Below are 72,089 nucleotides of genomic sequence, written 5' to 3'. Positions count from 1 at the left end.
CTTCGGCACCGGGTGAGAATGAGTTACTCTTTAGCAATAGCAAGGTTCCAGTGCCTCCGTGCTGGGGTTCTGTGCCTGTTGCGGCAAAGCAGAGAGATGTATCTCCACGTCCACAGCCCGATGAGCAGCAAGCAGGGGGACCAGAGGAGGAGGATTTAGAAAGTGTTGGTGAAGCATCGGGAAACAGGACTAGAGCGCGGGTATGTAAGATAGATTGGCGAAAAGTCATGGCTGATGCAGCCGCTGACAATCAGTTAGGAGTGCTTGCAGACGTGTGCCAGGGTCCGGTAGCTTTTCCAATGGTGTATGAGGAGAACAACCAGGGAGACTTACGGGGATCTCATCATCCCATCGGTTGGAAGTTGTTGTCTCAATTACGGAGTACAGTCAATGAATCAGGGCTGCAGAGCGAGCCCACGAAACAGCTGTTAAATTACATATGGGGGGGGGCTCTGCTATGCCCGGAAGACATTAAAGTGATAATGCGGATGATCATGACCCAGTCTCAACTGCTGCTTTGGCAAGCGCACTGGCAGAGATACTGCGAAATATCAGCGCAACAAAATCGTAACCCTAATGATGCGCTGCGAGGTGTTACCGTTGAGCAGCTCATGGGCGCTGGCCGATTTGTTACCATTGCCGCTCAAATTGAATTAGGGCCAGAACACTGTTTGGAATCTATGCGAACAGCCCGGGCAGCGATTGAGAATATTAAGACTTCCCCTCCATCCCGCTCGTATATGGCGATAAAGCAAGGGAGGGATGAGCCATTCGCGCAGTTTATTGATCGGGTGACAGCGGCAATAGACCAGGCAGATGTACAGGAATGGATGAAAGCAGCTTTGCTGCGACAATGCGTTATGGAAAATACCAACTCAACAACAAAGGCTATAATTTTAACGTTGCCAGGAGATGCTACTATTGAGCTGATGTTAGACCGTATGAGTAGGGTTCCAACAGGGCCACAAGCAATGTTAGTAGAAGCAGTGCGCGAATTAGGGAGAAATCTTATACAAGCACAGCAGCAAGCCTTTGCAGCTCTAGCCCCACTGCAGTCTGGAGAGAGACAGCCTCAAACTCCGACACGGCGCGGAAATAAGTGCTTCCGCTGTGGAAGAGAGGGACATTACCGCCGAGACTGCCGAGCTGGTCAAGTTTGGTGGGAGAACTGCAAGTCATCAAACCACGATACCAAAGCATGCACCCGTTCGGGAAACGGCAGAATGAGCGCGCCGAGCCGCCATGCCACGACAACAGTGGCGGCTCCAGCCCAGCTAGAAGGGACAATGCCTCTGGTGCAACAGCCGCATCCAGCAACAGCACCCAATTCCAGCCCGTTCCTGTCAACTCCCTACAGACAGCTACGAGAGGGAGCCTCGGGCTGGACCTGGCAACAGCAGTAGACGTCACCTTAATAGATCAGCATCCGGTCACAATTCCATCTATGGCGGTAGGACCTCTGGTAATTAACAACAAACAGCAAGGTGCACTACTGATCGGTCGCTCATCTAGCGGAGTGAAAGGACTCTTTATATTCCCTGGAATTATTGATGCTGATTTTACAGGAACAATATCCATAGTGGTACAGACCTTGTTTCCACCGCTGCACATTCCTGCGAGAAGCAAGATAGCACAATTAGTTCCTCTGCCTCATCTCACAGAGAGCATGCAAGCGGCAACCAGCGCTCACAGAGGAAACCAAGGATTTGGCTCTACAGAAGGACTAGCCATGCTGACAATGGCCATGAACCGACGACCAGTAGTAACGGCCACGTTATGCATTGGCAACGAACAAGTAGAGCTGAGTATATTATTAGATACAGGAGCCGATCTCACGATAGTGGACTACAGCCGTTGGCCTCGGCACTGGCCCCTGTTACCTATGCCCAGAGGAGTAGAAGAGGTAGGTGGTCACTCGTCAGTCCAGCGGAGCAGAGATAGAGTACGGCTGACGATTGAGGGCCGATCAGCGAGTTCCTACGTTACTGTCATGAGCCTGCCACAAGGGGTCAATGGTTTATTGGGTCGAGACGTCCTCGACCAACTCGGAGTCATGCTCACAACAGATAAGCTTTTTCAGTAACGGTCACTGCAGCATGGGCTTTCCCGATCCCTCTCCGGTGGACAACCGATGAACCAATATGGGTCGAGCAGTGGCCGTTGCAGATGGAAAGCCTTCGTGCAGCCCATGAACTGGTGCAGGAACAATATGATCAAGGTCATGTACAGTTGTCAACAAGCCCTTGGAACACTCCTATTTTTGTGGTCAGGAAAAAATCTGGCAAATTTCGCCTACTCCAGGATTTGCGAGCGGTTAACGCCCAAATGCAACCTATGGGGGCACTACAGCCAGGATTACCAAATCCATCTATGCTGCCTGAACACTGGCATCTATTGATAGTGGACTTAAAGGACTGTTTTTTCACGATCCATTTGTACCCAAATGATACTCAGTGTTTTGCCTTCATGTTGCCTGCTATCAATAAGGAAGCCCCCGCACAGCGTTTTGAATGGGTAGTCCTCCCACAAGGAATGAAGAACAGCCCAACACTTTGTCAGCTCTTTGTTGACAATGCCTTACGCCCAATACGTGCAGCATGGCCTTCAGCTGTCATTTATCATTACATGGACGATATTTTGATCGCACAGGAACAGGCATTTACTGACGCCCAACTCTCCTATTTAGCCCAGGAACTGCACAATAAGGGATTAGTGATTGCGCAAGAGAAAATACAAACTTCGGCGCCGTGGACATACTTAGGTTGGAAAATATCAGAGTCACAAGTGTGTCCGCAGAAACTACAGATAACTACATCTCTTCGGACATTGAATGATGTGCAGAGACTTATGGGTGACCTTCAATGGCTACGCCCAGTGGTGGGCATTCCTAATACCGACCTTGAAATATTTCGCCCGTTACTTAAGGGAACGGACCCGGCGGCTCTTGTGAGCTTGTCCAAGACTCAGCTTGAAATACTGCAAAAAATTGCGGTTCAAGTGACTGAAAGATGGGTCGATCGCCGTGATCCCGATCTACCAGTGGACCTCACGATTCTCAACAGTCCTTCCCAGCTTGTTGGTGCATTAACACAATGCAAAAAGAAAAAGGGGGAGAGAGTCCGTATCCTTGAATGGCTCTTCACGCGGTTACAACCACGAAAATCAATAGAGCAAAAGTTAGAAAATTTAGCAGAATTAGTTAGGAAAGGTCAAACGCGTATTCTACAAATTACGGGAGCAGAACCAGGAGTCATTAGACTGCCAATTAAGAAAGACTTGATAGACTGGTGCTTGCAGCACTGTGAAGAGCTACAGATTAGCCTGCTGTCAGCGAGACAGAACATCTGTATTGAACCAGTGAAATCGCCAGCCCTGCAGTGGATTGGTCACAACACCTGGATTGTCGAGCCCAAGAGGAGTGAGACACCGCTGCCGAATGCTGTTACAGCTTTCACTGATGCAGGGAAAAAATCAAGGCGAGCAGCAATCACTTGGACGGAAGATGGAGTATGGCACCACCATATTCTGACTGATGTCCCGGGGGATTCACTACAAACACTTGAACTAGCCGCTGTTGTCTGGGCCGTCCTCTGATGTCTGGATCAGCCCCTCAACGTGGTGACCGATTCACTGTATGTAGCAGGAGTGTTGCAACGAATAGAAGATGCAAGGATCCAAGAAACGAAGAATCCACGGCTCAATGACCTCTTTCGACAACTGCAAACATCTATACAGCAGAGACAGAAACCTTATGCAGTAATCCACATCAGGAGTCACATGTGGAATCAAGGCTTAGGAGAAGGAAATCAGAGAGCTGACCAACTTGTCGCCATGGTGATCCCACTTAGTGACTTTGTTAAAGCACGAGAGGCTCACAGCATGTTTCACCAAAATGCAAAGGGACTGAGGCAACAGTTTGGCATTACCTTAAATGAGGCAAAGGGTATTGTAAGGGCCTGTCCAGACTGCAGCCATCATGGGCCAGGTTTAGGAATAGGAGTAAACCCTCGAGGGTTAGGGCCCTGTGAACTTTGGCAGATGGACATCACACATGTACCAGAATTTGGACAGCTAAAGTACTTACATGTCACTATAGACACCTACAGTCATTTCATATGGGCCACCCCTCAGGCAGGTGAAAAGGCGACACACGTGGTCAGGCATTTGACATGTTGCTTTGCAGTAATGGGGGTACCTCAGAAATTGAAAACGGACAATGGACCAGCGTATAGCAGTGAAAAAATGGGGAAATTTTGCCAATTGTGGGGGGTGACGCACCACACAGGCATTCCACACTCCCCCACTGGCCAGGCAATAGTGGAAAGGGCCAACCAGACTATTAAAAGGTACCTGCAGAAATTTCGAGATGTTGCAGACATCCAGGAGAGGGTGTTCAAAACCCTATTTGTACTGAACTATTTGTGCTTGTTCGGAGACTCTGAGTTTGTGCCAGCGAAACTTCATGCTGGATTCTCTAAAAGCGACAAGCCCGTAGGGATGAAAGTTTACTACAAAGATCTGTCCACAGGTCAGTGGAAGGGACCTGCTGAAGTACAATTTATAGGTAAAGGTTATATGTGTGTGCTCACACCCTCAGGTGCGCAGTGGGTCCCAGCCAGGTGGACAAAGGCTGTCCTAGAGCTCCAGTTCTCCGAATCGAAGAATGAGGAAGCTACTGACCATCTCGCTGCTGACGGCGTGGGTTGCAGCTCTTCACGGCCTGCTGAGAACAACGTTCCACCCTAGAGAGAATGTCTGGGTAACTCTGGGGAGGGCCGCAAACACGACAACTTTCTGTGCCAGCTTGTCCACCCCTAGTGCACCCTTTGTTACGTGCCTTATCGGGGTACCATTGAATGACTCAGATTGGGATGTGCTAAACCAGACGCTCAGGAATAGCAAAAAACAATGAGGGGATCAGAAAGGGCAAGACGGAAAATATCTTGCATTCACAAAGAACATGAGTCAATGGTTCGAGAAATATGATAGCTGGGATGATCGTCTCCCTCTTGGCCCAGAACCCCAGGAGATTGAGCTTGTAGATTCCTTAAACGCTTCTTACTGTGTTTTTCTTAACGCTTCTAAATACCCTTGCAATGAGGGAACCCGATATCCCTGTAACACCACAGGTGAAACTCGTGTCTACCCCCAAGGCAATAACACAGAATGGAAGAACTGGTGTAAACAAATAAAGTGGGTGATGAAACACACCCACTCCCAAGCACTACCTGGCCAAGGAAACTACCAACTGGTCTGGTTTTTATTTGCGGTAATAGAGCGTGGCCTGGAATCCCCTTTAGGCCCACTGGTGGTCCATGCACGATTGGTCGGCTTAGCTTGGCTTTGCCACACCATCACCCGAACAGATCAAATCCGATAAGGTGGAAAAGGGGCATCACAGAAACCCTTGATAACACCTGTGATGATAACGTACAACTCTGGAATAAGTGGGAAACGATATTTGCATCCTTCTTTACCCCAGGCGCTGCTGCTGCCCGAGCACATAGAAATTTAGAGACATTATCTTGTTGGGTAGTGAAACAAGCCAACCTTACTAGTAGAGTACTTTCGGATTTAGCAGAGAGCATGAGTAGTCTGCAACATGCCATATTACAAAATCGAATGGCCATTGCTTTTTGCTCCTAGCCCATGGCCATGGATGTGAGGAATTTGATGGAATGTGCTGTATGGATTTAGAGGATAAGTCAAGATCCATCCACAAGGAGATTAAACAACTTATGGACCATTCGCAGAAGATCAGAGAGGATGTGGGCCTCTTTGGCTTAGAGGGCCTCACGAACTGGTTTGGACTAGGGGGGTGGGTAAAAGGGCTTTTGCAGAGTGCTCTGGCTCTCTTAATTATAGTAGTAGTTGTAGTAATGTGCTTGAGCTGTGCTATATCATGTATTAAGAAGATTTTGGAGCAAACACTTGGGCAAGCTCTTCTCGTACAGAAAGAAAAAGGGGGAAATGTCAGGGACTGTCTCAAGGAGCACGGACATGAATCCATAAGTCCACTGTACGAGCAGAGCCCATTCTAGCTGACATAAGTAGGCCTTAGTTAGCTTGACTATTAGGCCGTGGGGAAGGGGGAAATGGAAAACTACTGACTAAGGCAGGGTCTGCATGTCTTTGAAGAGATAAGAACCAGAAGACTGGGGAATGTCTTTGAGAAGAGATAAGAGTCAGAAGAAGGAATGCAGAATGCGCATATTTAGCTAAACCCAAGTAGGTGGAGTAAGTAAACGTAACTTTTTAGTGCTAATCCTATTAGATAGAGACAAATATGCATAATTATGGTATTTGGTATAAATACGCGCTATCCCGGGCAATAAAGTTGAATCATGCTTTATCACTCACATTGAGTCGGCCTGCATGTTTTCCTCAGCCGCGAACTCGCAACCAAACAGCTGTGTGGCTGTGTGAGTGTGTGCTACTTACAGTAATTGCTGTTTATGGTGGTACGCTTTAGCATGTGATCTGTATAAAGCAGAAGATGAGCTTAAAACACCTTGATTTAAGTCACGTGACATATGAGTTAAAATTACAGTGCGCATGATGTAAGAAAGTATATGCAGATATGTTTTTCACCCTCCGAAATCAGAGTGGTGCCGGTTGTGGATTTATAACTATGGATTGTTTGTCAAGCCATTGTATGTACTAGCAGCCACAGATCAGGAATACCTGCAATGGAATAAAGGAGCTACAGGAGCCTTTGAAGAACTTGGTAAGGCTTTGATGACAGCGCCTGCTTTAGGACTCCCAGATGTGAGTAAACCATTTTTTCTATTCTCTCACGAGAAGCAGGGAATAGCCTTGGGTATACTGGCACAGGATATTGGCCCGTATCGACGAGCAGTGGCCTATTTCTCCAAACAATTAGATGCAACTGCAAAAGGGTGGCCTGGATGCCTGCGGGCAGTTGCAACAGTGGTGCTGAACATACAGGAGGCCCGTAAATTTACCATGGGTCAGAAAATGACTGCTAGTATCCCACATGGTGTCTACAGTTCTGAAAGAAAAAGGGGGACATTGGCTTTCCCCACAAAGATTTCTCAAATATCAAGCTAAATCATTGTCACTAACATTGTCAATCCAGCTTCTTTCCTCAGTGATAACATTGGAAAACCAGTTCATCATAATTCTCTGGAAACCATCGAAGCATCATACTCCAGCTGAGCAGATCTAAAGGACAATCCTATGGAGAACACTGAGAACTGCTTTACGGACGAAAGCAGCAATATCCTGAATGGTGAAAGGCATGCTGGTTATGCTATACCTACTGACCATGAAGTAATGGAATCTGGACCTCTGCCTAAAAGTACTTCAGCACAAAAGGCAGAAATAATCGCCCTTACCTGTGCTCTGGAACTAGCTGAAGGTAAATCTGAACATTTATATGGACTCTAAGTATGTTTTCAGGGTCGTGCATGCGCACGGAACAATTTGGAAAGAAGGACTCTTGAACTCTCAAGGCAAACATATCAAACATGCAGAAGAAATACTGGCAGCTCAACTTCCTAAGAAGGTGGCAATCGTGTATCAAGGCGCACCAGAAAGTGAGCTTGGAATTGGAAAAAAGGAAATGAGCTGGTGGACAGAGAGGCAAAACTGGTCCCTAAGCAAAAGGTAAAATTGGAAAGTGCCCTAGTCCGCGATGGGCAGGTTATTTTAGAAGGTAAGCCAGAATATACTAAGGAGGACTGAAAACTTATTATAGATTTAGAGGAATCATATAATGAGGAAGGGTGGGCTCACACCCCACAAGGGAAAACTTATTGTTACTCCCTATTTAGTTTGGCCTTTAGTAGCACAAGCATTATATAAACATTTGATCAAAAATAGTAACTACAAATTTGTATACTACTGTAAGACAGGTGACACAGCAATGCGATCTTTGCCTCCAGACTAATCCTAAGAATATACATAAGCCAGAAATGGGTCAAATTGGGAAAGGAAATAGACCCGGGCAATAATGACAAATTGATTTTTTGGAACTCCCAAGGAAAGGGGGGTGCTGATATTGGTTGGTACTAACTGATACCTTTTCAGGTTGGCCAGAAGCACTCCCTACCAGAACAGCAAAAGCTCGGGAGGTAACTAAAACATTAGCACAAGAAACAATACCAAGGTTTGGTGTTCCAGCTGATATATCCCCTGATAAAGGGCCACATTTTAAATCAAAATTGTACAGCAAATCAGTCAGCACGTGAGAATAGACTGGCAACTACATACCCCTTATCATTTTTAAGCCAGTGGCCAGATAGAAAGGGAAAAAAAAAATAAAGAAATTAATCATCTAAACAACAAATTGTAAAATTGGGACAGGAGGCGACAGGAGGCAAATTTGGCTTGGTCTTAATCTTTACCTTTGGCCCTATTGCATATGAACAAGGCAGGGTTGAGTCCTTTTGAAATCCTGTGTGGGAGACCCTATAGCGTACAGAAGGGGATGTCTGCACAAGAAGGGGATGAAATTATGACTTGTTATATGGTAGTATTGGGTAAACAACTTAACATAATTGGGAAACGTGTTTGGAACTTGGAGTAGGGGTCTGGATGGGCCAGTACATAACATCCAATTGGGAGATTATGTGTATGTGAAGTCTCTTGCAGAAAAGGACTTTCGAACCACAATAGGAAGGCCCATTTCAAGTCCTACTGACATCCTTAACTGCTATCAAGATTAAAGAACGGAACGCCTGGATCCATCACTCTAGAGTGAAGAAAGCCTGCAAAGCACCATGAAGGGTAACCCAGGTGCAACCTGGAAAATTGTGTTTCTTACAGTCATAACCTTAGCACACGGGTGGGACGAAAACTGGCATGAGCAAGATCTGAATAAAACCATGGGGGGATGCTTTAAATTGGTGCTTTGGAATCAAACCAATCAGAGTATATATATTACATTGCCCACTTCTGCAGTAGAGAGCTTTAAATTTGTAGTAATTAACCAAAACCTTTCTGAAATTCTATCAAAGAAATTAGGTTATGTCCACCTTGACATGTTTTGGTCCTTCTGGACCTTCTGGGTGACCTTTTGGTCCTTTTGGTCCTTTTGGGTGACCGGCCCGAGCGGCACTTACTACCTCAGCAAGAAGAAACCCAAAAGAGAAAACAACTGCTACAGCTGCAGTAAGCGGGGTCACCATGCCAAAGAATGCAAGCTCCCGTCGCAGCCCAGAAGATGCCATTTCTGCCGGAGCACCAGCCATATGGTTGTCAGCTGCCCCAAAAGAGCTCAGCAGCACAGAAGACAAACACCAGGAGCCTGACTTTTGCATTAACATTAAAAATCTGTTTAAGGATAGAGATGGGTTTTCTCAGGTAAAAGTAGCCTTCTTACCTGTGGCCAGATAAAACATAGATAAAGAATCATCACATTAGTAAAAGAATTTACTAACCTCTTAGAAAAGGGGGGAATGATACAGGGAATTGACAATTAACTAATTAACACTTAAAAACTAACACTTAACACTTAAGGAACTACCCCTACCCCACATCACTAAAGACACTTAGCTAACCCTTTAACCCACATCACTATTGCCTAGCCTTGCTTAACTCTGTGTAACTTATTGTACGAAAAACAGGACTTCACTGACACCTTGCAAAAATAATAATCCTTGGGTGCATCCTTGGGTGAACTAGATTACAGAAACTTAGGCACAGGACAGGAGATATGCCAGTTTTAACCAACTCAGCAGTCTGAGACCTAACCAACTCATCACACTGGACCAAAGGTGACCGTGTACAGAGAAAGAGGACCCGGGTTCACGATCACTGCGCAGCTGCAACCAGGAGGAGCCAGAGGTGGAGACTATGGAAATGGTCTCCCAGAACTCATCGTAATAAGAACCGCCTTCTCTGGGACAGGTTATGAATATGTACAGGCGTTCCTAAAACTTTCATGAATATATAACACTTTACTGCATTTAACCAAGCTCACAGCTACTGTAATTTTACACACGTATTAGGTGAAATGATTCCCTGTGTGTCCGGCCTCGTAAATAAATGCATACCTTCTTTATAACCTCAAGGGTTGTAAGGTCATTCCGCGCCTCAGAAGTTTTGCTGCAAAACAAACGCGCGGGATTTTTGAGCGAACGCCCCTTCGCCCCCCCGCTTCTCGACACTGAAAACAGCGTTGATGAAGAGGGGGTAGAGATAGAGGTTGTGCGCCCTGTCATTAAAATGGAGACGTGTACGTGCTTTGTTTGTGCGCCCCGTGTGCTGAGGGTGATCACATATTGTTGAGTGGGAGTTTGGACGCTTCCCCACCCCCTGCCTAGGGATTCGGTACTGGTGGAGCTGCGACCGTTTCGTGGGAGCCTTGGTGGGTTCGCTATAGCTGGCCGCTCCCCTCTCCACCGGCCGGTCCCGATTGCCCATCGCAGTCGAGACCGCGACCTGTCCCTAGACGCCGTGTCCAGACGGTCCCCACCCCGTACCGGCAACTCGGAGGGTCCGGCATAGCAAAGCCTGACCTCGTGAGTGCCGGCGACCACTCCGGGACTGGCGGCGCGAAACGGGGCAGCCTGAAAGGGCCGCTAGAAATACATGTCCAGTACGGGCGTGACCCAAAAAACGGAGGCAAACTTCCCCCCGTAAAGCTTGTGCGCCTGTCCGCGCACCTCCTCCCGGCTGCCCCCCCCGCACCGTTCCTAGCATCTAAGTCCTGGTGGTGTGGGGCGGGGCAGCCCGGCTTCTCGAGCGCTGGCAGGCAACCACCTTCCCCGGGCTGGCCGCCTCCCCTGCCACGTTGCGGGCGGGAGCGCCCCCCCACACTCTTTCAAACTGAAGAAAAAAAAGCCGCAGCTTGGGACCAGCAACCCCGCCCCGGCTCAGTGCTCTTCTCTGAGGTTCAGAGGCAGCTCGCATTAGGACCCGGCAATGTGCCTCAGCACTGCTGCTTACAAAAAGTAGCTGCTAATATTACTTGCTATCAAAAAAATTAACCGGCACTCCACTGCAGCTAAATGAGGCATTATGGAGGTCATTAATGATTGTGATAAAGAGTCAATAAGAGGCAACAACTCGATAAAGACCTGCCCCCAAAACAAAAGGTCCAAGAGATAGTTCCTGCTCAGAACCTTCTGAGCTAGTTCAACATGTTAACTATAAAAGCCCGGTTCCGAAGGGACCGAGGTCTGTTTTTGTGTTTTCTTGCAGGGCGAAGGAAGATGACAGGGTGGAAGAGGATCCAGCTAACACCAGGAAGCCCTTCAGAAGGAAGGCAGTCACAGGAATGGAAACACTAATGAACTGTGACTGATGATTGGACTCAAAAATTACCTCAGGCAATTGTTTATTGTTGTAACTACTTCAATTCTATTGTTGATTGTTATTAATAACTGTTTTGCAGGGGTAAGTCAACACATGAGATACGGTGATCCACAGTGGACATTAAGGCTCACCAGCAGAAGTGTCTCCTTTTTACTTTGGAGGCAAGAGGTGACTGCGACACAACTCCAAAGTATAAGATCATGACTGTAGGCACGGGGTGGATTGTGGCAGGATGCAAACCCCCTTCTCTCCCCCTCTCTCCTTCAGTATGGAAGGAGTAGGCACATCTCCCTCTCTCTCTTTCTATTTGAGGCTAACAGCTTCTTTTGTTTCGCCCCAGAGCACCCTGGCCAGGGCCATTAGGAGAAGGGAGCGCCAAGGCGCCAGTGAGCCGCTGGGTGCCTGAGGCCAGTGTGGGGGATGTTTGGAGGCTTCAGGGGCACCCCACAGCCAGTGTGGGGGTGCAGAGAAGCTTCTGGAATGCGTACAGTCAGATCTGATCAGCCTATAAAAAACGGGATTCTCTTTGAGACTCCGCCCATTGTCACGGGTCTCTTGGAGCACGAGCGAGATGCTGCTGCCGAGAGCCCCCCTCCCCGGGATGGAGACTCTGCTTGCCTTGCCGCCATGTGTGTGAGTAAAACTTCTCTCAGGATTGCGAGTATATTTATACTTTCTGTGCACATATGCACGTGTAACTTTCTGTGCTCAATATGAGCACGTGTAAAATTAATCCTTACATAATCGCGAGTGTATTTTCCTCCCGTACTTTCACATAAGTACGTATAACTTTCTGTGCACATTTGCATGCGTACTTTCCATGCTTAATACAAGCACGTGTAACTTTCCGTGCACATTTGCACGCGTAACTTTCTGTGCTCAACATAAGCACGTGTATAAATTATTTCCTCGCACAATCGCGAGTGTATTTTCCTCCTGTGCTTCCACATAAGCACGTGTAATATTCCGTGCACATTTGCACGTGTATTAACCCTCGCAGGATTGCGAGTGTATTATAAATTTACCCTCGCAGAATCGCGAGTGTATACTTTCCGTACTCACTATGAGTATGTGTATCTCTTTAAAATAATACCACACCGTGTTTAGGCAAGTGTGTACTCCTCCCGGACTCAGAGATGGCTCCGACATTGTTTTGGGTGAAGCCATGTGCATGCACTCTGTGGACCGCCTGTTGTATTAGTTGCTGCCCCTTAATAATTTTCCTCAACTGATATCCAAACCTGTATTTAAGTCACTTCTGGAGTGCTAAACCCCTGTTTCTCACCGGTTTAATAAAAGTTATTTTGGACCCTGTTGTCCCTTAAACTAACTTTGGGGTGCCTCAGTGACACCTCATTCCAATAAAACTGGGAAATGAAAATATAGATTTTTTTAACAAGCACAGGAGCAACTTATTCTGTGACAACTAGTTGTAAGGGACCTCTTAGTAAATTCACCATGCCAGTTTTTGGGGTCATGAGAAAGAGGAAGGAAGGAAGGAAGGAAGGAAGGAAGGAAGGAAGGAAGGAAGGAGAACAGAAAGGCAAGAATGAAAATGCAAATTCATGAAACAGCATTGAAACCAAGCACTTTATTTCTTATTTCATAAACAGTAATTCAGTCCTCTATTTTTAGGACAGTAGTCATACATTTTCAAATCTTTAGCTCTTTACTGGCAACACTACCGCCTCATACAGGATTTTAAAAACATGTTTCAAGACAAGATCATGTTATATCTTCAAGACAAGATCATGTTATATCTTTCCGAATCTCTGCAGGTCCTCCCACATACTGTGTCCATTTCCCAATCTGAAATTCATTAAAACTTAAGTTGCTTTGCTATTTTTGTCTGTCACGGAGGCACCCCGTAAGTGGTGGAAAATACACTCACGATTATGTAAGGATTAATTTTACATGTGCTCATATTGAGCACAGAAAGTTACACGTGCATATGTGCACGGAAAGTATAAATATACTCACAATCCTGCGCAAAGTTTTACTCACACCCGTGGCGGCAAGGCAAGCGGAGTCTCCATCCCGGGGAGGGGGGCTCTTGGCGGCAGCATCTTGCTCGTGCTCCGAGAGACCCGCGAAATGGGTGGAGTCTCAACGAGAGTCCCGTTTTTATGATGCCTGATCAGATCTGACTGTAGGCATTCTAGAAGCTTCTCTGCACCCCCACACTGGCTGTGGGGTGCCCCTGAAGCCTCCAAACATCCCTCACACTGGCCGCAAGCGCCCAGCGGCTCACTGGCACCTCGGCACTCCCTTCTCCTAATGGCCCTGGCCAGGGTGCTCTGGGGCCAAACAAAAGAAGCTGTTAGCCTCAAGTAGCAGAGAGAGAGGGAGATGTGCCTACTCCTTCCATAATGAAGGAGAGAGGGGGAGAGAGGGGGGTTTGCATTCTGCCACATTGTCTTTGAAATACATTGTGAGAAACACCGGTCTTGGTGAATGTCTCCCTAAACCCTCCGTCTTCCTAATGCACGATCATGTTCAATTATTTTTTTTTCTTACAAAGCTATTTATTTCACTATCATCCAAAGCTCAAGTTAGAATTATTAGTAAAGGTTCTTCTTTTTTCACTCATCTGCAAAGCAGAAAGAAGGGAGAAGAATTAGAGGAGATGGAAGTTACTAGCTAAAGCCTTCATCCTGATGTTTCTCAGGTTCCAAGCAATGCAGCTGCCACAGCAAGCAGAAGGCCACTTATTTATGAATCTCTCTGTTGCCTAAATAACTGACCAACAACTTTAGCAAGGTAAAACTCACACCTATGGCAGCAATACAGCGCAACCACGCCACATATTAGGTTACCAAACCTTCTGCACAGGTAAAAAAAGAAAATTAAAGCAGTATTCAGCTCACTACAGTTTGCAGAATCATGCAAATAATAAAACAACAAAACTGGAAATACTGGATGGTATCTTCCGAGAAGTCACCATTCTAAAATACCAGGGAGGAGGAGAAAGTATCTTTCTTTTGCTTTCATATGAATAATCATATTACTTTTTTTGGTTGATTTTCATATTCTTAAATTCTCTAGTTTATTCAGTTCTAGATTTCCTTTAAACTCTCCCTGCTTTCGGTTAATGTCCTTGGAATAATATCAGGCGGCACCATCATTCTTGATCTTTTTCTAGATTTTTTAAAAGATTATGCAGCAGTATGCCCAGGTGGCCAAGACAGTCAACAGCATCCTGGCTTATATCAGAAATACTGTAGCCAGCAGGACTAGGGAAGTGATCGTCCTTCTGCACTCGGCACTGGTAAAACTGCACCTTGAATACCTCCTCTCAGGAGGCTGAGAGGAGACCTTATCGCTCTCTACAACTACCTGAAAGGAGGTTGTAGCATGGAGGGTGTTGGTCTCTTCTCATAAGTAACAAGCAATAGGACGAGAGGAAATGGCCTCAAGTTGTGCCAAGGAAGGTTTAGATTGAATATTAGGAAAAACTTCTTCACTGAAAGGGTTGACAGGCATTGGAACAGGTTGCTCAGGGTTGAGTCACCATCCCTAGATATGTTTAAAAGATGCATAGACGATGTTCTTAGGGACGTGGTTTAGAGGTGGACTTGGCAATGTTAGGTTAACAGTTGGACTCGGTGATGTTAAAGGTCTTTTCCAACCAAAATGATTCTATGTTTCTAATATTTGAAGGTCAAGAAAGCAAAAAGGGAAGGTCCTCATTACTGTCCTTGTATGTCACACATGCACAGCCAGATTCTCAGAGGTGCACAGCATAAGAACAATTACAGTTTTTGTTTGCTTTGTTTGGAGTTGAAAATTATACCCATGAAATTTTTAAAAAAAAGTGAAATTACAAGGTTGACAAGCTTGGTGAAAGCAGGTTGATAACTTCTGATTAAGGAAAAATACAACACAGGCACTTGCTGTATATGTTTCCATTAAGAATGGCTTGATTTCAGCACAGTTATTCAGAGCAGCAAGGCTAAAAAGCTTGTAAGGCAGAGTACGAGCTCAAGTTTCCCCACTGAAATCACTGGTCATTTGATTCAACTCATACTGCATTTTCCTATAAAAATGAATTGTGCTCCACTTGCTATGTACCAAAGTAGATTAAGTCATTGTGGTGTGCTGTAACAACACATATAGAAAGCACATCATTTTCTGTGTGATTTAAGCTTTCATTTGCGGCAATGAGAACGACGCATACAGACACGAATATGGAAACGCAGAGACGTAGACACAGAGTTCTCATTAGCAGCTAGAGCAGAGCCAGGCAGAGCTGAGCCGAGCTGAGCTGAGCCTTCTTTAATTAGCCTTTCTCAATTTATATCTTTACAGATACGGGCCTGGACCAAGAGGTTAAAGAGGATGTTTTTTTCAAAAAAAGTTATTCCAAACAGACATGCCCAAGCCCAACACTCACACACCATACATCCTGGGGGCGGTGTTCCAGCCCAAGATATCATTCTCACCAGCCTGGGCCATCACTCCTTCATAAACACAGTCCTGTGTAATTTGTCAAGGCCGCCTTGTCTTGACTGATTGCTGTGATTTAATAATGTTAGTATTATTTCTTCTTTTACCATCCAGATGGTCATGGTAGTATTGATCTTCCTTTATCATCTGGGTGGCTGGAGCTGTATGTCCTGCTGTTCCCACATTCATTTAAAGAAATTATGAAAATATGGTTATTAAACTAATCTTCCAAATGTGAAAATTTATTGAACCTGCAGAGTAACAGTCCAGATTATAGCTCTTAAGAGGATGTAATCTGTTTCTGTTCATTTCAATAAAACATTAATTTCTAAGTGAAGTAATGACAATTTAAAAAAAATCTATGTTGTATCTTTTCTGACCATTTATCAGAAATATGTAGCAACAGAATAACTGAAATTTAAGTCAAAATTTGCTTTGTAGGGCTACAATATCTTTCAAATATGTAGTTAGTGAATAGTTATCAGGACAGGCAGAAGAGTGAAGATATAAAGTAGCCTGTAAAGGCTTTTTCACAAAGGCCAAATGCACAAGGAAGACCGAAGAGGTTTCAAATTACTGCTGCCTCTGATGAGTTTACTAATTTTGAGCTGTATTTTCATCTTTTTATAACACAAACAGAATTTTGCCAAGCTGACTAAGCCTGTGTGTCCAGTCTGATTAAGTTCAACAGGTCACTAACTCTGAGAGTTTTATTTGAATCATTCCTTGTAACAGCATAATTCTTGTGCTGTATTTACATTAGATACAGCAGTAACGTTTTACTATCCTTTATTTGCTTCTGAAATCTGAAAATATTTGTTCTTCTTTAAATGTTATCAGATCTTTGCTTTTTAAAATCTTGAAAGAAAACTGCTGAAATATTATAAAAATAATATTTCTTAAAAATGGAACATATCCTGGATTATCTGATTTATAATTTCTTTAATTCTCTGATTTAAGGAATACAATAGCTCTTAAATGGCAAAAATCTCACTGCAATAATCTCTAGAATTCTCAGGGCATGACTTAAGTGTCACAGTCTTTTGCAACACTTACAGAGAAGGCAAGTAGAAGCAGACTAAGCCATTTTGACATTTTTGCTAGCTTAAGCATATTGTTTCACGCATTCATAACCAGGAGCAACATGCCTATACTGGGCTGATAGCTACAGACAGACTGACTGCATTTTTTGAAAACTTCCTGTGACTGCAAGCAAAATAAGCCTCTTCCTCAACATCTCCACTGCTAATACAAAGCATGAACATTAGTTTCCTAAGTAAACACGGAAGTTGTTGAGACTGACACAACAGAACTTAGAAAAATATTCATGTTTTCTTTACAATCTGATCTAATATATTGCCAGTCCTTGTTGAATTGTGGCTATAAATTTCACAAGACAGGGATTTTTTGTCTGCTTTGAGGGGTATCTAGATAAATTATTTTTAGACATTTACAAAAAGACTCAATTGCTGTATTTGGGGTCCAAAACACTGTACTGACTTTTAAAGAGACTGAGTATAATATTTTTTTATATCTTGTTATTACACTAATAGACACTAAAAATATACTCATGTACAATTTTTGCTACAAAATTATTTGACTTAGTAAGCCCTGCACTGAGCACAGGCTGAGGAGAAGGGGAGCAAGGAGCTGCCACTGCTGGAGGATCTCTGAAATCAGGCAGGTTAATGTTCATCGATGGATCCATAAAAGACTTAATTACAGAATTGGGCCAGAATAGTGCCTTCTGCGGTGCTTCTTTCCCTAACTTCCTAGCCTGGAGGAAATTATTATTGAAAAAGAAATGGCCACTGAAGCTGTGATTCCCAAATGCATTGTTACTTTGTTATTTATGAGGGTTAAACAGTTTTACTCCACAGGAAGCCTGGTACAAAAATCAAATACTTTACCTCCAGACACTGATCTGACCCTGCATTTCCAGGGAATAAATTTGTGCTCTGTTTAAAACATACCATATTTACTCAGAAAGAAAGTCAGTTCACTTCCTTCAAAAAATGTTTTAAAGAAATGTGAAAAAAAGTCTCTGTTGTTCTTAAAATTTTCATTTTCAAACTAGCTTTAAAAATTATTTTTTGTTTTTCTGCCCTAAGGAAATCATGCAGAATTACTTTCCTGTGTTTTCTTTAGTACTTTTTTCTTGGTTTCTTCTCTCTCTGTATCTCTTTCTACAGAAATGGCTTTTTTTTCCCCTTCTCTATTCCTTTTCCTCTTATTCACTTTTTTTTTTTTTTCTTCCAAAAGCATCTCACATTTCTCAGCTAATCAGTGTTTCTTTCATAATTAAATTTCATAAATAAAGTCCATTAAATTCTTTTCACCCTTGGGAAATATTACCAGAAACCAACAACTAGAGAAATAAATGGAACAGACAAAGATTATAACAAAATGGAACAAGAGATACTCCAAGTAAAAAGTTAATCTCAGTTAATTTTTTAGAATTACATTACAGTCTAGATATAGCAAAACCTACATATTTACTTTTATTTCATTATGAGCTGTGGAGTTGCCAAAGAATTTGACTATGTAACGGGCTAAGTACTATCTGAACTTATTTCAGTGTCACCTCTCCATGCCCTTTAGAGGCTGCTGCAGGAGGTAACAGCTAGCCCTTGCTTGTTGTAGTCCATTAAACACCATGAGACAAAGCTAGAATAAGGCCATTTGTGGCAGGAACTTTAGTTCAGTCAAGAGAAAAGAATCATGTTTCTCTCTTTTCAGGAAAGTGTTGCAACATGTTTACCTCTGTTTCCTCAGGAGAGCATTTTGTTTCCTGGTGGTATATATTTTCAAACTGAGTCTTATTGCTCTCGATGCCCCTCCGTGACAGCATTTAGTGGCTTCTCTTGGAGCTCTTCCCCCCAGCCAGACTGACTTGTTCCCTGTCACTCCTGTTTCTCCAATGTAACCCTGGGGTGTCATCAAATTCATCATGTTCCATGATGATTTCAGAGGTCAGCTGAAAGAATTAAGAAAACATGAGGTCTCGTAAATCACCAAAAGAATCACCTGATCCACTTCCAGATGTGGACATACTGAAAATATAAACAATCAGGAGTGAACACGCTGTAGGTCACTGGGATATCAAAACTGTTCCAAATGTTGGCTGAAGGGCAAAACTCAGCTCTGACTCAGCTTTATACAAGGTAGATTTATCGACAGGAACTAAATTGCAACCTTTTTAAAAAGTCAGTGGCACCTCTGCCATTTACTTCAAGGGACCAGAATTTCAGTCAAGACAGGTAATATACAAGCAAACATGTTCCATTCTTTGGTAGGTTTATTGTTATTGTTGTTGGTTTTAGTATTACTATTATTTCATTATTGGTATGTCCTGTTTTTGCTTAAAACAAAACTAGTTCTCTGTTAGTGAATTTTACTTTCAGATAGGTTCCTTTAAGTAACTGCATTTTTCTCAAGTTGGCTGCATGTTTTTTGGACAGTGCTCGCTCCAGAGCTGAAAATGCTTGATATTTACAGTTTTACTGAGCTAACGATAGGAACAGTATGCAGAAAAGGCCCAGGTTTATCTTTTATTGCTATAGCAGCCAAGGTCTCTGATAAATTTTGTATGTCCCATAAGGGAGAGGGTCATAGTTGCAGGGAGGGGCAGACAGAACAGGTGACCCAAATTGACCAACTAGGTATTCCATGCCATCCACGTCATACACAATTTAAAAGCTGGGAGGTCACAAGGGTCTTGCTCTCTTCATCCATGGCCAGCATCTGAAGAGGACCTTGCCTGTTCTCCTGCCTGCAATCCTGATCCTGGTTTCAGTCCATGCATCCCTGAATCCAGTTCAGGACTGCCCAGTGTCTGCCATGCAGCCAGCCTCTGCCCCTGTGTTACTCCAGGAAATTCAATATTTGTTTTGTATATTTTGCATTATTTTATCTCATTACTAGTATTATTAGTAAAGCCTCTTTTTTAAACTTTCCAACTTGTTAGTCTCTCTCCTTTTTCCTCCTCTTCCTTTTCTTTAGTGAAGAGGGTTAATAGAGAGCATCTGCCACACTTCATTGTTGCCTTGCATTAAACAGTGACATGGTATTACAGTAGCTCTTAGAGACCTGAAATAAGACTAGAATGATTAAAATGATACATGATCAACAATTAAAACACTAGCATTAATGTCACATAGTATGTTTTAATTTCCCTTTGCAATTTACAAATATATGTTTTGTTCTTTATATACGTGAGAAGATGCATTCATTTTGCTTTTTGCCAGGATTCAAATATTTCCCTTGTCATTAGGTAATGTTTTGTGTGTGTATGGAAGTAATATGATGTCCTGGCTCAAAGCTTGTGTTCATGCAGTCTCAAATTCAAGCATTTGCTACCTATGAGTGACCGAATAAAGTTTAATATGAAAAGAAAATGTGGTGTCCTTAAAATAGCACTTTGAAACTGCAAGTTCTTGCTGTTCTGGATGCTGAAGACCTAGTAGTATGTTTATGAGTAGCATTATAATTACAAGGTCACTTTTTTTTTACCTAAAGTGATAACAGTGCTTGCAAGTACTGCAAACCTATCAACACTAACACACATCAAATACCTTCTATTTCTCAGAAAATAGCAGCAAATTTCTAAAAAGAGTTTCAAAATAGACTAGATAGGTAATGTCCAGACTCAGGTAGATACCAGGATGTCTGTGTTACAGTAATGCTCAGCGAAGCCTGAAAAGAGTTCCTCAACCTACCAGAGTGCCATTGCTGGCATGTTCAGGCTCCTTGGCAAGACTGGGTTTATGCGTGTGATGTGTTTGGCATTTCCTTGGTATTGATATACTGTATAGTCAGCAAATTACTGTATAGCTAGCAATGTATTGTGTAGTGTAAGGATGTAACAACTTAACTAACAAAGATAAGGGCCCAGCTGCATCCATGGTGGATGAGATAACGAGAATCTTCAGCACGCAGGAAGAGGACAATCCAGTTATAACCAGCTCAGCAGTTTGGGCTTCAGCCAACTCAGCATACCAGACCAAAGGTAAAAAGTGCACTGTGAGAAAGACTGTGAACCTTTATCCAAAAGACCCCGGCCCACGACCTCCAGGTGACAGAGCGCATGCACCGAGAGAAGGAGCCCTATGATTATAATAACCACTCCTATTCCTGGGACTAATTGTACTAATCCAACCCCTATTATGAATATGTATGATGTATTAACATAAAAATGGCTACCTTCTGAAACAAAGGAAGGCATGCTTTGGAAAAGACTCCCATGCCCGCTGGCGCCAGAATAAACATACCTGCTTTATAACTCATCTCGGGTTGTAGAGTTTATTCCGCACATCAGTATAAAGAACACTACTGAAACAAAAGCTTGTATTTAATGTCCTGAAGAAATAAAATTATACTAGAAGCAAAGTAAATTCCTAAACTGCCATAACTACCTGGCTACAGACAGGAATAGAACCAGAACTGGAGCTGAAGCTGGCCCAGCTCATAGCTTGCCCCAAGGCAGTAGGGTCCCCAAGGGGCCCTGGAGAAGGTGGCTGCAGAGACAGTGTGGGCACAGCCCCCTAGCCGTCTGCATCAGAGAGGCCGGTGCCTAAGGCTTGAGGGTACTGTGAACCTCTTGAACTGCAACTGCACTGTTGTGTTGGAGCACAAAGGAACGATTTATCCAATCTATTATTTAATCTTTTCTACAATGAACAAATACAATCTACAGTGTAGTTGCATCACACTCTCCAAACATTTTTCTTAGAGACCCAAAATAAGATGGTTTTTTTAGTGAAAGAAAACAAATCTGAGCAGTGAACCAAGTCTTTGTTAAATAGAGAAATATTGTCTAAGTAAGCTTCTTAAGGATTATTATCCTTAAGATAATAAGGATTCTGCAAAAGCTAGACAGGTGTGAAAAATGCAGTTGTGATTCGTGCTAAAATGTTTAATGTTTACAGATATAACCAAATGAGGCACGAGCTCTGAACCTGGAAAAAGGAAAAAGTGGTTAAGTTCTATGTAAAAAGTTATGAAACTTGCTTATGAAGTTATATTGACAGAGGAAACTAACATTTTAAGGGTTAACTAAACATATAATGGGTGCCTACTAGCAAACTAACACTTTAAGGCTTAGCCACACAATAAATGCTTAGTTTAGAGCTTTATGTTAAGAAGAACAGAACCCCACTGAATGCCAAGATAAGAAGTTTTACTGCACCTAGCTGTAAACTTGAGGAGACAAGATTGTAATAAATTTTGACTCGATCTTGTAAAGAACAAGAATTTATTTAGAATCCAGCAATAAGCAAAGACAGCGCTGGGTGCAGCCTAGAGACCTCAGTCTCTCTCACGGCACGCGCACCAGCTAATTCAGTTCTCTGGGTTTTAAAGCCCATCTCTGGTCCACAGCTTCCGGGTGTAACTTTTCACTCATGTTGAAGGCTCATATCATGTGGGCATTGACTGCTGTGTAGCCAGTTTCGATCGCCTTACTTTGGTTACTTATGAGGTAAATACATCAAGCAGGACAAAGCAAGTAAGAACTCAAACAAACATCTCCTTGTTAGGTAAATACATCAAGCAGGACAAAGCAAGTAAGCATACAAACACTTCTCAAACAAACATCTCCAGGAGCTTTAATGAACAAACATTTCTCGGAACTGCTTGTTACTGAAATAAATAACTTACGCTTTTTCTATGGATAAACAACGTTTAATCCATGTCCTTGTGTTCCGTAAAAACGTGTTCATTAGAGCATAAGCAAAACAGCGCTGGGTGCGCGGGGGATTCACTCCGCCCAACACGCACACTTCTAACAATAAGAAGTGTGCTTAAATACAGTATGGTATTACATATTCATAATGACCCCAGGAACGCCTATACATATTCATGACCTTTCCCGCTTTTTATTAAAATGAGTCTCAGATAACCATTTACATATTCCCCTCCTTGACCCTCCCCTGTTGCGCCTGCGCAGTGTCACTTGGTGAATTTGAGGAAGGGTCTTTAGGGGTCTTTGGATGAAGGCTCCTTCAGCTTCATCACAGTGGACTTTTTACCTTTGGCTCATTAGGAGGAACTGGCTGGAACCCAAGCTACCAAACCGACTGAAACCAGACTGGCGCCCCCTTTTTGCTGTAAATCTTGGCTATCTTGTCTCCTCGAGGTTGCAGCTGGTGCTGTAGAACTTCTTATCTCGGCATTTAATGAAGTCCTGCTTTTTTTAGCACAATTAGTTACATACAGCTCTAAACTAGATATTAATAATGTGGTTTAAAATGTTAGCTTGTTAGTAGGCCCTTATTATATAGTTGCTTAACCCTTAAAGTGTTAGTTCCCTCTATCAATATAACTTCCTAAACAAGTTTCATAACTTTTTACATAGAACTTAACCACCTTTTCCTTTTCCAAGGAGTCCGTGCCTCATTTGGTTATATCTGTAAACATTAAACATCTTAGCACGAATCACAACTGCATTTTTCACATTACAAAGATAACGAAGATTTACAGCAAAAGGGGGCACCAGTCTGGTTTCAATCGACTTGGCAGCTTGGGTCCCAGTCAATTCAACATAATGAGCCAAAGGTAAAAAGTTCACTGTGACGAAGCTGAAGGAGCCTTCATCCAAAGACCCCCAAAGACCCCTCCTCAAATTCACCAAGTGGCACTGTGCAGGCGCAGCAGGGGAGGGTTTATGGAAATGAGTATCTGAGACTCATTTTAATCAGAAGCGGGGAAAGGTTATGAATATGTATAGGCGTTCCCGGGGTCATTATGAATATGTGATACCTTACTGTATTTAAGTACACTTCTTATTGTTAAAAGGTGTGCGTGTTGGGCGGAGCGAATCCCCCGCGCACCCAGCGCTGTTTTGCTTATGCTCTAATGAACACGTGTTTAAGGAATACAAGGAATTGGAATAAATGTTGTTTATCCATAGAAGAAGCGTTATTTATTTCACAGATGATGTGCTAACGTCCGTAGGAAAACTGCCCAGGTGGCCCCGGGGCATTTCTCGCTGAGGCTGTGGCCACCCGAAAGGAAGGCGCTGCCCAGCTTCTCCCTGAGGCACGCACCGGGAGGGCGTTTGGCCCCAGTGCTGACCTGCCTCCCATGGTGGACGGCTGACTGGGCGAGGCGTCGCCGCCGCCGCTGTGGGGCTTGGGAGGGCGGCGAAGCCCGAGGAGTGGCTGCCACTCGCGCTCCCTCCCTGTGTGGGTGGTGTGCCGTTGACGGCGTCAGCTTGCCGGGCGCAGACGCCTCACTGGCCCCTCCGAGCAGCTCCCGGCAGGCGCACCGGCGAGACGCGCCGCGGGGGTGCGCGTAGCGGCGCGTCAGGGCGGGCTCCCCCGCTAGGGAGCTTCGGGCAGATTTCGGCGGCCGCTGGATGGGAGCCCTTCTCCACTGGGAGCGGCAGCTCTCCCCCCACGCCGGCTGCGGGAAGGAGGACGGCAGAGCATGCCATCGGCGAGGCGGTTCCTCAGGGACTGACATGCTGCTGAAAAAGGAAAGGCTCCAGCCCCTCCGCCTGTCCCCTCGGTAGCGAAGGCGAAACTGCAGGGCGCTCCCAGGCTTCTCCCGCAAGTGACAGGCTATCTTCCACAGCAGCCACGATCGCTGCCGTGAACCAACACGCGGCCCCGGGCGGGCCGAGGTGACGAACGGCGCGGGCCTTCACCCCTCTTCGGAGCGGCGGCGGGGGAAGGTGCTACCTGCGCCCGCAGGGTCCCGCTCGGCGGATGCGTGTGCATGAGTTCTGCACCGAGCTGGCGCAGGAAGCGCCCCCGTTCCGCCGCCTTCTCTTCCAGGGCGGCAAGAACTCGGCGCACGGCCGTGACGGTGAACGCCGGAGCAGCGGCTCCGAGAGCGCCTACCAGACCCAGAGAGCCCTGGATGACTGCAAGATGGTGGGTACCACAAAAGGGCTTGCCTTAATTTTTATATTTTCCGAGTATCCTCGTCGCTGGCGGCGGTGCTGCTCCCCTCGCCAGTTTGCCTATTCCCATCACGTGCAGTTGCGCTATTTTTAAAACTGCAGTCCCTGTAGCCTAACTCGTAACGGTTCAAGTACGGGAGAGGAGAGGGAAAAACGAGACCTGCGGGGAGCCGGGTGGGTGCTACAGGACAGGTAGGGTAGGGACCGGAGCCAGGCGCCTGCCCCTGTAGGAACAGGAGCCCTTGCCCCAGCACATGCTGCCTTCGAGGCACTGCCAAGCAGCTGGAGTTGCATTCTGTTAGATCTGTCCAAATCTATCCCCAGACTTGCACTCACTGCAGCCTAAATAGGTAAATAGTTGCTTCCAGTGCATCAGTGCACTCTGTGCTTGCTGTCTTTTGTGCAGCGACCACACTCTTGCCCCAAAATCCTTCTAAAACAGGATGCAGAATTTCAGGTCCCGGAATTCTGTCCCTGACATACTGTCACGTCCCGCCCAGAGTTATGGGTGGGGGGAGAGGTGACTCAGATTCGTTGGTCGCCTTGGTTGGAAAAGAGTATACATAGTACTTAAGGTCCGTAAACAAAAGACTTTTATTTTGCAGCTTGGCCCAATTGGCAAATGATTTGGTGACAGAAGGATTTTTGTTATTTAGGTTCAATTGGTAAACATAAAAAGTTTGCTGCACATGTGGGGCTGTAAACCTTACATTACTATATTACGTATAAAAAGGAAAGCCAAATAGAAATATAGGAAAGAGAGATATTTTTTTTTTTTTTATGGTTCCGTAATGTGTATGATGGGGTTCGTAGTCTTGGATCTAGCAGTGTGCAGCATCCTCCAGTGTCTGGTTCGGTTCCTATGGTGAGCCTGGTGGGTGGAGTAGTCCTCAGGGTGGTGGGTGTGCCACCGGTGCTTGTATGGGTGGGCTTTTTATAGTCCTCTGGATTGCCTGCTTGCATAATCTTTGGTCTGTTGCATAGGCGTCACTGGGGGGTAATTGTGAGAGATGGAAGAGTCACAAAGGGTCTCAAGCCACCTTGAAGGGTCTTGAGCCACCTTGAAGGGTCTTGAGCCACCTTGAACGGTCTTGAATGGTCAGAGGTCTTCTCCCTTAGTGCCATGCTGGGCCTATCAGAACACAGAGCTACAACATGTCCCCCCCTCTTGTATCAGCTAGACGGCCTTTTGACATGTAAATCTCAATTCATCTTATCCTGAATGTCCCATCTCCTATGGCTGGATGTTGCAGAACTGGTCTTGCCACAATGTTTGAGATGTTACCCTTTCAGTTTCTCACACATACCTGGTACCTGTTTCCAGTGTCCTCAGAGTAGCTGATTGCATTTCTAAAATCTCACATCAAGCACCTGCATCCATGTTATTTTTGGATTGTCACATTATGGTATGACATTTTTATCTATTCAAGCTCAAAATATTTTAATTCTGGCACTTTCCTCCAAACCAGTACTATACATCCCATATCTGTCTCCTTGGGTTACAGTCAGCTTGACATTGGGCCCCAAAATTGCACCTCTCACCAATGACAGAAATAGAAAACAAGTGAAGTTGATGCTACTTTACTTAAAAATCTGGATCTTGCTACAACTCTGTCCAGTAGCATTGGAAATATATAATCTGCTACTTCTGATGGATTTTGGATTTTTTTTCCTCTGATATTGCAAACTGTACTGGTAGATACCCACTCCGATACTTCAAAATCAAGAGCAATTCCCAGTGCACCAAGGAACAAAAGCTGCCACGGTAGCTCTATAAATATACCCAACAAGTGGATGCTACTGCATCCTGCCTTTTTTCTCATTCCCCTTAGTTGCTTAGTTAAACAGAAGTGCTAGCTTTGTTTCTTCACTGATTCTCTGATAGAATTCACTGATTAGAAATAAAATATAATTTACAGATGGATTGTCAAGATGCAGTAAGATTCAGGAGATAAAATCAATGGTTTTTTTCTTTGTCTTGATGCTGCAACATCAGTATGGTTTTGTTTTCCTTGGCAATGCTGAAGTGGTTAAATGTGTCCTATATTTAGAGAGTGAGAACTGGCAAAATGTGTCTAGCCCAACCAGTTACCAGTTGCAGGATGAGATGCTTCTGTCTTTTTCTTAAGTCAGAATAAATACACTTTAACACAATGTAGTACATTTTTTTTTCTCCATTGCTTTCATGCATCCTCTACAGAGAGTGGAAGCTAGGTTTAGCAGAGTACAAATTTTGTGCCTGTGACTTCCTTTGGTGTGTGCTTTTTTTGTTGTTGTTTTGGGGGTGTTTCTTTGCAGTTGTATCAGAATGCACTGGGATTGTTTTGCTGCTTTTACAATGAAATTTAAGAAAACATGGCCAAAAAATGAGTTCCAATACTATTCTCAGTTATACAGAGTAGTTACAATGGGATGCATAAAGAACCAGAATGTTGCAGGAGAAATGCCTCATTTATTTTCTGAGTATGAGAATTTGAGGGCTTGACTTTAAAATTTGGTAGATCTGATAGAATTCAGGTGCCAGATCCAGGTTTTTAGCATGCTTGTATATGGAGATGTGTTGTGGTAATGATGGCTACAGAATTATGAGCTGTTACTCCTGTCTGTTTTTATGTAGTTGGGAAACTGAGGTCAAATTAGCAAAAGATAAATAAATATTCTGTTCTATTGCTCCCTGGCTTTCACTCTTGACACCATGTAGAACAAGTGGTCTGATGTGCTTCCTTTCAGAAGACAGCAAATGCTTTGTTTCCTTAAAATATAATCCCACATAGATGATCAGTGGAACTAAACAATACTGATCTTTCCATCACTGTAAAAGTTACCCATTTATCCAATAGTATCCATGTGCATCTGCTGGATATTAGATTTCTGTGAAAAGGTTGAAGTGTTTATTTACTACTTTGTTTCCCCCCCTGCAACATTGGAAAAAAGTGCTTTCTAGAATACTAACTGGAAAGGGCCTATCTGGTACATCTCAGCTAAGAGCTTCTGATCAGTTTTAAGTCAGAAAGTTGAGTTAGAGGCCAGTGACAGAATAGAAATAAATACAAAGTAAATTAGCAAAAACTTCAGTGTAAAAGCAAATGCTACATTGCAATTCCTAAATGTGCTGATAATCAGGAAGGAGGAGCAAAGGCAATAATTTCTGGAGATATTCTTGTCTTTTATGATAGCAAAACCTCATGCTACTAGTAAAACATGTGGGTTTTTTATCTGCTTAATATTTAAGACTAATAACTCAAACACTTTCAGAGATTAAAAGCAGAAACACTACTTTCCTGCAAATGAACATTTATAGCTCACAGAAGAGGCAGCTGCTATGGAGGCCCTAGTCATTCACTAAATCTTAGGCACTTGATCCTGTATGCCAGGGGTGTAGGAATAGTTACATTTACACAGTCCTAAAATTACATTCAGCCCTTTGAATGCAACTGCGAGGCTGATGTGGCCCCCAGTGAAAATGAGTTTGACACCCTGTATGCCATCAAATTTGGAGGAGCAGAAACAAGCCCTAGATTGGGCATGTTTTTAAAAAACTTGATTATTTTTATCAGTGTAGTTAAATGTATCATGTAAGTAAATCCTCTTTGTTTTTCAGCTTGTCCAGGAGTTCAATACCCAAGTGGCTCTATACCGGGAGCCGGTCATTTCCATTGGGGATGTCTCAGTCATCTGTCCATCTCTGCAAGTGGAAATGCACAAAACTCGAACCCGAGGATGTGAGATGGCCTATCGGGCTCATAAAAATCTAGCAGCAATTTCTGGGTAGGAGTCTACTTATGTTTAATTAAAACTTTACTCATATGCACATCTTTGCTAAGTACTACATTGAGGAAACTTTCAGCAAAAGCATTAACTTGTGTTTCTGTTTTAGGCATAGAGATATATGACCACCAAATTCTATGTGATGCTCATATCCTTATGATAGTGCAATTTTGGGTCAAATCCTGGTCCCCTTACCAAGATGGTATCTTACTGATTTCACTGGATGCTTTTATGTAAGATGAACAGGATTTTACTCTATATCACTAGACAACTTAAAAAGATCAAGGGAGAAGCCTTGCCTTTCAAGGGTGAAATAGCCATAGCTTTCTGCCCAGTCTTTCATTGGGTATACCTAATTGAACAGTTAGAGGCAACTAATTCAGCTCAACTAGACACTTAGCAAAATTAGAGGAAAAAATAATTAGGTGAAATTTATGTAAGGGGGGAATACAAATACTATACAAATACTATAAATACTATTGTGAAAACTTGTGTTTACATTTTGCATGTTTTTAAATCCTTATTTGTGTTGAAATGAGGATTGAAGCTTTGCCAACTTATAATTTTTAAATTTATTCTTTTATGGATTTAGTGTATTACATTATATGTGGATGTGGTCTACCTTGACTTCAGTAAAGCATTTGACACAGTCTCCCACAGCATTCTCACAGCTAAACTAAGGAAGTGTGGTTTGGATGATCGGGTAGTGAGGTGGACTGCAAACTGGCTGAAGGAAAGAAGCCAGAGAGTCGTGGTCAATGGGGCAGAGTCTAGCTGGAGGCCTGTATTTTTCTTCTAGAAATAGGTGAAGTGTTATCAAAGAGCAGATGCATGCCTGAGATTACCAATGCTATCATGGCTTTCAGGGAATAAAGAATAGAAAAAAATATTTTAAATTGAAATATTCTAGTTGTAGCTGATGATCTTTTAAGAATGCAAGTCAAAGTAAATTCTTCTTTCAATGTTGGTATTCTCAGGACTTTAGGTCATTCCTGCTCAATACACTCGTACTGTAAATTCTTAGTGATTTTTAATGATACTGTCTTCTGAAGAAAGTGAGCAAGGTTTGGTTCTTTCATTACAATTTCTGCTGTATTCATTTATCAGAAATTAAGTGTCTTGAATTACGTTGTAATCCTTGCAGTATCAGAAGTCATGGTCAAAACTGGAGAAAGTAAAGCAGCATGTTTTTTTTCTAAAGGAAAAGAAAGGAAAAATACTTGGAAGAACAGGAAGATGAAAAGAAAATGTGCAAATATCTGTTTTGAAAGGGGATCTGCTTTATGGGATGATAAAGACTAGTGATATTTTAGAAGTCATCAAATAGAAAGACAGCTTTATAGGTGAAGTATGCTATGTTTGGGATATAAACAGAAAGATAACTCAGAACAGTATTTGAAGATACAGGTCTGCACAACTGTGTAAAGACTTTTGTAAATGTCCCTTTCATATTCTCAAGCACTTGATATGCTTACATAATGCAAGTACTTCTGTGTGCACTTGGCGCAGTGAAACCAGAACTGGCAGTGTCTCTGTGACAGTCTGACATATATGTTGACAGTGTCTTCTTTTTTTTTTTCACAAAATGAAACTTTGTGAGGAGCCCAGGGATGCATGGCAATGTACATCTTTGTGAACCTAGCTTTGAAAGTGGCTGTCCTCTGTTCAGACTGGTGTTGCAAAGTCCTGAATCTAGGGAGGAATAAACCCATACACCAGTACGGGCTGAGGGCCAACCACCTGGAAAGTAGCTTTGCAGAAATGAACCTGGGGATTCTGGTGAACACCAAGCTGAACATGAGCCAGCACCATGCCCTTGTGGAAAGCCTCCTATGCTACATTAGGAAGTGTTGCCAGCAGGTCAAGGGAGTTGATCCTTCCCCTCTACTCAGCACTGTTGAGGCCATATCTGGAGTATTGTGTCCAAGGGACATACTGAGAAATGGACATACTGGAGCAGGTCTAATCAATGGCCATGAGGATGATTAAGAGCACGCAGCATCTGACATGCAAGAAGAGACTGACAGATCTGGGATTGTTTAGCTTGGAGAAGGCTTGGAAGGGGGATCTTATCAATGTGTATAAATACCTGATGGAATAGCATAAAGACGACACAGACAGACTGTTCTCAGTGGTATCCCGTGATAGGACAACAGGTAGTGGGCACAAACTGAAACAAAGAAAATTTTATTTAAACATTTTTAAAATCCCCTTTTTACTGTGAGATTGGTAGAAGATTGGAACAGGTGCCCAGAGAGGTTGTGGAGTCTCCATCCTTAGAGATACTCAGAACTTAATTGGACACAGTCCTTAGTGATCTGCCCCAGTTGACACGGCTTTGAGCAGGGGGGTTACACTAGATTAGCTCTAGATGTTCCTCCTGGCCTGTGACAAAAGTCACCATAAATTTTATCATTTGGAAAATTCCAAGATAAAGTTTCTCTATTTTATATTGGAGTGGATTTGTTACTTTTATAATACAGTTGTTACATGTAACTTCCCCTGAGTTCACAAAAAGTTAAAGAAGTAGACCTAAAAATCACATCTCGATTGCATTCCCTTCTTTGTTGAAGTGCACAGAAATGTTACCATGGCGTTGCTTTAAGTATGTAGTTTCAGTTAATTTCTACTTTTGTTTTCCTTTGCAATCTACAGTAGATTTCTATGTTTTCATTAAGCAATAGAGGGTAATTTATCACACCTAATTAACATTAGATCAGTTCCTACGATCGTTTTAAAACATTCTATTGACACACAGTTGTGGCCAAATTTTTATTAAAATGTCTGAATTTTCCCCAAATTATGACACTTTAAAATTATTATCTGCTTTCTAAAGGACACGAACAAAAAAGACTGCTCCAAAATATTTTACAAATTAAAAGAAAAGGAGATTTCAGGCTTATAACATAATGAGACCTGAATTAAGACAGACATAATAGAAACTATTGTAACTGTTTAAATTTAGATGTTAAACAAAGCACTGCCGGCAGGCAGTATAGCTGAGCAGAAATAAAACATAGTAACACTTAGCTCAACAGGGAAGAATTTTTATAATCATGAATCAAAAACAAGGTAATCATGCAGTATGTATGGAGATCTCTACCCTAGATGTCTTTGCAGTCACTGCTATTGTACTCCTCTAACCATGTGTGCCAGAGGTGGGGAGAATGATGTTAATGTTGATCCTGAGTTCTGAATTACAGACACTGCCCCTGTGTTGTGTTAAGAGGATTAATTTAGCAGAAGTTAAGCCCCCTTGCATTCTAGCATGTCCTCAGTATTTCACTGTGACAGCTAGGTGTGGCTGGGATGAACCCCTGAGTAATGCCCAATTACATCAAATAACCTCAAGTCGGCACTATAAGATTGATTGTGCTCAACAGCCAGTCGGGCATACGGGCTGGCACAGATTAACGAATAGTAAAATAATACTATAAGTCTGAGTGCATTAAATGAGAAATTCTCATGACTAGATCCACAAAGAATGAGGTTTATTAAAGCAACAGGTGCAAGTTCTTTTAAGATGTTGTTGATAAATATACTGTCTGCAAAAACACACTTTAGTTGCAAAAATACACTTTATTTGAAATACAAATGTTAGTTGCAAGAAATAAGTATTGGTACCAAATATATATAAATTCTAAGATGACTATATAGTGCTACTAATGTGATTACAAATACAAGCTTGAAGTCTAAGTGTTCCAGGGAAAACCTGGTATAACTAAGTGCACAAATCTTACCCAAGAGTGTCCTCCTGAGAGTGGGGAAGATAGGCTCAGCCCATCAACTGGTCCCAGAACCCCTATTATGCTGTTCCCTTGACTTCTCAGTGATGGTGTCTTCCCTAACTTTCCTCTATTTTTAGGGCATTTCATACTATTTTCTATGTTTAGGTGGAGCTTGAGTGACTCTAGTCATACATACCTTTGTTCTTGATTGGTGTAAAAATTCCTTGCTTCAATTTTTAGGGTAAAAACTTTACTACGCATGCTTGAAGGTATGCTGGGGGCGGGTATACTTTGAGATGCAGGTGTGTTTTGGTATAATAATGAGATTATAATGAGCAAAGTTCATCCATCGGACAAATTTCTGGATGGAATTGAACATTTATCCTTTTTAATTGACAGAAGCTATACCTTGTCTTCAAAATTGGCAGCAGCTATACCATCTGGTTCTTGTACCTATCTTGTTATAACAGGGCCTGGCCATGATATCTTCATATCACTCCACCCCCCATATCTTCTTAATTGATATTACACTGAGCTTCCTCATGCACTACCATTTCAGAATGCAGGCCAGGTATGTGGTGGGGGTGAAACCATACAAATCAGATTTCTTCCCTGCCATGCAGCTGTCTTATATGCTGAAGATGTGGATATAGCTTTATTCTCAATAAGTGTATCCTTGATAATTAGTTTCAATAATTTGCCCCCTCAGTAATTATTCCATACCCTGTATCCTACCTCAGTTATAGTTAGTATTTCAACAGCCAGATGAAAAGTTAAGAATAAGGTTAGTGCTTCACAGAGGTTGCACCATGATAACCAGATTGTGGCCTATTGAGAGTATAATTAAATATTAAAAATAATGTGATGACATGTAAGAAAACAAAGAAAACAGTCATTCTTCACTGCAAGAATCAATACTGTTATACATGGCATACCAATGGCATAATGCTCCCTGTATTCATATGGGATCTTTTGCCAAAATATTGCAGATATTTAAAACATTAAAAACTTAAAAATCTGACCTTAAAAATCCTATTAAGTAAGTACAGAATGTTGAGATTCTGCACTTCTGAAAACTGTGGTAAATATAAAACTTCCCATTTGCACTCACAGGTGTATACTGCAAATCTTCTCAGTAAGTTATTCCAATCTGGCAGGCCAGATCCCACAATTCTTACAATCACGGCTTACCTGCATGTTACCTTACTCAGCAAGTTGTCCTGACGACTTGACTAGGACTGTCCAAAATGAGAAAAGTCAGCAAGATCTTTTTCTCCCTCCAAAGAAGAGCTTTCAGGATCTTGAGCGAGTTCAATACTGAACATTCTTATCATATAAAGTCTCATTTCCCTCAACCTTTAGATTCAGCTTCTCTAACCATTTATTGTAACTTTCCTAAATGCTTACAATTTTGTTGTGATTTTGAGCATATGAGATTCTAGGGGAAGATTCTGACTGTATTTTTTCCACTTTGTTTGGAATGTCATCACTGATTTCTTAGTCATGAAGTAACTCCAGTCTTACTACTGTAAAAGACTGCACCTGTTCCAGTGACTCAAATCTCATTTTTTATTAGTGGAAGTTGATCTACATGAGAATGTTTTGGGAAGTAAGCTCAGATACAGATATTTTGTGAACATACTCTTTGTGGACAAACTAGGGCATGATAAGTGTAATAGATAATGGTCAAGGTTGTTGAACAAATCGAGTAGGGTTCAATCATATTATGCATATCATTGTAAGAAGTAATTGCGCTTGTGCAAGTTTAATTATATTTTATAAAACCTTGTAATAGTAGTTAAGCCAACGGCCGGATGCCGGGCCCCAACCAAGCCAACGGCCGGATGGTGCAACAGATAACAGAGCGCCGGAATGGTGCAACAGATAACAGAGCGCCCAGATGGTGCTACAGATAACAGAACTCCAGAGGCAGAAACACCCAGCAACATCTTCCACCAATCCGGAGCTGGTAGACACGCGTGGACTCTGTCGACTAGCCAACCAGGAGCTAACTCGTCAGGGTGTCCCAGTGCGTGAACGAGTGTATAACATATATAAGCACATACGAAAAGTTGAGTGTGTGCCCGTTGGCGGAACCGAGTTCCCCTGGTCACCCAGCGCTGTTTTGCCTAATTACCGCTTGCTTTAAATTCGCTTGCTTAATAAAATTAATTAATTGGCTCAAAGACTCGTCTTCATTTATAACAATAAGTATACCATAGTTTACTCCTTTTTCAAGAGGATAAAATGCACATACATTGCTCTCACTAGTTTCCTTTGCAAAAAAATTCTCTAATTACACAAGTTATGTGCATCTAAAATGGTGGAAAGAGAGACCGAAAAGTTAAGACTGTGAGCTGACACAGGCAGGATGCAGGAACAACCACAAAATCACTGATGAAATACAAAGAGTAAATTTTTTTCTGTTACCTTGTGAACCAGGGGATCTCCAAAGCAGCACCTGGGCAGAAGCATGCAAGCAGGAACGCGGGCACCCAGGAGCTCGGTCCTTGCTAGAGGATCACCAAACCTGCTGTTTTTACTTGTATATCAGGGATTACTACAGGCACAGTTTTCCACTGTGCTTTGATCTTTCCCACAGCAGGGCAGGAATCTCAAGCATGTTCAATAAATAACCTCTGAGTCTATCGAAGGCCTATGTTATCTAAACACAGAGGTTATACTTGTCAAGCACACAAGACTAAATAACAATTAGCAAGTCACTTGAGTGTGTGACTAGTGGTGTTCCCCAGGGGTCAGTACTGGGACCAGTCTTGTTAAACTTATTCATCAATGACCTGGATGAAGGGACAGAGTGTACCCTCAGCTGATGATACAAAACAGAAAGGAGTGGCTGATACACCAGGAGGCTGTGCTGCCACTTAGCAAGACCCAGACAGGCTAGAGAGTTGGGCAGAGAGGAACCTAATGAAATTCAACAAAGACAAATAGCATTCTGCACCTAGGGAGGAATAACCCCAGGCACCAATACAGGTTAGAGGCTGGTCTGCTGGAAAGCAGCTCTGCGGAGAAGGACCTGGAGTCCTGGTGGACAAGAAGTTAACCATGAGCCAGCAATGTGCCCTTGTGGCCAAGAAGGCAAATGGCATCCTGGGGTGCATTAGGAAAAGTGTGACCAGCGGGTCGAGGGAGCTTATCCCCCTCCCTCTACTCTGCCCTAGTGAGACCACATCTGTGTTGAGTTTGAAAAAGACAAGGAACTACTGGAGAGAGTCCAGCAGAGGGCTACAAAGATGATTAGGGGTCTAGAGCATTTCTTACAAGGAAAGGCTGAGAGAGCTGGGTTTGTTTAGCCTGGAGAAGATTGAGAGGGGATCTAATCAATGCTTATAAATATCTTAAGAGTGGATGTCAAGAGGATGGGGCCAGATTTCCTTTCAGTGATGCCCAATATCAGGATGAGGGGCAACAGGCACAAACTGAAACACAGGAAGTTCCATCTGAATATGAGGAGAAACTTCTTTACTTTGAGGGTGACAAAACACTGGAACAGGCTGCCCAGAGAGGTTGTGGAGTCTCCTTCTCTGGAAACTTTCAAAACCTGCCTGGATGCGATCCTGTGCAACCTACTCTAGGTGTACCTACTTTAGCAGGGGGATTGGACTAGATGATCTCCAGAAGTACCTTCTAACCCCAACCATTCTGTGAAAACATGAATTGGACAGAAGATATCTGATCTCTTCATAATTTGAATCACCTTTGTTTTCTTGGCTGTGCTAGTTATAACTAGGGATTGTTTCAGAGGACATATACTCCCTTTATTCTCTCCCCCTCTACTCTGCCCTGGTGAGACTGCATCTGGAATATTGTGTCCAGTTCTGGGCCCTCAGTTCAAGAAGGACAGGAAACTGCTGGAGAGAGTCCAGCGCAGGGCAACAAAAATGATGAAGGGAGTGGAGCATCTCCCTTATGAGGAAAGGCTGAGGGAGCTGGGTCTCTTTAGCTTGGAGAAGAGGAGACGGAGGGGTGACCTCATTAATGTTTACAGATATATGAAGGGTGAGTGTCACGAGGATGGAACCAGGCTCTTCTCGGTGACAACCAATGATAGGACAAGGGGTAATGGGTACAAACTGGGACACAAGAGGTTCCACTTAAATTTGAGAAGAAACTTCTTCACAGTGAGGGTGACAGAACACTGGAACAGGCTGCCCAGATAGGTTGTGGAGTCTCCTACTCTGGAGACATTCAAGACCTGCCTGGATGCCTTCCTGTGTAACCTCATCTAGGTGTTCCTGCTCTGGTGGGGGGATTGGACTAGATGATCTTTTTAGGTCCCTTCCAATTCCTAACATTCTGTGATTCTGTGATTCTTTGGCCCAGTTGGTTATGAGACTATTTTTAAAATGAGTCCCATTGTCTGACTCAATTCTTTCTGGAGTACAATGTCACCACAGGACCTGCTTTTCAAGGCCCAGAATAGTGTTCCGGGCAGTGGCATGAGACACAGGATATGTTTCTAGCCATCTTGTGGTTGTTTACACCATTGTAAGCACATAGCGCTTGCCTTGGCATGTTCTAGGGAGTATAATATAGTCAATCTGCCAAGCCTCCCCATATTTATATTTCAACCTGTTATAGGAAAATAAGGAATTAGGATTTTAGGCCTATATCAGTGTTATAAGCTGTGCTGCTAAGGCTGCAAGTCTCAGCTTGTCTCCTGTATAGCCTTTGCCCAGAACCACGAGTGTGGTTACCTTATGCTTGATTTGTACCCTTAGACATTGATAAATGCTATTCTTAGGTTTGCTGATTTCTGTACTAGACTGATGAACTATGGATAACAAATGAGACAGGTAGAACTTCAAAGCTAGCCCTGCAACCCGAGGACTTTTCGTTCGGTACTTGCTGAAGTGGAACATGAAGGAAGAAGTGAAACCTGCAGACCACTGGGACGGAAGGAACCTGAAGACATCGACAGTGATAGACAGTGATAAATTTTGCTTAGTTGCATAATACCTGTTAGAACCCTATATAATGACTAGCTGTATTGCTGTATGATTGTCACTCTCTGAGGAGGTGATCCAACCCTGCTGTTCCTGCGAATCTTCTACAATAAATACTGCTCAGAGTAACCCACAAGAGTTCGAGTCTCTCTCCAGCGCCTTCCTCATAACCTTTTTCACAACCGCTGCCCCCCATACCACACAGGCTTTAACCTTTTGGCCTGCTTGACTGCAGCACGTTTCACAATCATGGATAACCTGTGAAATACTGTCCATGGTTAAGTCCACCCCTCGATCCTGAGCCCATTTATATGTTGCATCCCATCCTTGATGCCCTGAAGCATCATGGGCCTGCCGAGCTAGAAAACGTTCACCTTTATGTTGCCAGTCCAAATTCACCTCAGCTACTTTAATCTTAGCAGCTTGATCTGCTTGGTGGTTGTTTTGATGTTCCTCAGTGGCTTGACTTTTAGGCACATGGGCATCCACATGCCGTACTTTTACAGTCAGGTTCTCTAGTTGAGCAGCAATGTCCTGCTACAATGGGGCAGCCCAGATAGGTTTGCCTCTGTGCTGCCAGTTATTTTGTTTCCACTGCTTTATCCATCCCCACAGGGCATTTGCCACCATCCATGAGTCAGTATAAAGTACTGGCCATTTTTCTCTTTCAGCAATGTCTAACGCCAACAGTATGGCTTTTACCTCTGCAAACTGGCTTGATTCACCTCATCCCTCATCAGTCTCTGTGACTTGTCTTGTAGGACTCCATACAGCAGATTTGCACTTTCGATGTTTTCTTACAAGATGACAGGATCCATCAGTGAACGGGGCACACTGCTTTTCAGTCTCTGGTAATTCATTATATGGTGGGGCTTCCTCAGCACGCATCACCTCCTCTTCTTCAGGTAATATTCCAAAATCTTTGCCTTCTGGCCAGTCTATGATCATTTCTAAGATCTCTGGGTGATTAGGTTTCCCTATTCAAGCCCACTATGTGATTAATGCAGTCCACTTACTCCATGTAGCTTCAGTTGTATGATGTGTGGAAGAAACCTTACGCTCAAACATCCAGCCTAGTACTGGTAATCGGGATGCCAGGAGGAGCTGTGCTTCAGTACCAATCACTTCTGAAGCAGCTCGAACTCCTTCATATGCTGCCAGTATCTCTTTCTTAGTTGTAGTGTAATTGGCCTCTGAGCCTTTATATCCTCTACTCCAAAATCCTCGAGTTCAACCTCGAGTCTTACCTGGTGCCTTTTGCCAGAGGCTCCAGGTAGGACCATTGTCTCCAGCTGCGGCATAGAGTACATTCTTAATACCTTATCCTGTCCAAACTGGTTCAAGGGCTACTTCATGTACAATCTCTTGTTTAATTTGTTCAAAGACTTGTCGTTGCTCAGGGCCCCATTGAAAATCACATTTCTTTCGAGTCACTTGATAAAGGGGGCACACAATCTGGCTGTAACCTGGAATATGCATTCTCCAGAAACCCACAACACACAAAAAGGCTTGTGTTTGCTTTTTCCTAGTTGGTGGGGATATAGCTGCTATTTTGTTAATCACCTCTATCAGGATCTGGCGACACCCATCTTGCCATTTAATTCCTAAAAACTGAATCTCTTGAGCAGGTCCCTTGACTGTACCTCTCTTTATGGCAAAACCAGCTTTCAAAAGAATTTGAATTATTCTCTCACCTTTCTTGAAGACTTCTGCTGCTGTATCACCCCATACAATGATATAATCAATGTATTGCAGGTGTTCTGGAGCTTTACCTTGTTCCAGTGCAGTCTGGATCAGTCCATGGCAGATGGTAGGACTGTGTTTCCACCCCTGGGGCAGTTGATTCCAGGTGTACTGGATACCCCTCCAGGTAAAAGCAAACTGTGGCCTGCATTCTGCTGCTAAAAGAATAGAGAAAAATGCATTAGCAATGTCAGTTGTGGCATACCACTTGGCTGCCTTTAACTCCAGTTCATATTGCAGTTCTAACATGTCCAGCACAGCAGCACTTAATGGTGGCATAATTTCAATTAGGCCATGATAATCTACAGTCAGTCTCCATTCTCCATTAGGCTTTGGCACAGGCCATATAGGACTATTGAAAGGTGAGTGAGTCTTACTGATCACTCCGTGACTCTCTAGTTGTCGGATCAGTTTATGAATGGGGATCAGGGAAACTCGGTTGGTGTGATACTGTCATCTGTGCACCGTCGTGGTAGCAATCGGCACCTGTTGCTCTTCAACCTTAAGCAGTCCTACATCAGAAGGGTCATCAAAAAGACCAGGCAAAACAGAGAGCTGTTTAATGTTCTCAGTCTCTACAGCTGCTATACCAAAGGCCCATCAATATCCTTTTGGGTCTTTAAAATACCCGCTCCTTAGGTAGTCTATACCAAGGATGCACAGAGCATCTGGACCAGTCAAAACAGTGTGCCTTTCCCACTCATTTCCAGTTAGCCTCTAACTCCAGTTCAGCCTCTAATACAGTCAATTCCTTAGATCCCCCAGTCGCTCCTTCAATACCGACAGATACTGACCTTTTACGATTCGATGGCATCATTGTACACTGTGCACCAGTGTCTACCAGGGCTTTATACTCATGTGGTTCTAACGTACCAGGCCACCGAATCCACACAGTCCAATAAACTCAGTTGTCATTGTCCCTCTCCTCCACCTGACTGGAGGCAGGGCCCCACTAATTGGTGCTTTGCACAGTTTCTGGTAGGGAGACACAAGAATCCTTCCTACTCTGGCTGGAAAGCCTCCCACTGGAAACTGGAGCAGCTTTTCTCTTTGGAGCTTTCTTTTTCAACTCACGTACCCATTCCTGTAGGTCAGCAGTGGGTTTTCCATGCCATTTACTCATATCTTCCCCCTGGTCACGCAGAAAAAAACAATTCACCTCATGACATATTGTGTTTCTCTCAAGTTGGTGCTGCAGAAGGGCGTCTTCTCCTAATAGCTGTAGCTCAGGCCCATGCATTTGACGAGTGGGATCTGTCCTCCCTCTTGGACAGTTTGTTACACCGTTTCTCCACAGCTGAGACACAGGCTTGTAGGGGAGAAGAAAGAGTGTCTTCATACTGCTGCAACATGTCTGCTACTTCACTCACAGTTGATCGATCATCTTTTGAAAGAGTGAGTAATCCTAAAGTGCGGGCATAAAATGGTGGTGTGCTCTGCACAAACTTCTGCATTATACCTTGGGTACATGGCACTTCATCGGGATCTACAATTGTCTGTGGGTCACTGTAAATTGTCTCTTGCACAACCAGTTCTCTCAGATACCTAATACCTTTCTCTGTAGTAGTCCATTTGGTTGGATGGCATATGATATGATATCTTGTAAAGGGTACCTGATTTTTACTGCTGATAAAATTCTCCTCCAGAGGCTTTGATTTTGTTTCTTCTTTGCAATTGCCTTATCAATGCCACCATCTCTGGCCAGGGATCCCAATTGACTGGCTTCGCTGCCATCTAAGTCCAAACTATTAGCCCCATTGTCCCAGCACTGAATGAGCCAAGTGACAATTGGCTCACCTTCACAACGGCTAAAGTCTTGTTTCACAGTCCTCAGCTCCTTCAGAGATAAGGAGCATTCTATTAGCTCGTCCTTTGCTGGTTGCTTTGTTTTAGAAGGATCCACTGGTTGTTTTGCTGTAGAAGGAGACTTTTCTTCTTCCTCCTCTGACTCTTCTTCATCATCACCTTGTTCTATTCCAGAAACAACCTCTTCTTGCTCTGTTGTAGAAGGACCCTCTGCTTCCTCTCCCTGCTCTTCTTCTTCATCTTCCTTCACAATGGATTCCAATTGTGCTTTCTTTTGCTTCCTCTTTGTTGGGGCAACCAGTACTGCTGAAGTCTGAATGGTCACATCACATGTTGTGGGGGTTTGAGTGGATGCAGAAACTGATGTTGCAGTTGTAGTGGCTGCTGTATCCAAGTCAGGAACTGGAGTTGCTGCAGAGTCTGTCGAGGGGGGTGCAGTAGCTCTCACGGACATTTCAGTGACTGCAGTGTTTGTAGCTTTAAGTGCGGCAACTCCTGCCACAGAAGTTAGAATCACTACAATCCTCCTAAGTAGTTTTGTCACCAGCAAAGACTGACACACATTCCAGAGACTGAATAATACTAAGAAGCTTCGATCAATGGTCCAGGGATATTAAAAATTCCCAAAAGCATCTGTAATTTGCTCTAATGACACAGGCAGAGAATAGTTAAATAGCTCTCCTAAAATCTCACTCCTGAAACTGAGAAAACAAAAGGCACAGGTGTCTTTAATTTCTTTTGCTTCTACTGAAGAATTCCAAAAATGCGTACTCAGAGGTATGGTAACAATGAGTAGAAATACATCATTGACTTAACTAAAACCACATAAATCAGAGATACACAGCCCAGGACCAAAGCTATTATAACAAGTTTATCACTACTTCTGAAGAAAATATTCTGCACAAAAACATTAACTGGAAGAATTAACCCCAAAAAAGGCATTATTAAATCCAAATAGATATGCAACAACATCCTTTAAAATCAAAACCAAACTCAAATCACAGTCTGCTTTTTGACCCGTAAAGCACACAGATCTATCGTTTCCCAAAGTTTCCTCACACTAGAGGATTCAAACTCAGATCGCGCACATCAAAGCCCGATGCTCTCTCACGCTACCTGGTAAGCTGTTTACAGTAATTGTCAGATACCGCTCTTAGCCCGTCTCACTCAAACCCCATCCCTTCTCTGGTGCAATAAAATCTGTCACAATTTCTCATGCAAATCCAAGTCACAGCACCAATAAAACCTGTCATGGTTTCTCTTATCTTTCCCCGTACGGTTTCTCTTTCCCTGTATGTTCTCTCTCCTTGTATGGCTTCTCTTTCCCTGTATGGGCCACCAATTAAACCTGTCAAGGTTTAAAGCAAGGTGACAATAAACTGTGGCAGACGCTCTCTATTACCCCCTTACCTCCCACCACCCCTTCCTTTAGATCGGAAAGATGATAGGAAGATAAGGAGGAAGGAAGAGAGACTTAAGACTTCAAGTTGGAAGGTTTTAAAGGGTTTTACTAATGCTACTAATAAATAGAGAATATATACAAAATATACAAAACCAGTCTTGAATGCTTGATATGGAGTTGGTATCACTCCAGCAGCGGCAGAGCTGGGTGGGCGGAGCTGGCGTGGCTCCAGCAGGTGCAGGTCAGGTCCCCGGAAGTCATGGGCAGGACTTCACAGCAAACCGGAAACTGGTTGCAGGGATTACAGGGCCTCCGGCCTAGTATCACAGGCAGCAGAGAGGGTCCTCTTTAGATGCTGGCCATGGTTGAAGAGAGCTAGACCCTCGTGATCACCCTTTTATATAGGGGGTATTATGATTATAGGATGGAATACTCAATTGGTCAGTTTTAGTCACCCGTTCCATCCACCCCTTCTCAAACATGCAAAAAATAGGCAGGAAAAATCTCAGAAAAGTACAGCTACCTAGAAGAACTTAGCCGAAAGGAAAAATCACTAAAAGAGAACTGGTCCTGTTTTTAACAAAACCAGGACAGCAGGCGTTGCAGTTTTCGATGCATCTCATCAATTTGCTGGGCATACTTCTCAGATGTAATGGTTTTGCTGGGATTCAGAAAGCTGTAGTGATCAGACTGGCAGCAGACCACCCTCCCTTCTTCCCAGGCTCAACTTCACTCCCAAATTATCTAATTCCTCCCCTGAATCAGTGCAAGGGGACAGGGAATGGGGGTTGGGTTCAGTTCATCACACATCATCTGCTGCTCCTTCCTCCTCAGGGGGAGGACTCCTCACACTCTTCCCTTGCTCTAGTGTGGAGTCCCTCTCATGGGAGACAGTCCTTCAGAAACTTCTCCTATGTGGGTCCTTCCCACAGGCTGCAGTTCTTCACACACTGCTCCAGTATGGATCCCTTCCATGGGGTGCAGTCCTTCAGGAACAGACTGATCCAGTGTGGGTCTCCCACAGGACCACAAGTCCTACCGGAAAACCTGCTCAAGCATGGGCTCCTCCTTCCACAGCTCCACATGTTCTGCCAGGAGCCTGCTCTAGCATGGGCTCTCCACAGGGTCACAGCTTCCTTCAGGGCACATCCGACTGTTCTGATACGGGATCCTCCACAGGCTGCTGCACTGTTAACCTCCATGGGCTGCAGGGGGACAACCTGCTTTACCATGATCTTTACCATGGGTTACAGGGCATCCCTGCTCCCGTGCCTAGAGCACCTCCTCCCCCTCCTTCTTCACTGACCTTGGTGTCTGCAGAGTTGTTTCTCTCACATATTCTCACTCCTCTCTCCAGCTGCAATTCCAGAGGTTTTTTCCCCTTTCTTAAATATATTATCACAGAGGTGCTACCACCATCGCTAATTGGCTCAGCCTTGGCCAGCAGCAGGTACATCTTGGAGCCAACTAGAACTGGCTCTGTCAGACACAGTGGAAGCTTCTGGCATCTTTTCACAGAAGCCACCCCTGTAGCCCCACCACTATCAAAACCTTGCTACGCAAACCAAATACAATGTTTGATTAAGAAATCCCACATTGCTGCAATTTTTAGTGTCAATCTGCTTGCCTTGGTTCTGTATAGCTTTGATTATATTGTTTTCAGAAAATTACTGCTGATTCTCACTAAAGTTCTTAAAACACCAGACTATTTTAGCAATATGTTCATATATCTTCAGAGAAGTGAGAGCATGAGATAATGAAGTGGGCTCTTAGAATTCCACATATACTGAGATTTTTGCTTCTGTTTTCTTACCTCCTTTTTAAGTTTTAGACTGAAATTTCCCCATTAACTCAAAGATTTTTACTAATTCTCAGTAGTTCTCAACATTCTGAAACACTTTTCTCTAATTAGAAAAAAACAGTTTTGATTCTGTGCCCCTCACTGAAATCAGCCAGTGCAGTTACTAAGTTAATTGTGCAGGACCATGCAATTAAGTGCATGTCCTTCTTACTACCCATGTTCTGTAATGCCCCTTCAAGTGCTAGACTTCCTGCAGAGACATCTAAGAAAAATCTTCATATTTATCGTGAACTTCGGTGCATGGAGATTTGCTCCAGTAAGATGTTGAGAACCAAACGATAAAGGATAACTGCTCTCAACAGCATCATCAGTAACTTGTAAGATCAGTCTCCAAAGAAGGGAGATCTCAGCTCTGTCAGGCTTACACAGGGAAAATTCCAACCAAATCCAAATTTATTATAAGGTGTTGTGCTGGTTTGACAGGGATAGATTTAACTTCCACAGGCATCTGATAATATCCTGGGTTTATCTGGGACAGAATTCATTTTCACAGAAAGCTGGGAGGGAACACATCCAGGAGAGCTGACCCAAAGGGATATTCGATACCATATAAGGAAGGCCATGCTCAGTATAAAACCAGGGCTGGCTAGGGGGAGGAATTCATGGCTTGGGGATCATGTGGTCTGGGGTGCTCTTTGTTCTCTGGGACCTGCGGGGGGGAAGGGGTACAATTGTATTTGGGTGCAAAGTGCGGTCTGAGTCTCCATTGCTCCAGGATGGGGAGTTTGGCGCAAGCATGTCTGATCGTGAGCTGTGGTCCAGCACTTGTGATCACTGCTTGGGGGATTGCTGATCAGGAGTAGTCTGGACACTGTTTTTCTGGATTGGTGAGCAATTGCATTGTGTATCCCTTGCTTTGTATATTTTTTCATTGTTATTGTTTATCTTTTCCCTGTTGTTCTGTTAAACTGTTTTTATCCCAACCCAGGAGTTTTGCCTTTCGTTTCCTGATTCTCCTCCCCATCCCACTGGGTGCAGTGGAGGGGTGAGCGAGCAACCACATGGTTCTAATTGCCAGCTGCAGCTAAGCCACAACAGTCCTTTTTTGGCATCCAATGTGGGGCACAAAGGGTTGGGATAACAACAGATCTGACCAGAGTGTGTTAAAACAAAATTTGTTTTATGTATTTATTATATTAGTTAAGTAGTCTCTGGTCATGGTGTTGCTTTGTTTGTCAACATGGCTCTGTTATGTAAAGTCTTACATGCACCATGTAGTCCCTGTGATACTGTTTATCACCTCTAGGAGAAGGATTAGGATTATCATATTGCTGTCCTCTGTAATATCAATTTTTGATGTGATAACATAATTGGTCACGAGATTAACCTGGTATTCATATGCACCATTGTTGTCATTCCCGTACTTTGGCGCCATCTCTCAGAACCGATTAGTAATCACACTCAGTCTAGGGGGGGGGAATTATTTCCTCCGCTCTTTCACCTCCCCTTTCTCCTTCAGGCTAGGTAGAATAGTTTTTGAGAATTTTGAACACTCAGGCATGTTCAAGCTAGCATGCTCTTATTGCTATGTGTCCTGAATGTGTTTCAAGTCACGTTTAGGGTTATAAAAAGATGTTTTAAGAATATGACCCAGAGATCTACCCCGAGGCTGGATGAGTCATGGGTGGCATGGCATGTGGGAGAACATGGACAGGAAGCTAAAGAATGGTTTGGAGCCTCACTCCACAACTACAGGACACTGATGAAGTGATAGAATATTTAAAAGGAAAATGCTGTGGCTATTCCAAAATGGCAGAACATTGTGATGGGCCCTGGCCAGTGTCTACCAAATACTGCTCAGTATTACGTGGCTACTCCCACCCTTGTGCCAAGCACTGTGGTTACTCAAACCCCAGTGACAGTGTTACTGTTTAGCCCTGGGCAGCAGCCAAAACAATAAACAGCCACCCTCTCTTGCCTTTTCTTTCCTGGGGGCAAAGGAAGGGAAAAGGAGGAAAGACTTGTGGGTTGAAATAGAAACAGATTTAATAGAACAGTAATAAAATAAGAGTGAAACAAAGCAATATTTAGCTGCTGGAATGTGCACTCCCAGCAATGAACACCAGGGGGCAGACACTGTGAGTACAGCAAGTCCAGAAAAAACATGGGGATCGGAACAGGCATCAGGATCAGGAATAGGAATGGGAGCAGAAACAGAAGCAGGACTCTTCCCAGACAGCGGCCATTGAGGAAAGAGGGCAACTTCCCACTTACATATGAAACATGATGTTCATGGTATGGAATACTCCCGTTGGCCAGCTTGGGTCAGCTGGCCTGAATCTGCTTCTCCCCAGTGCTATCTTGCACCTGCAGCTGGTCAGTTGAAAAGTTCTTCATCCCCTAGGCAACATCCAAGATATCAGTGAATTCTTACATTGTTTTCATACAAAATCCCAAACACAGGAAAGCTACTTGGAGAAAACAGGGTGAAAAGTTTCTAAATGCATGAATAAAACTCGATTTGAGCTAAACCAGCATAGACAGGTAGTGTGGCTACTCAAACTCAGGCAACAGGCACTGTAGCTACTCAAACCCAGGTGCCGGGTGCTGCAGCTGAACCAGAGAACCAACCCATGCCTGTATCAGTCACCCCTATACAGAAAAAGAAATACACAAAAAAAATCAGTTCACTTAGTGAGGGAAGATGATGAACCAGGGTCACCATGAGAACAGGAGGAGAAGGAAGAACCAGAGATAATCACCTGATCCCTGTCCCCAAGTGAAATGTGAGATATGTGAAGATTTCAGCCACCATCCCAGTGAGCACATTGTTTTCTGGCTGCTGTGATGCTGGAATACCCTGCACTAAGTTATCTGCCCTTGTCCTTATGGGGGACTTCAACTTGTCAGATGTCAACTGGGAATATCATACAGCTGGTACAAACAGGTCCACAAGATTCATAAAGCATCTGGATGATAAGTTCTTGGTACAGTTACTAAGGGAACTGACCAGGAAAGATGCCTTCCTAGATTTACTGATCACTAACAGAGAAGGTCTTGTGGGTCTGGGCTAGAGAACCATGGCTGTGAGAATGACAAACTCCCAATTGACCCTGAACTTGTGCAGGATTTGCTACTCCAGCTAGATTCTGTAAGTTGATGGGGCCTGATGGGATTCATCCAAGGGTGCTTAAAGAGCTGGCTGATGTCATAGTGAGACTTCTCTCCATGATTTTTCAGTGCTCCTGGGAATCTGGAGAGGTCCAGGTTGACTGGAAACTGGCAAATGTTGTTCCAGTCTTCAAGAAGGACAAAAGAGATGACCCCAGCAACTACAGGCCTATCAGTCTCACTTCTGTGCCTGGCAAAATTATGGAGAAGATTATTGTGGGATTTATTGAAAAACACATGAATGACAATGCAGTCATTGGTCCCAGCCAGCACGGGTTCATGAGGGGAAACTACTGCTTGATCAACTTAATTTCTTTCTATGACAAGGTTACTCACCTAGTTGACCAAGGGCAGCCAGTCGATGTGTTCTTTTTGGATTTCAGTGAAGCCTTTGATACTGTCTCTCACAGTGTCCTCCCAAGCATTAAGGTCTCATCTGAACAAAGCATTAAATTAAGCATTCCTTAATCAGGAATCCTTCCAGTACTATCAATTAAATTACTGTGGCAGAATGCAAACCCCCCTCTCTCCCCTTCTCTCCTTCAGTATGGAAGGAGTGGGCACATCTCCCTCTCTCTCTGCTACTTGAGGCTAACAGCTTCTTTTGTTTGGCCCCAGAGCACCCTGGCCAGGGCCATTAGGAGAAGGGAGTGCTGAGGCGCCAGTGAGCTGCTGGGTGCCTGCGGCCAGTGTGGGGGATGTTTGGAGGCTTCAGGGGCACCCACAGCCAGTGTGGGGGTGCACAGAAGCTTCTAGAATGCCTACAGTCCGATCTGATCAGGCATTATAAAAACGGGACTCTCGTCGAGACTCCGCCCATTCGCGGGTCTCTCGGAGCACGAGCAAGATGCTGCCGCCGAGAGCCCCCCTCCCCGGGATGGAGACTCCGCTTGCCTTGCCGCCACGGATGTGAGTAAACTTCTTGCAGCATTGCGAGTATATTTATACTATTCTGTGCACATTTGCACGTGGAACTTTCCGTGCACATTTGCACATGTACTTTCTGTGCTCAATACAAGCACGTGTATAAATTATTTCCTCGCACAATCGCGAGTGTATTTTCCTCCCGTGCTTCCACATAAGCACACGTAATATTCCGTGCACATTTGCACGTGTAAGTAAATTAACCCTCGCAGGATTGCAAGTGTATTATAAACTTACCCTCGCACAATCGCGAGTGTACACTTTCCGTACTCACTACGAGTATGTGTATCTCTTTTAAAATAATCCTACACCATGTTTAGGCAAGTGTGTACTTCTCCGGGACTCAGGGGCGGCTCCGGCATTGTTTTGGGTGAAGCCACGTGCATACACACTGTGGACCGCCTGTTGTATTAGTTGCTGCCCCTTAATAATTTTCCTCAACTGATATCCGAACCTTTATTTAAGTCACTTTTGGAGTGCTAAAACCCTGTTTCTCACCGGTTTAATAAAAGTTGTTTTGGACCCTGTTGTCCCTTAAACTAACCTCGGGGTGCCTCCGTGGCAATTACATTTAAATTCCTATTTTAAAATTAAACATATATTGGAGTGCTGGCTATTATTGAATACTATTTCCTCTTTGCTGGATACATTTGCAGATCTACATTTAGATTTTCTACATAATTTTTAACTCTAAGAGAAGTAATACACTCATTCATACACGAACAATTATTCTCTGTAATTCTTCCTTTTCTCTCTTATGTTCCATTTTTTACCTTGCTGTTCTTATCTTTTGTATTAATTACTTTCTGCACAAACATTTCCTGCTAGCAGATTTTGCATAAGAATTTGAATACTATCATATTATATTAAATTATGTGCTCAAAGTTATTGAAGAAACTGCCTTCCCCTTGCAGAAGAAAACAAGTTTGCATTTATCGGTTAGTAAAGAAAAGCTGACACTTTGTATCTGTCTATCATGGCAAGATAGATCATTGCAAATGTACTGCTGATAACCTTGTCAGTGTGGGAAATGGTTAAGTGGCAAAGTATTAAAAAGCATCTTATTTATACAGCAGCCTCCAATTATTTCCACAAGTTCTGGAGCTGTTATTGTAGTGAAGCAGAACTACCCACCCATATGCATTTAACCCCCCTTCAAAAAACCCCACCACCAATAAAGCAGAGATTATGGTACTTTGGCATATTACAACAACTGCAATCATAGTCCTGTACATAGGCTGAACAACGTGAGGCTGTGTGCTTAGGGAACAGTTCTTTTGTGCAAGTTGAAGAACATCAGAGCCCCAAAGTCATGGCATGCCAAAGTCTGAGCATTAAATTTAGCTGCAGACCTACTCAAAGTAATGTGTATACAGCCTTGCTATTCATTTTACATCATTCAAGGCATGGAAATGAGCAGTATGTCTGTACAGATGATTATGCAGGATACTGGATGCCCAAGAAAGACTTTGTGGAGGCACCCTTGCCAAAAAAAGGTATTTCAAAGAGGAAAAAATTAACACCAGTTCACAAAGCCAAGTGGTTTAAAAAATTTCTTTCTCCATATATGAATTTAAACATTTCAGGAAGCTAATCTATCTTTTTTTTTTTTTTTTTTTGTACACATTAAAGTTCTCTCACATTCTCAGCTGTCATTTTTAACTTAACTACTCATACAGATTTGATCTATGAAATATCTGATAGAGCTGTGTGAGATACTTCTACTGACCTTATACCACAATTTCTTTTTCACTTGGAAGACTTTTATGTGGAGGTTTTTCGATATTTGTTTTTAAAAAGATAAAAAAAATACTCCAGGGCATAAGAATTATGTGTTCAAAGCACTCCTAGAAGCATTTGATACATCCAGAATCCCCAGTTTTACCTAATTCTGAGCAACCTAATAATGATCTGCTTGGTGGACTGTTTTCCTTCCAGGTTAGAATTGTAGCAGTCACATTGCATGGATCTTTTCAGTAATTGTTAATGCAATACAGATCTTATACAAACCCCAGTGAAGCTAACAGAACATTTTCCCTTTAGTTTCAATAGTCCTTAGACCAAAGTGTTTTATCCTTTTCTTTTTTTTTTTTTTTTTTTAGGAAATGCAAATACATTGTTCCTTACCGCTTCTCATTTTACCCACTCTTCCACTCTTCACATTTGCTCTGTTTTTCTCATTTTTAAATATGGAAAACCAAATATTTACATTACAAATAGATTACAGGTATCCAGATCACACAAGTGCTTTATGGGATGCCCTTTGGAAAAATATTTATATTCAAATGTATATTCAAAGTAGGTACTAGAGACAGGAAAAACAGGAAAAAAAGAAGTGTCATAAATGAAAGCAATCATGTGGTTTAGTCTCCTATGGATGGTCAACAGCAGATGGCATTGCTTGCCTCCAGCAGAGTTCCTTCCAAATCCCATATGTTAATATGTTGTTATGACCTAGATCCTACAGCAGCAATTACCCAAAGCATTTTATTAATTTTCAAGCCTTTTTGGGAAGTCTGACCCTATTTGTCCACACAGATCAGAACAAATGTCATTATCCTGCATGACATATTTGTTCTGATAGTTTTCAAGCATTCTCTTACCAACTATTAACCAAAGGAACTATACAGGTACATAGGTATGAATTCTTACCATTTAAGTATTGCGGAATTTTGAAAGATAGAGTTTATAAATCATTTATTAATGAGTAGTAAGTAAGGGACATTTTAAAGAACTTAGAAGCTCAATTAAAATGAAAGAGGAAAACTATAGGCAGGATGAGTTTCCACTGTCTGCAGTCAAGTTATACGAAGCAATATGAAAGTATACTGGGTTTGAGACTGTTGGCTGGCACACACCTGTCTGTGCTCTCACTTCTCATTTATCAAAGAAATTCATTTGAGAACAACTTGCAGATGCTGACAAGGCAAGGCGCTGAATAGGAATTTCTTCAGGAAACTTAAAAATTGTTGCATATACAACTAATCTGACTGCCTCCTTGGTTAGTGCAGATCTTTTCTGGAAGGTTTATGCTGTGGTTTGGGTTTATCTATTAGTACTGTCTGTCTTATTTGAGGCAATGAGGCTGTGAGTCAGATTTTTTGTCCAGCTGAAGCTAGAGCTAAGCAAGGCTAACCTGAGAGCTCACCCAAAGATTTCTTTCATCTAATTTGACACCACCTCTTCTCAACAGGGAGCCTGATAATGTGCAGAGGGAAAGGCCCTGTTCAGCTCATCTTTGATTAGTACAGAGGTCTTATGGATTTCCCTAAAGTAAAGGCAAGGGACAGACAGCTGAAGAAAAGAATGATGGAAAGGGGGCTTAGAGTTAGTTTCTGCAAATGTATGGTGGTCAAGTCTTGCATTTATTTTTTTTAAATCTTAGTAAGTCAAATGCATAAAGACACGTGCAATTTCACTTGGAATTCTGAGCACTTAGAAGTATCTTCTCAGGGATTTTGAGCCAACTGCTTGTTTACTTTCCCCTCAGCATGATATGGGGAGAAAATAGGAAGAACAGGAGTGAGAAAGCTTGTGAGTCAAAATAAAGATGGGGATATTGGTTACCAACTACTGTTGTGGGCAAAACAGGCTTGACTTGGCAAAGACTAACCTAATTTATTGCCAGTTAGAATAATTACTAATTCAGGTGGTGGGAAGCTGTCATGGGCGAGTGATTTAGGATTCTGCTTACTGCAGAACAATGTTTAGATTTCTCAAAGAAAAGTGCGACTTAAAAGAGTTCAGTAGCAGGTTCACTCTATTATTTACTGCACGGAGGAAATATGCCAAGCTGAACACTGCTTACCTTCTCTCCAGGAGCCTGATACTCGTTAGCAGAGCAAAATTTCAGGTGTCTTCTCTCCAGGACCCTGATACTCGTTTGCAGTGCAAACTTTCAGGATTCTTTGCTCTATGATAACCATTCACTCTGGAGTCTATATTTTAGAACTCCAGAGGCAAACTTTCAGGGAAGGCTTGATAACCGTTTGCAGAGCAGAATTTCAGGAAACAAAATTCTCAGAAATTAAAAAAAAAATAAATAAAAATTGAGTAGAATAGCAGGAGGGCTGACTCAAGTTGGGTACCTGCCCAGAGTTTCAACCTGAGTACAGAAAACCACAGACTTTTATATCTTTACAGACCATTCATACCATGATTCAGTCCAATAGGAATATTTCAGTTTGGGATCTTCTTGCTTCTCATTGGATCTTTTTCACTGATCTCATATGTGCCTTTGTTTTGTTTAGCTGTAGATATTGTTTATAGTCAACAGCCTTGAAAGTGCTGTTTTGTCTGAATAAATCCTTTTCTTCTCAGCAAAGTACAAAACAGGCCTCATTTTGCAGATGTCTGTAATGTCTTCATGTTGGCCTTGAAGTTGTTATTTTTTCCCCAGTCAATTCCATTCTTCCCAGCAAAGTGCAAACTAGACATTATCTTGCAAGTGTTCAGTGTAGTTTGTAGTTCCTTTTGGTAAATATGAGCAGAACTTTGCAGCTTAAGATTTCAGCAAATCCAGCTTACTAAGTAACATGAAGCAGAGAATATATTAAAAATCATACAACTTTATACTTCTAGATAATTCATTATATTTAGTATGCACCTACTTAAGCTAAATGATCGATGTGAAACTTAAATTAGGCTCATCCAGTGATCTGTGAGTAGTAAAAACCATTGTCATGCCACCAGCTTGTTTAGCAGAGAGAGCTCAAAGTAGGCTCACCCAGGCTGTCATATTTATAGAATAAAGTGGTTGACACTTAGTCAAATTGCCAGGTTAGAAGTCTGATATAAATGCTGCCTCTTTTTTGAGAGATGAGTTCTCTCAGCTTTGCTAAATTCTGTTATTCCCCTCAAAGATCTAGTTTAAAAAAAACCATAACAGGTTACAAGCCTGATAGCTGGGATAGTTGTGATATGGAAGAGAAATATAGCACGGTCTGCAACCTTAGTCTCTAGTGTCCCAGAAAAATGGGCTAAATAACCACTACTCTATTAGCAGTTCTTATTCTTACTGTTCTTTGTCAAACCTTACAGGAAGTACTCAGGTTTGTCCTGATGTGGACAAACTTTAATTTCTCAATAACATCTGTGATGCACTCTGATTTGTAAATTCTGATTTATACAATGCTTACAAAAAGAATTTGTCCCATGCTGTACTTGCCACTACAGAAAAGGAATACCATCAGATGATCCACAGGAGGACAAAAAATCCCACCAATACTTAACTCTCATGTTCTATTGTCATGGTTTATCACATTCTCTCCCTGACAAAAGCCCCAGCAGATCTGTCATGAAGTCCTCACTCAATCCCAACACTGTATTTCATTTTCATATAGTAAGCATGAATTATGCAAGTGTAAGCATGGAAATTCAGAATTAAATGCGTATTGGGCTGTGAATGGTGGCAGTTATGTATTGCTTTTAAAATCATCAAGTACAAAACTGCACATTTTTGTCTTTTGTTTTCTCTTAGTATTGCAGTAATACTAGGAGACATGAGTTGCAATGTTCTTTAATGCCAAAGTTACTTTCAGAATGTATGTTCTAGTTCCCTATTTATTTTGTTCTGTTTTGTCCTCTGGCTCTTATTTTCTGTCACATGTGAGTCACTGGAGTTTAACTGAAACTCTTCATAATACTAAGTAAAATTCTAAGTTCCTCACGTGCCTTCATGGGATTTCTCTTAGTTTCGTTTGGTAGAAGTAACATATAGCAGCAGTATGATTAGCAGATTGGTGTGGTCTGCTCTCTTTCTGAACAATTCTTAGTACAAGATCAAGCACAAAACATCAATTATATAATCTAAGTACACATTTTAATTAATAAATAATGGGGATACATGGGGTTTTTTATATATTTTAAAGGAAAAGAGCCTTGTGCCCCACCTAAGATCCTAGATACTAAAGTGGAGGGGAGTTCCGAAGTACCTATTTTAGAAGACACATCATCACCAACAGATATTCAACAGCATTCATGGCAGGTTTCTACAGATATTAAAAACACACAAAGGTAGGTATAGAACTTCAATCCTAAATAAAACAAATTTCTGTCTAGGGTTTATTTCGTCTTTTCCAATTGGGCAGCCAATATTGCTACTATAAAAGATGTTAGTAAATTAAATAGCCTGTTAACATTTCTGTTACATTTAACATATCTGAGATCAACTCCTAGAAGAAGGGCAGAGAAGTGACATCCTTAATTTGACTAATTACCAGAAGATAATTGTCAAAAACAAAGGCTAGGAAATTATAGTGCTATCAGGCCAGGTTCTCTAAAAGAGGCAGCTTTTGTCTCATCTTAAATAGTTATTAGTTTGTACCTGAAATCTGCTGGCCTGAAATTCTGCATTCATAAATTGAAAGCACAGAATCTAGTTCATGTCAGTTGTTTCTGCCCACCCATAGTTATGAATGTGGAACCCTTAGGAGCGGAGGGGAATATCATCTACAGTTATGTCAAAGCAGACTTCTCTTACCCTCTTAACTATGCAGTTGAAAGACAAAACTGAGACTCTTTAGTAGGGAATAATCCTGATGATGCCCAACATTTTTTTTTTTTCAAAAAATACCTGTTTTGATGACGTTGTATATTAAATTGCTGCTGAGATTTTAATGGTTACCATGTTTATTTATATAAAATACAGTTCTGTTCTACTGAGAGAGTAACTCAGAGAATAAAACTGAGCAATCAGAAAGTCATGCTCCTTCATTTCTAAGAACTATTTTATATGTAGATGAATGAGGCAAGAATATATTGGGTTTACGTCCTGAAAGCTTTCAGACATTACAAGCCTGCACACAAAATTGATGGTCTGCCATCTATTTGTAAAACAGGAATCTTTTTGCAACTTATGGCCTCTCAAAATATATACGTATGTAACTTGCTTTATGAGATGATATTTTGTTATCATATTTTCTAAAATTTACACTTAATGCATGGGGAGCTTATGTGACATGGCTTAACTATGTGTATTATAATTTCCTTATAAACAATGAAACCCATTCATGGCACAAACTACAAAATGCTGATAAAGGGGTATGTAATGGTTTAAAGCAAGGCGGCAAGAAACCGTGGCAGCAGCTCCCTGTTACCCCCTCACCTCCCACCACCCCCTTCCTTTAGATCGGAAAGATGATAGGAAAGATAAGGAGGAAGGAGGAGAGACTTCAAGTTGGAAGGTTTTAAAGGCTTTTACTAATGCTACTAATAAATAGAGAATATATACAAAATATACAAAACCAATCTTGAGTGCTCAATGTGGAGCTGGTGTCACTCCAGCAGTGGAGCTGCGTGGGCCGAGCTGGCGTGGCTCCAGCAGGTGTAGCTCAGGGCCCCGGAAGTCATGGGCAGGACTTCACAGCAAACCAGAAACTGGTTGCAGGGATTACAGGGCCTGAGGCCTGGAGAATCTCAGGCAGACAGACAAGGTCGTCTCTGGATGCCGGCAATGGTCGAAGAGAGCTTGACCCTTGTGATCACCCTCTTATATAGGGGGTATGACAATTATGGGATGGAATACTTAATTGATCCTCATTTGGTCAGTTTTAGTCACCTGTTCCATCCACCTCTCCTCAAACACACCCCTCTCACAACGGGACGTGGGAAATCTTATCAGTCTTTCTTGGCTACCATAGTAATAAATCTAAACATGATCTTCAGCATTCTGTTGGTCTTATCAGCACCGAGTACAGGATCTGAGGAAAAATATGCAGGCTAAAACTCAGAAAAGTACAGTCACCTAGAAGAACTTAGCTGAAAGAAAAATCACTAAAAGAGAACTGGTCTTGTTTTTAACAAAACCAGGACAGGGTATTAAGTTAACATTAGTACCGACTTGTGCTAATTTTAAGGCATATTGTGCATTTTGCCACTAGGATGACATCGTACCCACCAACTCATTTAATACTCAAGGGCCAGAATAGATCATAAATTTGGACTGGATGCTACTAATTAAAATCAGACTGGCTTAAAAGTACTCCCTTATTAAATCTAGTGCCCTTTATTTGGATTTGCATCTTCTGATACATGTATTTGAACCAAATGTTTGACTAATAGATTTTTGTATTATTTAGTTCAGTTTATTGCTCCATTATTTCAGCAAATAAAGCTATACTGAGAGCCATTTCCCATTCAGTCTTCAACCGCTGTTCTATTGCATCTCTTTCAACTTTTCTTTCCACAGAGATATGAGAGAAATTAAAAATCTTTTAAGTAAACTCAGGGAGACTATGCCTTTACCACTGAAAAATCAAGGTAAGTTTTATATTTTCTTCATGTAAGGAATATTAAGATAATGAAAGCTTTTACCTTCCATTAGATCTGAAAAATCCAGGGTTTTTTTGTCAGAAAACACAAAAAGAAAAATCTAGGTGAAGACCCTTCCCTACTGAGTCAGAATTTAATATGTGAACTTTGTCCTTTTGAGTTTCACATGAGGTATTCTGGAAATTTATCAATATGATATATGTAGATAAAATAATAGACTTTTCCTGGTGACATGAAGGCAGCAGCTCAACTAATTCCCTGTGTCAGGATGCTTTCTTTTTCAAAGGTGATGAAGGTGTAAATTGCACAGACTATGATAGGGATCCCTCTGAGTGATACAGTTTGCTTTACCCCTGCAAGGCTTGTAGATTCGGTGATAAGATACTGACCCTAGGCAGAAGAGATACTTGCCTTGAGACTGCTAAAAGCTTGCTTTTCCCAGTAGCCAGCTATGAGGTACCTTATACTCATTAGCATCCAGCACTTAATTTTTCTTTTAATATTCTGAGACCTTTAATAAATTAAATCTAGAAAACAGTATAAGTAAATAGAACAAACAAACAACTTTATAGGTAAAGAATAGAATAGAATAGAATAGAATAGAATAGAATAGAATAGAATAGAATAGAATAGAATAGAATAGAATAGAATAGAATAGTTCAGTTGGAAGGGACCTAAAACGATCATCTAGTCCAACTGCCTGAACACTTCAGGGCTGACTAAAAGTTAAAGCATTTTATTAAGGGCATTGTCCAAATGCCTCTTAAACATTGACAGATTTGGAGCACCGACCACCTCTCTAGGAAGCCTCTTCCAGTGGTCTGGTCTGTAACTTTTACACTGATTTGAATTACAAACATGGTTTAAGAGAATGATTATGAGATGACTGAATGGCATTGAATGAACTGATCTTTACAAGACCTGATCCTGCTTTCAGTTAAATGAGTGGTTTGCTGTTGATTTCAGTGACAACCAGAAAGGAGTTAAAACTGTAAGCCTAAAAACCTTTACATAATGTTACTGTTTACAGACCTGTGTTGTTGTTTGGTTTGGTTTTTTTTTTTGCATAGAATTCTCTTAAGTGACAGCAGGAAAGTTACTTTGCTAAGAAATTCAGAACTCTTACCTATGTTCTTATAGTTAAGTATTACAGTGGTGACTAGAGCCTACAATCAAAATTAGATCCCTGATGTAACAATAGTAGGAATATAATGAAGCATAGCTCTTAGCCTGAAACCATGCTTGAAGATGGCTCAAATTCAAAGTAAATTATAAAGATTTTTAGATATAGTTTGCTGACATTGCAGGAGTTTACATAAGTATAGGCAATAATATATGCATTTTGTATAAAATTGTATTAATTTAAAATGAACATATTGTGCTAACTTTCCCAGACAAGTGCTTTTAGTCTTGATGTGCCAAGATGTTCCGATGTTGGAGTTTTAAATGGAAATTCTCACCGATGTGCACAACTGATCACTCAATTTTTTTTTTTAAATAGGCCAGAATTTAACCTTAGGATCAACATTTCCAAATTTGCATGTCTTCAAGTTCTCAGACTACTTATCCTTAGGTTTTATTTGGACCCTAATATTATTCATCCATGCAGGAATATTTTGGCTTAGGTCTCCCATTAATGAAGGTGTGATTTCCTTTAGGTTTCATTATTGAAGTAGTATTCTTCTTGCAAAAAATTCTATTGCATTATCATGGAGATCCTGATAATTACCATTTTGAGACTCTTATATACAAAAATCAGTTTATTATTTGTTCTGTGCCTAGAAAAATTAGATCTGTTACCTGATCTTGTAAGTGCTGTCAGGACACATAAATGATATAAAGTCTTTTGTGTGCATGTGTACATGCTGTATTAAAATGTGGTTTTTTTCCACCACAGATGATAGCAGCCTCCTAAACTTGAATCCTTACCCATTAGTAAGAAGACAGAAGCAAAGATTCTTTGGATTGTGTTGTCTTGGCTCAAGTTAAAAGATGAGGTACAGAAACACCAAGAAAATCATAATTTTGATGAAACCACTATCATTTGACCATTGAAAAGATAAACATTACTACTTTTGAATATTAAGTATATTTCTACACTAGCCTATTGTTTTTTCTCTTCTGTTCCATCCTTCTTTTCAAAATAAGGGTTTTAATAGTCTAAAGTTATGGTGGTCAAGAACCAGCTGTGGAATAGATCTAACATAACTAAGAATGTAAAACTTTTTAAAGTATATTTTGCATGCTTACATTCAACCACTGAGAGAAAAAAACCCACATGAATTATGGATAATAGATCATTTTAAAGGTTTTTTATTGTTTGAACTACAGCTAAGTTTGTATATAGTAGAGTACTCTTATTAGTATCATTAAAATACTTGATCATATTCTAACAGTCTTAAAGCATAGAAACATAACAGCAAAAGTATTATAGTTCTAAAACATTTAAACAATATTGTAACAGAATTTGCACAAAATTTCCAGTTGCTTTTTGTGCTCTCATTCATATATAATCTTCCGCTGTATCTCAATTTAAAAGCTTCATAGAAAAATAATTTATGATACAAAAACCATATACGAAAATACTTAGAACTTGTAAGTGCAGAGAAATCATAATATCTATGTACTGCACAATGTATAAAAGTAACAGATTTCCTTTTAAACTGATACTATCTCTGCAAACTTTTGGAAAAAATAAATAATTTATTAAAAGAAGGTGTATTAAAATAGTGTAAAATACAACACCAACCCATTTTGTTTCCAAAAGAATTTATAACATTATGTCTGCATACCACTAAGTATTAACTCTTATAAGGCATGCCAGAATTATCTCAGACTGTAAAATATTAAATTATATACATTGTCAATAAAGTTTTTTATTTAAATTAAATGTTATCTTGTTTCTATGTATATATCTGGAATATATATATATTTTTTCTAATTATGTTTTCAGAATACTACAAAAAGTTTTGGTAAGTTTTCCATTTCAAGTTGTATGTTTGCAAAGATAGACAAAAAATATGATGAATACATAAATGCTTAAATGATAGTTAGTAGCAGCAAGACATATGAATAGGTCAGACTCATTGTACTGATATTTCAGGATGATAGGCAAGACACCACAACTAATCTTGTGCTAGAGTGCAATGCTATGAAACCCATAACAAACTGTACCATATAGAGCAGGTCACCATACCATTGTAGTCAGTAATACATGAGGAAGGTGACTATGAGCTCTTCTGCGACTCCACCATGACCCAGCATGTCAACAGGAACCAAATTCCTTCTTACAGGGTAAGGGTTTAGTGGTCAGTAAGGAGGAATTGTTTTCTTGTCACAGAAAACATCCATACAGTTATATTCTCTATGTTTTTTTGGTAGGATATTAGTACACACCCAGAAGCAGTTTGTTAGGGAGAGCTAGTCACTGAACTATATCTGGCACCTACAAAGTTTGATCTGATGGATTTTTCTACCCTTTTTTTTCTCCTGGAATGCTGTTTGCTGAAAAAGGAAGAAAATGCCCACATTGCCAGAAATATTAGTGTAAGGCCCAGAAACTGAGATCTAATTTAATCCCAGGAAAGGAAGGCTGGAATTTTTCTTTCTGAACAGTGATCCAGGAACAGTCACACCACTCCAGTTTTAGGATGTCATATAACTGAGCTTTCACTATTTTCTCTGGAAGGATATTTTTCCTTTTCACTCAGATACAGCAGTAGTTTAGTTTTTTTTTTCCAGGTTGGACTGATCTGTTCATCTTTCAGTCTCCCCAAGTAAAAAAAAATCAAAAGTAAACAAGCAAACCAAAAATTTAAGCCCCAGAACATCATGTAGGTCCAAGAAGAAGAAATATTAATGATATTGCTGCATTTTAGTTTAATGGAATATGGCGATATGGGATCAAAGTTAAGAAGTTCTCACAACAAAATGATATACAAATCACTTTGAGATGATATAGAACCATACTATTTTCTTGTTTTCCAAGTATTATTAAAAAAAAAAAAGGTCAACTTTACATTGATAAATGCCCAAATGCATGGAAACAAGCAATTTAGGGAAAATAATGGGGAAAACTGTACTTACTTTCTAAATCCTTAATGGGGTTTGAACATTTTAGTTGAAGATGCAATAGGATAGTCACAGCAACTCTTTTGTAGGGGAAGAAACAAGAAGTTCAATTTCTGTACCCACCAAATATGCCAGTTTCCACCAATTCTTTTTGTGCACCTCCTGCTTTTTAGAGCCAAACCAAATTATTTATAACCACCATTCACTTGTAGTACCTTTCTTCTTTTCACAGATATTTCTCATTATACAAAATGCCTGTCTAAAAAGTCAGTTATCTATGTACAGTGTAAAGTATTCAGAGCAGAAACAAAATACGAGCACATAGAAATAGTAAATACATGTTTCAAACTGCATGTTAACTTATACAATATGTAAATTTTGGAGGCTGGAGAAGAGAAGGCTCCAGGGAAACCTTGTTGTGGCCGTTCAGTATTTAAAAGGAGCCTATAAGAAAGATGGGGACAGACTTTTTAGCAGAGCCTCTTGTGACAGCACAAGGGCTAATGGTTTTAAACTAAAGTAGAGGAGATTCAGGCTAGACATGAGGAAAAAATTTTTTACAATGAGGGTGGTGAAATAGCCCCCAGAGGGACCTGGACAAGCTCGAGAATTGGGCCCATGTGAACCTCATGAGGTTCAACAAGGGCAATTGCAAGATCCTGCACCTGGGCCAGGGCAAACCCCAGTATCAATACAGGCTGGGGGACAAAGGGATTGAGAGCAGCCCTGTGGAGAAGAACTTGGGAGTAGTGGTGGATGAAAGAATGGACATGAGCCGGCAATGTGTGCTTGCAGCCCAGAAGGCAAATTCGTATAATGGGCTGCATCAAAAGGAGCATGGCCAGCAGGTCGAGGGAGGAGATTCTGCCCCTCTATTCCACTCTGGTGAGCCCTGACTTGGAGTCCTGTGTCCAGCTCTGGAGCCCTCAGTACAGGAAAGACATAGATCTGTTGGAGAAGGTCCAGAGGAGAGCCACAAAAATGATCGGAGGGATGGAACACCTCTCCTGTGAGGACAGGCTGAGAGAGTTGGAGTTGTTCAGCCTGGAGAAGAGAAGGCTCCGGAAAGACCTTATTGCAGCCTTTCAGTCCTTAAAAGAGGCCTATAAGAAATATGGTGTCCTGGTTTTGTTAAAAAACAAGTTTCTCTTTTAGTGAATTTGCCTGTCAGCTAAAGCTTCATATTAGCTGCAGTTTCCTGGAAAAACAGATACATGTTTTGGTAAACATAGCAATGGAATGCGAAGTTATTGATAAGCATGGATGCACCTATCATGAGAGGGGCAACGAGAAACAGGTGACCAAGTGTCGAGGGTTAAGATTGCGGGGTGACAATAAAACCCTGGCAGATGTATTGTTAACCCCCTCTCCCCCCCACTTCCCCCTTTTTGCCCCTCCCTCTCCCCCCTTCCACTCAAGACAGGCGATTGGGAGGGAAAAAGAAGGACAGAGAGAAGAGAGTTGGAAAAAATTAAAGATGTTTTACTAATGCTACTAATAAGAATAGAGAAAATAATACAAAATATACAAAACCAATCTTGAAAGTCTCAGCAACTGCAGAGCCGGCACCCAAAGTCCTGGATTAGACTCCACAGCCAACCAGAGCTGGATTCAGTCTCTCACTAGGCCTCAGTTGACAGGGACGACTAGCAAGGTCCTCTCCTAATGTCGGCCATAAGAACAAGAGAGCGAGATCCTTGTGATCTCCCATTTTATATGAAGTATTCACGTGAATGGAATGTTATACAGAGTTGGTCAGTTGTTCCTCGTCGCCCCTCTCGCGAGATGTCCATCAATGCTTATCAATAAGTTTGCATTCCATTGCTAGGTTTTACCAAAACATGTGTCTGGTTCTCCAGGAAAATGCAGTTAATATGAAGGCTTTAGCTGACAGGCAAAATTCACTGAAAGAGAAACTTGTTTTTAACAAAACCAGGACACCAAGAAACTGACCAACTCTGTATAACATCCCATTCACGTGAATACTTCATATAAAAGTGGGAGATCACGAGAATCTCATCTCTTCCTTTTTTTCCCTTTTCCTTATGGCCGACATTAGGAGAGGACCTTGCTAGTTGTCCCTGCGAACTGAGGCCTAGTGACAGACTGAATCCAGCTCCAGTTGGCTGCAGAGTCCAATCCAGGACTTTGGGTGCCAGCTCTGCAGTTGCTGGGACTTTCAAGACTGGTTTTGTATATTTTGTATTATTTTCTGTATTCTTATGAGTAGCATTAGTAAAACATTTTTAATTTTTCCAACTCTCTTCTCTCTGTCCTTCTTTCCCTCCCGATTGCCTGTCCTTAGTCGGAAGGGGGGAGAGGGAGGGGCTGAAGGGGGGGAGAGGAGGTTAATAATACATCTGCCATGGTTTTATTGTCACCCCACAATCAAAGCCTTGACAGATGGGGAAGGACTTTTTAGCAGGGCCTGTTGCAATAGGACAAGGGGTAACGGCTTTAAGAGGAGACTCAGGCTAAACATGGGGAAGAAATTTTTTACAGTGAGGGTGATGAAACACTGGAACAGATTGCCCAGAGAGGTGGTAGATGCCCCATCCTTGCAAAATTCAAGGCCTGGCTGGACAGGGCTCTGAGCAACCTGATCTAGTTGAAGATGTCCTTTCTCATTGCAGGGGGGTTGGACTAGATGACCTTTGAAGGTCCCTTCCAATCCAACCTATTCTATGATTAAAAGTTAGCATGCAAAATGTGCATGTTAACATATGCAATATGTAAAAGGTTGTCCCTGTGACTAGTAATTCCTATTCATCCCACAGCAGGCTTACTTGGAATGAGATACATTGTATAGACATTATTTTTTCAATATGAAACAACTATAAATTAATTAAATAACTATAAATTAATTTCAAGAGTTTGAAGAGTTTTCTAGACCATTTGTGGTAATGCTGGGACTACTATAAAAGTTGTTTATTACATAGCCCAAATTTTTTGTTTTCGAAGCAGAGGTAGAGACTCTCCAAACATGAAGGCAGAAAATCAGTGGAATGAAAACAGTAAACCAAATTAAGATTTGACAACAATATTAGAAAACACAACAAGCTTTTTTTTTTTAACACCCACATCGTGCTTACTTAATCCCTGGAGCTAATCTGTTAATTTGCAAGCAAAGAAAATTCAACCTGCAACGAGGCACTAGCATCTTCACACACGAACAAGCATCATGAACATATAAAAGGATCAAGGCTTTGAATTTAGTGGGTATATAGTAGAAAAGTGGGTAAAGCATAAAAAAATATAAAGAGAAAAAGCTGTGAGGCTTTGATGAGATCCAAATAATTTCAATAACACTTTAAATAATGCTTTTACTTTCCCGCTGTGCCAGAAACAAACAGCAGTCTGCAAGAGATAAATACTTCAATGATTTAGAAGTGCCTAGTGATGTTCTGCAAATATTGACAAAGAAATTCTAAATACAACATATTTTTAATGGAACCTGGCAGGTATCTCTAAAAGTAGGACTATACTAACTTTTATATCAGTATTCTATAAATGTAGCTTCAATTGTATAAATTAATTTACATGTAATTGGGGGGGGACACACACCTATACTTCAGAAACACTTTGCAGAATTGTTCATGTTTAAATGTATAAATGCTTTTAAACACTACACAATGTCTGTATCAGATGCATATTGGCTTAATAAAGCCCTACATCAATTTTAAATTATTGATATGCTTTACATTATAAGAAAAATCACAGTCTGTAAGACTTTTATACTCGGCTAAATGTCCCAGCATGATACCAATTACTGCTATTAGTAATTAATGAAAGTTTGCTGATGACACTAAGCTGGGAGGAGTGGCTGACATGCCAGAAGGCTGTGCTGCCATCCAGCGGGACCTGGACAGGCTGGAGAGTTGGGCGGGGAATAACCTAATGAAATTTAGCAAGGGAAAGTGTAGAGTCCTGCATCTGGGCAGGAACAACCCCAGGTTCCAGTATAGGTTGGGAAATTACATATTAGAGAGCAGTGTAGGGGAAAGGGACCTGGGGGTCCTGGTGGACACCAGGATGACCATGAGCCAGCACTGTGCCCTTGTTGCCAGAAAGGCCAATGGCATCCTGGGGTGTATTAGAAGGGTTAGTAGATCGAGAGAGGTCCTCCTTCCCCTCTACTCTGCCTTGGTGAGACCCCATCTGGAATATTGTGTCCAGTTCTGGGCCCCTCAGTTCAAGAAGGACAGGGAACTGCTGGAGAAGGTCCAGCGTAGGGCAACGAAGATGATTAAGGGAGTGGAGCACCTCCCTTATGAAGAAAGGCTGAGGGAGCTGGGTCTCTTTAGTTTGGAGAAGAGGAGACTGAGGGGTGACCTTATTAATGCTTATAAATATATAAAGGGTGAGTGCCATGAGGATGGAGCCAGGCTCTTCTCGGTGGCAAACAATGATAGGACAAGGGGTAATGGGATCAAGCTGGAACACAAGAGGTTCCACTTAAATTTGAGAAGAAACTTCTTCTCAGTGAGGGTGACAGAGCACTGGAACAGGCTGCCCAGGGGGGTTGTGGAGTCTCCTTCTCTGGAGACATTCAAAACTCGCCTGGACATGTTCCTGTGCGACCTCACCTAGGCATTCCTGCTCCAGCAGGGGGATTGGACTAGATGATCTTTTGAGGTCCCTTCCAATCCCAAACATACTGTGATACTGTGACACAATATAGAAGTGCCTATACCTGAGATCCTGGAATATAAAGTGTGATGGAATCCCAGCTACAGACTGGGAAATGACAAAGAGAAGAGACAGTCGGGGAATATTGGCTCAGCTCTTCTGTTAACAGCCTGGAGTTACTCGGATGGCTGTGAGAAGAGTGGCATTCTTCAGTTCTTAATGATAAAACAATTTTATCACAAAAATGATTTAAACTGATTTACTATTGTTAATAGAGCAAGAGCAGGTGATAGAAAATCTCTGACAGTTCTTTTTATATCTAACTCCAATTGCAGTAAATTGAAAGAAACCATTGACTTCAAGGGAAATTGAGGCCTTTAAGGAACCTAAGAACAAGTGACAGTATTTTCAAAAGTAGTCAATGAAACCTTAATTTGCTTCCTTTTCAAGAGCAATTAACTTGACTTTCTTCCACGGGACTTGAGATAGGTTTCTCACAGCACTGAGTGTTGCAATGCCCAACACAAGACCTTTGGTTCCCAGAGCAGAACCTAGAATCCTAGAAATAGGTACTTAGGTTACTTATATAAGATGCTGAGCTTCAAAGCCTGAAGGTAACATGAAGCAGGAGCTGAGTTGCTTAATCCTGTCACTGACAGGCTTGGACAAAAGCAAAACAAAAGACAGTAGTTTAAGACTGCAGACACAGGTGCCTGATCAGGGATAATTTTCAGAATTAAAGTTTTGGTCTTTGGCACCTAAATTTGCTGAAGATCCGCTACATTTTATTTTGGATCTGGTCTAGACATGAAAGAACGGGGCAAATGTCTTATGATCCGATTTGGGACTCTTAGCCACTTCTAAATTAGATATAATTTGCAAAGTAACTGCCAGAATGTGATTTCCAGTGTTCAGCTCAGCCATTTAATATCTCATTATTTATATCCCAGTCAAGGTTGAACAAGTTATTACAAAAAAAAACCAACAAAAAACCAACAAACAAACAAATAAACAAACAAAAAAACAGAAAAAAAAAAAAAAAAACACACCAGAAAGTGGTGTATTACCCATAATGAGCTTAAGAATGGGGAAATATAACTGCAACAGATTCTATATCTTTGAAAAGTCCCAAGCAAGAGTCTAGTACTAGTCTTTCCTGGTCATGACAGACAGCGCAGCAGCGCATTGAAGTTTACTTAAGTATCTGACTCACTGTCCTGATTTTGTTAAAAACAAGTTTCTCTTTCAGTGAATTTTTTCCTGTCAGCTAAAGCCTTCGTATTAACTGCATTTTCCTGGAGAACCAGACACATGTTTTGGTAAAATCTAGCAATGGAATGCAAACTTATTGATAAGCATGGATGGACATCTCGCGAGAGGGGCGACGAGAAACGACTGACCAACTGTGTATAACATTCCATTCACGTGAATACTTCATATAAAATGGGAGATCACGAGGATCTCGGCCCTTTTTTCCCTTTTTCCCTATGGCCGACATTAGGAGAGGACCTTGCTAGTCGTCCCTGCAAACTGAGGCCTAGTGAGAGACTGAATCCAGCTCTGGTTGGCTGTGGAGTCTAATCCAGGACTTTGGGTGCCGGCTCTGCGGTTGCTGAGACTTTCAAGATTGGTTTTGTATATTTTGTATTATTTTCTCTATTCTTATTATTAGCATTAGTAAAACATCTTTAATTTTTTCCAACTCTCTTCTCTCTGCCCTTCTTTTTCCCTCCCAATCGCCTCTCCTGAGTGGAAAGGGGGGAGAGGGAGGGGCAAAAAGGGGGAAGTGGGGAGGAAGAGGGGGTTAACAATACATCTGCCAGGGTTTTATTGTCACCCCGCAATCTTAACCCTCGACACTCACTGACAAGGACAGACAACTTAACCCTTTACTAATGTTGCAGGGATCATAACTATTGGAAGTTGGAATATGTTGTGGATGTGTGAATTCATTACAAAGAGAATACCACCCAAATGTAACTGATACAGGGAATTATCAATTAACTAATTAACACTTAAAGAACTAATACTTAAAGAGCTAACAGAGAGCTAACCCTTTAACCCACATCACTATTGCCTAGCCTTGCTTAGCTCTGTGTAACTTATTGTACGAAAAACAGGAGTTCGCTGATGCCTTGCAAAAATAATAATCCTTGGGTGCATCCTTGGTGTATCTTTGGGTGAACTAGATAGAAACTTGGGTACAGGACAGGAGATACGCCAGTTTTAACCAACTCAGCAGTCTGAGTCCTAACTAACTCATCACACTGGACCAAAGGCGACCGTGTACAGAGAAGAGGACCCAGGTTCACGGTCACTGCGCAGCTGCAACCAGGAGGAGCTGGAGGTGGAGACTATGGAAATGGTCTCCCAGAACTCATTGTAATAAGAACCGCCTTCTCAGGGACAGGTTATGAATATGTATAGGCATTCCTAAAACTTTCATGAATATGTAACAGTTTACTGCATTTAACCAAGCTCACAGCTACTGTAAATTTACACACATATTAGGTGAAATTATTCCCTGTATGTCCGGTGCCGCGTAAATAAACATACCTCTTTACAATCTTACGGGTTGTAAAGTAATTTCCGCACCTCATAACAACTCAGTTTACCTGAATTAAAAAAATAATGATAATATTTTTGCCCTCTCTCTTAGTCCTAAAGCTTCTTATTTGAATATAAGGAGTATTCAAATTGGCATCACTCAAATATTTTTCGGTGTTGCTGTGAAATACAAACGCTTCTTCCTTTCAGAGATGGAAAGAGGTATTAGCTAAAGGTTGCAGCTAGGTGGTTCTAGCCTGTCCTTCCACTCCAGGTAGCTTTTTCTAGCTGAGTCCTGAAAACTTCCAAAGACGGAAATTCCACAGCTTCCCTGGACAACCTGTCCTAGTGCCGCTTTACTTTCTAGTGAAGAATTACCAAAAATAACAGTTTTCTAATATTGCCTCATCTGCCAAGAACAAAATCTAATTTTAAGTCTGCTATATTATTTCTCAATACTTTTAACGTCCTTATCAGCTTTTGCACATTATATCCATTATATATCATTATATATATATATATATATATATATATAAAATATATATATATATCTCTCATGATATATATCATTGGATATATATCATTATATCCAATGTCCCAACTGGAAAACAGGGGAAAAAAAAAGGTATTGTGTATGTTTGAATAAATTGTTTTCCCTGTTATTCTTTAAATACATACATGCAACATATAAGTTAGGATAACAAGGAAATAAAAGGTTGTATTTGTAAAAACATATAAACAAATATATATTTGTTATGTAAATATACCATTGCAAATTTATTTCCTCTTGTTATGACATGCTGTGTTTATAAACTTTATAAAAAAATTTAAAATAAATGAGAGAGAAATTTAGTTTGGAAACAGAAATTTTCTCTGTATAGCTGTCAGCAGTCATTTAAAAAAAAACTGATACAAAGTTTGATTTAGATTTACAGCTCATCAGGCTGTATATCCCAAAATCTATTGCAACAATTTCCCCCATGTTACCCCTCAGCCCTGGGTGACAGCCAAAACAGTAAAGAGATGCTGTCTTTCACCTTTCCTTCCTTGGAGGGGAAAGAAGGGGAAAAGAGGAAAGACTCATGGGTTGAAATGGAAACTGGTCTAATAGAACAATTGTAAAAGAGTGATACAAAGTAATACTTAGCTGCTGGAATGCACGCTCCCAGCAATGAACCCCAGAGGGCAGACACTTCAAGCACAGCTAGTCCAGTAAAACCTGAAGATCAACAGTAGGGCATAGGGAAGTCACAGGAGCGTGACCCCTCACAGATGGCGGTCATGAAAGCAGAAGGGCCGTCTTGAGCAACTTCTCACTTATATATGGAGTGTGACATTCACTGTATGGAATACTTAATTGATCAACCTGGATGTCAGTCTAAGGTGCTGTCTTGTTATGTTCCCTCCCAGAAGCTATCTTGCACCTGCAAGCTGAACAGTTGAAAAGTCTTTCATCCCCTTAGAAACAGACAGTGAGTTCTTACATTCTTTTTCACCAAATCCCAAACAATGGAAAGCTACTGGAAGAAAACTTTATCTTATTATTGTACTGGTTTGACTGAAAGTGGTCATTGTTTGGATTTAGTTTGAGAACAAGAAGATAACACACTGGGACACTTTCCAGTATTTTTGAGTTGGAACAAGGAGAATGTAAGAGCTTACTGTTATCTCAGTTGTTTGGGAACCAAGGTCTTTATGAGCTCTCTGCCTCCAGGTGTGAAGCAGCTAGGAAGGGGGTCACAGATGGGGCAAACCTTGACTGACATCCAGACTGATCAATATGAATATTCCATGCTGTGGCAGAATGCAAACCCCCCTCTCTCCCCCTCCCTCCTTCGATATGGAAGGAGTAGACACATCTGCCACTCTCTCTGCTGCCTGAGGCTAACAGCTTCTTTTGTTTGACCCCAGAGGCCGCTGGCCAGGGTCGTTAAGAGAAGGGAGCGCCTAGGTGCCAAGGAGCTGCTGGGCGCCCGCAGCCAGTGTGGGGGATGTTTGGAAGCTTCAGGGGCACCCCACAGCCAGTGTGAGGGTGCAGAGAAGCTTCTGGAATGCCTACAGACAGATCTGATCAGGCTATAAAAAACGAGATTCTCGTTGAGACGTGCCCCTTGCACGTGATCTCTTGGAGTTACGAGCTGAGCCGCTGCTGTCAGGAGCCACCCCTTCCCCCCGGGACAGAGACTCCGCTTGCCTTGCTGCCACGTGTGTGAGTAAAATTAACCCTCGCAGGATTGCGAGTGCATCTACTTTCCGTGCACATTTGCACGTGTATTTATACTTTCTGTGCACATTTGCACACGTACTTTCAGTGCTCAATATGAGCACATGTATGAATTATTTCCTTGCATAATCGCAAGTGTATTTTCCTCCTGTGCTTCCACATAAGCACGTGTAATATTCCGTTCACATTTGCACATGTATCTCTCCTCGCAGGATTGCAAGTGTATTATAAATTAATCCTCACAGAATCGCGAGTGTATACTTTCAGTACTCAATACGAGTACGTGTATCCCAGGCAAGTGTGTACTCTTCCCAGACTCAGGGACGGCACAGATGGATTTTGAGAGGAATTTCATTGAGTATCTTTTATTTTCTATTCTATTTCAATTTTATATACAGAGTGTTTCAAAAAGGTGGACCCAATTTGAAATTACACCCTGCGACTTTGTCTTGTGGGAATACATCAAAGACCGTAGAGCTTTTATAAAAAGGTTACTAAAACTTGATAACTCATTAAAACAATTGCGAAATTTTGTATAATTGTAACATGTTGCCATCATGAAATATATTGCTTTGAAATTGGGTCCATCTTTTTGAAACACTCTGTATATTAGTAGTAGTAGAGGTATATTAGTATTATTTTGTTATTTTATTAAACTGTGTTTATCTCAGTCCACAAGTTCCTCCTGTGGGAAACTGCAGCGGGTCTGCGGAATCCTTGACAGAAAATATGGGAGTAGAGATCAGCCTTGAGATATTAAGATTTACCCTTGAGAAGGATGGGAGTAAAGGAGTATCCAGAGAGAGGAGAGATGTACCCGTGAGAGAGAAGGGGATAGAAGAATAACATGGATGTTAGAAAAATTAACCAATGAGATGTTAGTGCTGTAACTTGTAACCAATAGTGAAACGACACATGAACTAGTAGAATTGTATAAAAATGCACTTGTAGCAATAAATGGCATCTATTACTTTCATCTTGAAAGAACTTGGTCCATGTTGTTTGTCCGTCTCAACCGCGACATCCTCCCTTCCCTTTTGATTCTTTTCTGTATTGTGTGGGGGGCAGTGAGCGAGTGGCTATCATGGATAGATTGCTAGCTCGGGTTAAACCATGACAATTATTCTCAAAATAATCCGAAACAAAAGACCATGCTAGTTACTAAGAAGAAAATTGGCTAACTGCATGGAAAATTACTTCATTCCGTCTAACACAGTACACCCCATCAGTGTTTCTGTTCATCATTTGCAATGGGCAGCTGGAGGATTTATTCTTCTGTTCCTTATCAGGAATAGTTGAGTTTTTTGCTGTTAAATTATTAATTTGCCATGGCAGCAGATGAGGGGTCTGAAGAACAAGTCTTATGAGGAGCACTTGAGGGAACTGGGGCTGTTTAGCCTGGAGAAAAGGAGGCTGAGGGGAGACCTTATCGCTGTCTACAACTACCTGAAAGGAGTTTGCAGCATGGAGGGTGTTGGTTTCTTCTCCCAAGTAGCAAGTGATAGGACAAGAGGAAATGGCCTCAAGTTCTGTTCTATCTCTGGATGATATTCTTAATTTGCTCACTAACCTTATACAAAACCAAAACAGTATTCCCAAGAGATACCAATAGAAGTATTTTAACTACACAAGAATGTTCAAGATACTGTGTGGCGATTAGAAATGACACACACTGGGACACAGACAGAGATGCACACACAGTCAGAGATCTTGTTCAGGAAGGAGTGCCGAGCCAAGCAGAGCAGAGCGCTAAGCTAGGCTGAGGCCTTTATTAGCCATTGACAATTTATAGGATTTACAGATACGGACCTGGTCTAAGATGTTACATAAGATGTTTTTTCAATAATTGTTATTAAAAACACACCACGCTCATGTTATGTTTGTTTCAGTTACGTTCCCACTCATTCACAGACCAGGCTCTAGGACATTCATACATCATGCATATGGGGGCGGTTTTTCGACCCAAGATATCATTCTCACTGGCCTGGGCTACCACTTCTCACACTCATAAAAAACATACTTCTGTATAATCTGTCCAAGGCCCTTTAGCTGGAATTGCTGAAAAGTTATTGTAATGAAGGAGGAAACATCATGGAAGAAGGTAGCAAAGGTACCATTCTGTATTTTCTCCATTAAAAAAACCCAAACAAAACAAACAACCTCTCAGAGGATGAAGTATAATTATTCTCCACAAGATGATACCTAAGTACAGTAATGGTTTCAGTATAAAGCTCAAATACCAGATTAAGCTCAAGGTCAGTATTTTAATAACAAATCTCCCAGGCAAAGCATCACTAATCATGGCAGACAACAGCAAACTGCAAAAGCCAACACCAGTCTTTCAAGTGTATGGTTGGACTTGATGATCTTGAGGGTCTCTTCTAACCAAAATTATTCTATGAT

The 72,089-nt window shown here is 41.9% G+C and overlaps 1 protein-coding gene across 1 annotated transcript; it reads left to right on the top strand.

Annotated features, from left to right (window-relative positions):
- Nucleotides 1-24,447: 24,447 nt before the first annotated feature.
- LOC308051402 (regulator of G-protein signaling 7-binding protein-like) lies at nt 24,448-58,204 on the top strand (the record flags this gene model as incomplete). The annotated part of the gene is given in 7 exon segments (XM_080361833.1): nt 24,448-24,493; nt 24,496-24,605; nt 28,236-28,402; nt 32,371-32,399; nt 53,815-53,959; nt 56,133-56,203; nt 58,113-58,204. Coding segments are annotated over 7 exon segments (660 nt in total).
- Nucleotides 58,205-72,089: the final 13,885 nt, after the last annotated feature.

Source organism: Nesoenas mayeri, assembly GCF_963082525.1.
Source record: "Nesoenas mayeri genome assembly, chromosome: W".
NCBI lineage: Eukaryota > Metazoa > Chordata > Aves > Columbiformes > Columbidae > Nesoenas > Nesoenas mayeri.
This window is presented reverse-complemented; position numbering and strand designations above follow the sequence as displayed.